Source organism: Equus przewalskii, chromosome 16 (assembly GCF_037783145.1).
Source record: "Equus przewalskii isolate Varuska chromosome 16, EquPr2, whole genome shotgun sequence".
In the NCBI taxonomy this organism is placed as follows: domain Eukaryota; kingdom Metazoa; phylum Chordata; class Mammalia; order Perissodactyla; family Equidae; genus Equus; species Equus przewalskii.
This window is the reverse complement of record NC_091846.1, coordinates 23,107,193-23,179,281: the sequence shown is the minus strand read 5'-3', so window position 1 is coordinate 23,179,281 and position 72,089 is coordinate 23,107,193. Positions and strand designations below refer to the sequence as shown.

At 41.1% G+C, this 72,089-nt stretch overlaps 1 long non-coding RNA gene across 1 annotated transcript; it reads right to left on the bottom strand.

Moving 5' to 3' along the window:
- Positions 1–19,420: 19,420 nt before the first annotated feature.
- On the bottom strand, positions 19,421–59,125 carry LOC139076447 (uncharacterized). The gene is made up of 4 exons (XR_011528072.1): positions 58,820–59,125; positions 24,649–24,785; positions 24,225–24,308; positions 19,421–21,769 (listed from the first exon to the last, which is right to left on the bottom strand). It is a non-coding gene; the product is annotated as an uncharacterized lncRNA (long non-coding RNA).
- Between the last annotated feature and the right edge of the window lie 12,964 nt (positions 59,126–72,089).

Genomic DNA, 72,089 nt, shown 5'->3' with positions numbered 1-72,089 from the left:
GTGTAGTGGCTTCTCCTCACAATTCTGACTTTTACCTCAATGGGACGTCTCTTCTCTGATGCTAAATTTTAATAATTCCAACCTCTTCTCTTTGTTCCATGATAACTTAGTTTATTTTGCCTTCATTTACCTAGTTAATCATTCTTTATTTTTAATTTTCTCTGTTAAAATCAAGCAAGTGGTGTGGTTTCTATCTCCTAACTGATATGCTCATTATTTAATTCCCCAAAAGAACCAGGAGAGGCATACAATAGATGCTACTGTTTGGAAGGTGGAAATTAGGAAACGTCACAGAAGAATATTAGCATGTTCCCCCCACAAAGCTTGGGATCATCTAAGGTCAAACAGCAAAATTATCAGTCATGAAATAGGGAAATATTATAAGCCCAAAGCTTTAAATATGAAAAGATAAGCTTATTACTGATAAGGTTTTATGGGTTTTTAAAAATCAAACCGATACACAGGGAAACATAAGTTCATCCAGAACTCCCCAGAGAGGGTGAAAGGGGGATGAGGGGTCCTCCTTGTGAAGAGGGTAGAGTGGAGGACGGGCTATCCTGGTACTCACAACCCTTGAGCCACATACAAACTCTGCCGAGTTCTCATTCTAATGTGAAAATTAGGAATCTTCCATCCGATCAAAAGTGAGACCCTTGTGCTCAGCCACTTCAGGTATGACAGACAGATGAAAAGTAATCTTGTGTCACCTTGCTGCATATGGCAAAAACATTAACTGCATCCTCAACCAACAGCAAAGATTTTCATCAAGCTAAGCCAATACTGTCTCAAACTCAAAGTTATGGATTAAAAGAAAAAAATAAGTTCAGAAGTCCAGTTTAGAAGAAAACTCTTATCTGAATCCAAAAAAAAAAAGCTCATCTCAGCAGGGAAAAGCACAAAAAGGTGGGGCACAGAGGGTAACATAAAACAGACTGGTTTCAAGGTTCAACTGAAGATGACCCAAACCATCTGGTTGTGATCCAGTAAAGGACTTTCTGGTCTCTCTCTCTGGCTGGCCAGCCATCTCACCATGGATCTGCCTAAGCAAGGCCAAGTCCATCTGATCTGCTTCGGGGGTGGTGGGGAAGGGTTCGTCTGCCTTTTGCATTTCAACCACCAACTACTTTGTTTTTTTATTGTTTTTATTCCTTAGATATGACTATGATTTACACATGCATTTTCCTAAATATCTTCTGGGGGGTTGAAAAGACATCATCACTGAAGCTACAAATTAGACTCAAGGCCAGCCCTATGTGTAGAAGGAGGAAAATGAAACATGAAACATGAACAAAGAGTCATTGCCCCTTTGAATCCAGAAGTCAAATAATCAGAAGGAATTTAATGTGAGTTGGAAATAGAATATTAAATCAATCATGAAAGCATGTACTATGAAGTTATAAATACATACACAGTAACTGCTGGAGAAGAACGACCATAATTTAAATTTTGTTATACAGTGCTTATTTACAAATTCCTGGGCTGAAACTAAATTAGCTCTTCAATATGGTTAAGTGGTTGTTCTCAGTTAGGGAGGAAATTTTGTTATAAGACTGAGCAGCTATAAAATCTGTTTCAACAAATTTGCTTTAATTGCATGAGTCTCTTAACCAAGAGGAATTTTAAAGAATTGGTGCTACAAACTGATAACTTACCTCTACTCAGACTTTAAGAAAATGTTATCAAATGTTAAGAGTTTGGTGAAAGAGTCTTAAGGATTAGACCTGTGAAATGTTTTCAGCAGACCCAGTTTAGATCTGGGCTAATGTCCAGAATCAGAGCACCACTCTCCACCAGCCACATCAAGAAAAGAGCATAGAATCAGATCAGAGGCAGCAAGACCCTAGCCTGCGCACGTTCTCAGCAGGAGGAAACGTGTAGAAATTAAGAGCATGGTCTTTTGAGACAGGCGAACTCAGCTGCCAGCTTGGACTAGGGCTAGTTAGTTTACCCTTCTAACCTCAATTTGTTCATCTGTAAAACAGGACCGCCCGTCAAACTACCCTTCTCAGGGTACCAGAGATATCCATGTTCCAAATGGGATGGGCAATTTTCAGCCCTAGACCTCTCAGCTTCATTCAACACAGCTAATACTGTCTCCTTTTTGAAACAACTTTGTCCAAGCTTTGAAGAAAGGAAATGTTGTCTTCCCTTCATATTTCTGCTTTGGGTCACAGTGGAATGAACCAGTCCTTCCTGCAAGCACCTGACTTCCATTGGGCCACATTTAGTAGGAGGTAGGGGGACTGTTATAAAAGGTCACTGCTAGAATCCCCTGCTAGCTATGGCAGTTCCCAAGTGACAATGCTTCTCAATGCCGGTGCCCGTGTGCTAAGCCCCCTACCCCCACCCTAGGCAGGGCCTCTGCACAAGATGCCCACGACTGGTTATTTCTCTCTCTTTCTTCTTCTTTCCCGTCTCCTCTCATCCCTGGTACCTTCTCTTTTCCCTACCCCTTGCATTTCACTAGATGGATGAAGTAGGGCTATGCTTTTTGCTAAAGCCAGAAATCAAGGGGATGTTGTTGATTCCTCATGTTTTTTATCCCATTCCACAATCAATCAACACCAAGTTCTGCTCATTCTTTTTTCGTACTAAATCTAGACTTTATTGGCTCCTCTTCGTCTCCATGCCCATCACCCTGGTCCACCATCATCTCTCGCTTGCACCGGGGAAACAGGCCCTGTGATGGGTAATTTTATGTATCAGCTTGGTAGGCTATGGTGTCCAATGATTTGGTCAAACACCAGTCAAAATGTTGCTGTTAAAATTCTTTTTATGTGTTATCAACATTTAAATCAGTAGACTTGGCATAAAGCAGATTACCTCTAATATGTGTGGGCCTCTTCAATAAATTGAAGGCCTTCAAAGAAAAGACTGAGGTCCCCCAAAGAGGAAAGAATTTGGCCTCCATACTGCCTTCAGTCTCAAGACTGCAACATCAGCTCTTATTGGAATTTCCAGCCTGCTGACCTACTCTGCAAATTTCAGACTTGCTAGCTCACACAACCACATGAGTCATTCCTTGAAATAAATCAGTGTGTGTGTGTGTGTGTGTGTCCAGATAGCTAAAAATATAGATAGACAGACATATACATATATATATACACACATGTATATATAGAGACACAAATATATATTCACATCGTACTGATTCTATTTATCTAGAGAACTCTGACTAGACTAACACAGCCCCCGAAGTGGTTTTCCCACCCCAGCTTTCCTGCCTATCTCTATGGGGCAGGCAGAATATTCTTTTTTAAAGTATATTTTACATTTGTCACATCATTTTCCAGTTTAAAACACATCTATGGCTTCCCATTGCACTTAAAATAAAATCCAAAATCCTTAAAATGCTCTTCAAATCTCGGCATAATCTGATCTCCATCTTCCTCTGGAGCCTCACCTCAAACCTCTGGCCACTTGGCATACCCCAGATGGGCTCTTGGTTCTTTCTGTCTCTCAAATGTACTCAGCCCCTTCTTATCTTAGAAGCTTTTTCCTATACCTAGAGCCCCCTTCCGAACCCTCTTCATGGAGCTTACTCCTAATCATCCTCAGCTGGCATTTCCTCAGTGAGGCTCTCTCCCCCACCCCCAGTAATAATAAAAATAGCTAAAAGTTTGCTCTGCGCCAGTCTCTGTTCTAATCACTTTGCATATATTAATTCATTTAAACCTCACAACTCCATAAAGTAGATATTGTTATTGTCCCCATTTTCCAGATGAAGAAAGTAAGGCACAGAAAGCTTAAGTAATGTGCCCAAGATCATCACACAGCGGAGCTGGGATTTGAACCCAGACAGTTTGGCTCCAGAATCTGTGAACTTAACCATAGAGTTAATCTTCCCCAAGATAAAATTAAAAGATGCCCTCAGTAACTCCCTGAGTATTCTTGTATTTTCCCTCACAGTATTTATTATAACTCATAGTATATATTAACATGTTTGATTACTTTCTAGCTCCCACCACTATCCTATCAAGCACCATGGAGACAAGGTCACTACCTGTCTTGCTCACCTGTGTAGCTAGTTCCGTGTTTGGTATATGTTAGTTCTCAGTAAATCTTTGTGGTTGTACATCCCCCTCCTTCCTTTCCCTACCTCATCATCTACAGGTAGCAAGTTCTCAAAACTCATCCTTAGTGCCCCCAAATCAGAGAGGAATCACAGCGGGAGTCTGAATGAAGAATGAGACTAAAATCCTCAATGTCTGACCTTGGTTATGTTTTCGTATCAGCTGTGTTCATTGCAGGGACCAGCCTGCACAGCAGCATAGACGTCTATGGGATAGGATTTCAGAATTCCCTCACCCCGAAAAGTTCCCCAGCCTCTACTTGAAATACAATCATTAGAGTTTCTATTCCTTCTAATCTCTCATTTGAACTCGAATATCCCCTGGAAGCTGAGAGCTGGTGGTCATTATTAGTTACCATCTCAGCTAGAATGGCAGGACAGATGGCCCCCTGGGAATGCAACACTGAGGAGGTGCCTCCAGACCAGATGGGCCTGGTACCGGGAGCTGGGTCACCAGGAGTAGAGTGGGAGGAGCTTTAAGTAGAGCTGAGAGGACCCAAAGCTAATTTTGCCTTCTCCACAGAGTTCAGACGCTTCCAACTTGGCCGTGCAAGAGCTGCCTTGATAGATGTTGTAAATGCCTCCTATGGTTTGCAGAAAAATCTCTAATTTTTAGATTTATCTAATGCTGTATCCATGCAGCAAGATAACTATCAGTCTAAAAAGTGAGAAATTTAGTTAATCAAGAAGTTGTTCTGCCTTCAAGACACCAAACTGGTTTGGCTGATTCTTCACTGATTTAGTGAAAAGTGCTGTGGTCATGTAGCTGCAAACCAACTGAACGTTGTTTCTTTCCACCTCCTCCCTACTGAGAATATTGGAAAACAGCTCAATACTAGGCTTAAATTGGGAAAATATGGCGATGATCATCAAAAAGATTTCAAAAGAAATTAGGTATTCTCTTGCTACTTAAATTTATCCTGTCCTCCCCTCCTTTTTTTTTTTTTTTTTTTTTGTTGAGGAAGATTAGCCCTCAGCTAACATCTGCTGCCAATCCTCCTCTTTTTGCTGAGGAAGACTGGCCCTGAGCTAACATCCATGCCCATCTTCCTCTACTTTCTATGTGGGACGCCTACCACAGCATGGCTCAGCAAGCGGTGCCATGTCTACACCTGGGATCCGAACCTGCAAACCCTGGGCCACCAAAGCGGAACATGCGCACTTAACCACTGCGCCACTGGGCAGGCCCCTATACTATCCCCTTTTAATGGTGCTATGCTAGCATTTTAAGACAAACAATTATAAACTTACTTTGCATTCAAATTGATTATTTCATAAAGGAAGTATTGACCTTGTATTGACCGGACTGATCACCTTTCAGAAAAAGGAAAAGAACCTGATTTGTTTTCAGAATAGTGTCAAAGAGTCCCAACCCCAACCTCCTAATCCTGGAAGCACAAGTAGTTGAAATTTTTTGAGGTTTAATTTAGACGGAAAGTTACATACGATTAGGTTGTACTTACCAATTGGTAAAATAAGACAATTCGCTGTCTCCAGGACTCATCTAGGAATGTCTCAGAAGCAGACTCAATATCACAGCAACCATTTTTTAAATATGAGGACAATCTTTCCAAAAGTGGGATTTTGACCACCTCTCATTAACAGATCATAGTTTAGTAAAAAGAAGTCTAGATATGTAGTCAGGCCTGGCTTCTTGGTCCAATTTCATTGCTTTTTGTTGGGTGATGTTGAAATTGTCACTATATTTCTCTAAACCTCAAAAGGAGAATTTTAAGAAGTAGAGGATGTTTAACAGACACAATTTTTTGACTACCTCTCTAAAGCAGAAGAAACTAAACGGTCTTGAGTCTAGGTCTGTGTGCAAAATTTCTAGGATACAATGCAAAACATCAAGATTACACTCAAACCACCAGGAAAAGGTCTGAGAGGCCTTCAGAGAAGAACCTCAAACACAATTGATCCTCAGAATCCTGCTGTTCGCATTACCTTTCTGATTGAACTCACTAGCTAAATCAATTCTCTTAAACATCAACACCTTCATTGTTCTGCATACTAAAAAAAAGAAAAAAATTAACTTTTCAAAGTAAAGCTTCTTTCCCTATGACCCTCAATTGCCTAACCATCCTCCCTCACTTCATCAAACTGTTGCTATCATTCCTACTGTTTTTATTAGGTAACATTTATTGAGTGCTTACCGTATAGCTGGCACAATGGTAAGCACTTTGCATGCAATATCCCAAAGAGAAAGGTCGTTTATATTAAATACGCAATGCAGGATGGTATGTTATAGTGACAATAGATAAAGTTTATGGAGAGTAAAGGAGAAAAAAGTGATAATGGTTCATAGTTCATGTTCATGTTTTTTCCTAAGCTTTCTTTAAACCATAAACTATCAATCTTTCTACTACTGCAGGTTGACATTAAAGGGAAAAAAAATGTTTGAATATGTTAAACACATAAAATTCTGGGAAATTCACATGAAATTTTCATGCGGCAAAAACACCCAATACAGTTGTAGGAGGTGAGATTCCACATTAAAATATATCAAGTGACAGAACAGCTTTGAATATTGGAAGCATTTATGTTACAGACTGGCATTAAAACTTGGGTGACTGACTGATCCTTGAAGTTCTCTTCTGAGTTCCAGAAGGTTCCGAAGAAGTTTCCTACACTGGGAAACTTTAAGATTTCAAAACAGGATTTGTTGTCTCATCATTTTCCCTGACAACCTTTTAACATGCTGTTTCCAAATAGATGAGCAAATCATTTCACAAATGGCAAATGGTGAAGTGGTACTTACTGGAAAGATAAAAATGAAACAAAGCTGCCAACTCAAAACATCAAATTTCACAAGTGTTTGATAAAGAATTTGCTATCGACTGGACTTGATTCACATATGTGTCAGCAGCCTAAAAGCTCTGTTTCATGAAGTATTTAAATGACTGCAAGGGACATCATTTGAAAGAAGTCAGAAAATTGATCGGTCCAAATAATAGAAGCCCTATTTTCTTAATAGCATCCTAACTTGTGTCCTCATCTTTCCATTTTCATATTGAAGTGCATCTTTGTTTTTCTCCCGCCCACCTCCTTTTCCACTGGGCACATCCATGTTTTGTCCTGTTACAAATGACTGTCTACCATTCTGTAGATTGCTGTGGTAGATTTTATTTTTCCCAAATATATGCTGATCCTCCAGTGGGAGAATTGTGCTTCCTGTCCCATGATGTCATGTCTGGCCATGTGGCTTGCTCGGGTCCACAAAATGTGATGGAAATCATGATGTCATTTCCAAGTTAAAGCTTTAAGAGTGACCACATGTTACCACTATGCCTCTCTTTTTCCCTTTGCTGCGAGCACAGCCTTGTCCCAAGTAGGAGTAGCTCTTTGACCTGGACCCTGGGGAGAAGAAACCATTGGGTAGAATCACCAGCAACGTGAGGGAGAAACAAACCTTTGCTGTTCTAAGCCACTGAAATTTGAGAATTAGTAAGCCAGCATTCCTTAGCCTATAATTGACTGATATAGTGAAGAGTTTTCAAGTTTTAACTGTATATCTCCTAAAATAATTTTGAGAAACTATGGATCTCCTCTAAATTGTTTACGTTAACAACTAAAATTTGCCATCTTATGTCTAAAAAGGTGCAAAAGTTGTCATTTTGATTTTTGTAAATTGTGCCTTTTTTATATTGATTGTAAATTTTGCTTTTCTTAAAGAAAACGATTCCATCACTCTTTTCTTTCTTTCTTCCTTTCTTTCTTTCTTTATTTCAGTGGGGAAGATTTGCCCTGAGCTAACATCTGTTGCCAATATTCCTCTTTTTGCTTGAGGAAGATTCACCTTGAGCTAAAATCTGTTCCAGTCTTTCTCTATTTTCTATGTGAGATGCCACCACACCATGGCTTGATGAGTGGTGTGTAGGTCTGTGCCCGGGATCCAAACCTGTGAACCCTGGGCCACCAAAGTAGAGCACACGACCTTAACCACTATGCCACCAGGCCAGCCCCATCCATCACTCTTTTAAATGTACCAAAGTGGGTAAAATATCATATTATTATAAGACCCACCATCATATATTTTAAAAATACATAAACAAGTTTTCTTTGATAGTTGGAAAATTTACATCATTTCTTTTTATCCTTGAAGTTATATTTCCATTTTACTTTCCACACAGGTTTGAATACTGATTTTATTAGTCACCCTATCATGGCTCTTAGAAAGAAAATGCATATAGTTGTATACACGTATATAATTGGGATTTTAATTTTTTTATTTCTTTTTATTTCAAAGCTCAAAGAGTAAAATTTTTCTTCTGGATTGAATTATCATTATAATTATTAGTATATAGAATATAAATATACTGTAATTTTGATAAATGATTATTAAATATAAAAAGTAAATGTTATTGGAAATTATATGAATGGAACTGTTTCAATTAGCTTATGTAACTATGGACGAATATTATTTATTAACAGAAGGAGATATAGGGTTCAGAATTAAATTCATTACTTTTTCTGTTCATTTATATAGACGTAAGTAATTAAAAAAAACTGTTCACATGTGTGAGTAAATTAGAATGGAAGGAGCTTTGCTTCTGAGGTAAATGTTCAAAACCTTGTTGCAATCTAGCATCAAAAAATTATTTTAATGTTTTACTAGGTGACAACGCAATTAGATTCTCCTTGAGTTTTGTTAAAAACAAAGAATTAGAAATAACCTCTTTGTGAAATTACCCATTATCCAATTACTAGACTCATTCACTCAATTACTGAGTATGTTTTTAAAAAGGCTTTGCCAAGGCTTCTCAGTAATATAATAATTATACCTGTTAGTCTTTCATGTGGAAGCATTTTGTATAACCCAATAAAGAAAGAATTTGGAAAATCAAAATATTTTTAATTATGGTACTCCTTTGCCAATAAAATATTTTTGATAAATGTTCTTATCTGATCATTAAATATATTCATCCAAAGCTTGTAACTGCAGATTTAGCTCCTTCAATTTATACAGCTATCCACCACATAACCTAATTGACAAAGCCAGTCGTCATTACCAACCGGTCAGCCAAATCAGATTTGCTTTCTATAAGAAAAAAATCTGACTTCATTTTTCAATTCAAATAAAAGTGTTAACAGATTTCCCTTTAATAAGCATCTCACTTCTGAATTCTAACATAAACACAAAGTTCTGGAACTGACTTTTTCCATGAGGTCACTACCCAGACAAAATAAAGCGCCACCACCTTCGCTATTTCCAAGCACAATCTGTAGGAGCGTCCACATGTTACCACCATGTCTCTCTCTTCCCTCTGACATGAGCCCAGTCAGGTGCCAGGTCGGAGCTGCTCCTTGGATTGGATCCTGGAGGGAAGAGACCATGGACTATATTGTCCTTACTTTTCTTTCGCATGCCTCTCCCTGGAAGCGATGCATTTACAGACATCAAGCAGGAAGTAGAAGGAAATTTTCATCACTCCTGCTACCCCATTTTACAATATATATGAGTTCGGAGCATTGCCATAGAAGCCAAAGTACCTTGTTTTTATTACCACGCTTTGCACTCAACAGAAAGATGTAAAAGAGAAAAACACAATATCCTGTAGCAGGTATGTAGGGTTTTGGTTAATGGACGCGTCATCAATACCGCTATTTTTCACTTGATTGGCAATTTTTACACCCCTGAACAATTCACTTTGGTAGGATTTCAGATGTGTGAAAGTATGACTTTCTTTTTGGAAGTGTAAAAAAGACAAATGTGAAAAGCAAGGTGGGGAAGAAGAACCCATGTGACTTCCTGAATTGCAAGCACCTTTCCAGGCCGATAAATGAGAAAAGAGCATGTATGGATATTGAGGATATGAAAATTGATGCTCTTCAAATTTCCTGTACCCATGACCTCTTGGAAAAGTCTCCTATTCTCCAACAGGTACCTGGACTCTGATTTGAAGACTGTTGCTGCAGATTTCAAAGCAACTGAGAAATCTAATTTAAAATGCTTGAGCAATAAGATATTTTATTCTATAATATTTGTGTTAGTTGTCTATTGCTGCATAACAAACTCAGCAGCATCAAACAGCACACAGGAGTCCAAGCACGACTTAGCTGAGTCCTCTGTTCACGGTCTCACATGGCTGCAGTCGCGGTGTCAGCCAGGGCTGCAATCTCATCTGAAGTTCAAGCTCACTGATTGTTGACAGAATTTAGTCCTTGTGATTAGGGGACAGGGGCCCACAGCTCCTAAAGGCTGTCCACCATTCCCTGCTATGTAACTCTCTCCACACATGGCAGTTTGTTTCTTTAAGGCCAAAAGGAGAATGTCACTGCCGCTTCTCCTGCCTCTGGCCACTAGACCCCCTTTTATAGTACTCAACTGATCAGGTCAGGCTCACCAAATTAATCTCCCATTTGTTTACCTTAAAGTCAGCTACTTAGGAGGGTTGATTACATCTGTAAAATCCCTTCACCTTTGCTACCTAATGTGACATAATCAAGGAAGTGATATCCCCTCATCTTTGCCATGGTCTACTGGTTAAAATGACCCAGCCACAGCCCAGAGAGGAGGGTTTTACAAGCCATGGGTCATTGGAAGTCATCTTAGAATTCTGCTACCACACTATTTAAACCAAAAATAACATTAGAATTATGAACACAACAACTGTGGAGTGTTTTCTTCAAGTTTAGAAAATAAAATTTAAATGACAGCCCCTAGGGCACTCATTATTTAGTGATCTCTAGAAGAATCACCAAGGAAACTAGTTTAAACAAAGATCCCCAGGTCCCCCACCCCCAGCCCCCACCCCGAGATTCTGACTCGGTTGGTAGAGTTGGCCAGGAATCTACATTTAAAATAAGTTCTCCCTGATGATTCTGATGCAAGTGCTGACCACACATTAAAAACACCTAATATAGAGCTCCCATAATTAACGAATGGCTTAAATTTTCCCAGGGCTCTGCAGTTTGGACCAGAGAATTCCTCCAAATGGATTCAGCCCCTCTGTTTTATAAAAGCTGTATTTAACAGGCTCTGTTTCTCTGCTTAGCACTCAACATATTGAGAAACCTTTATATAGTCCCAGGAAGTACCTTTCTGCTTAGAGAAAGACCTTCTAGTAAGACTAAGCTGACAGCCTTATCTCCACTGTAAACCAAATATAAAAGCTGTAAAATAGCATGGAGTGGATAGAAACCTGGTTTCTTCTCCAACTGTAGTTCCTACTATTCCTAAGAGAGGACTAAAGCCTAACTCTAAAGTAGACCAGGAACTTCCCTCAAGCAGTGACACTGCCTCGTTGTTCCCTGTTGAGGCCCCTGCTGAAGGGGGGGGGGGTGCTTGGGGGCCCGTTAATCAAGAATAGGGTGAGGAGGAAGTAACGACTCCCTATTTTCCACATACACTCTACCTGACTAATTTATGAAACCATGGCAAAAGGTGCAAGGCAGTGTGCAATGGGGTTAGGTTGGGTTGGGAAACCTTTAAGTGTCATAATTTTGAGAGAAACACCGAGAAGAGTTCTAGAAGTCAGTGAGGGCATTGAGAAGACGTATCTGCTACAGATACTTCGAGGCTAACAAGGGGTCATGAAAACAAGTAAGAGAGAAGAAATGCACAGCACTTGATCTTGATTCACTAAACTAATGGGTCTTTTTGTTAGTGTCATCAAGTCAGTTTTGACTCCTAGCCATCTCATGTACGGCAGAGCAGAATCCTGCCCATTCCTTTTGCATCATCCTCTCACCTTCCAGTGCTATATTGGACAGTGCTCCCCTGCTACTCATAGAGTTTTCATGGCCAGTTTTTTCACAGGTTGGTGGTCAGGTCCTTCTTCCTAGTCTGTCTTAGTCTGGAAGCTCCACTGAAACCTGTCCACCATGGTACTTGAAATATGGGTGCCATAGCTTTCAGAAGAACACACAGTATGAAGCACAGACAGGTGGTATGGTTTACAGGAAATGTAACCTGGGCCTGGTGATGAGAGCACCAAGACTTTACTATTAGACTACCAGGATTGGCCATCAAAAATGGCTATTAAGTGCTTATAATGTACAGCACAGTGCTATAGGCGTTTTCACAGGCCACTCCCCCCCCCCTTCTTGCACCAGAGAAAAGAGGTTAGCTTTCTCAGTGGGTGACTTTGCCCCTTCTGGGACAGCCTATCCAGCACACCATGGCCCTCTCAATATGATCACTTGCAATAAATAAAAAGAAGGGTGTTTTAAGAATTGTTCTCTAGTCCCTCTTCACCCAAGGGTTCCAAGTTATACCTTTTAGAGTTCTCCCTTACAGCTTGACCTTGACTTCTGAGAAAGTTTCAAAGACTGAGAAAAACAGGCACATCAGTACTGTCTATAAGCATGGCTCTTAGGGAATAGGAAATAACATATGTAGCTCAGGCACCATGCAGGTGTCCCAGAGAAAAGAGGTGAAATAAAGAAACCAAGATGCGCAGCCTCACAAGAGTGTTGGGGCAGAAAGGTCCATTGTTCTGCCTTTCCTGCAAGTTAAGCTGGAAGTTCCCAGTGGCTGACCCAAGCGAAGCACTTAGTAGGCAAAATTCCTCCATGCTATCCAACCTCCCAGGTCATACCATTCTTTCCCTGCCCTCACCGCTTCCTGTATGTCTGTGCCATCCTTTTTCCTGCATTTCACATTTCACACACTACATCCTTGAGTTCTTTTCCTATCCAAACAAGTTTTCAGGAAAGAATCAGAAATTCGTATATATCATCTTAGACAACAGGTTAAATTACTGTTGTTTTCATTTGAAGAAAGATAAAACTTTTTTAAATGATACCTTTAAGGTGAAGATTATAGCACTAGTCAGTAGACAAGACAGATTTGTTATTGTTGAAGTTTTTTAAGGGTAGGAAGAAAAATTTCCAAAACCATTCCACATAGGCAGTCCTTTGGACTTAAGGCTTTGCAAATACTTGAAAGGAAAAGCAGGGAGAAAAATAGTACTCACTCCAGTTTCTATAGTTCCTTGAAAGATAATGTCCAGATTTCCTGGATCAGTTGCAACATGTAAAGAGCTTAGAAGTTGTCTCTCCAATTCTTATACTAAGGAAAAGCTGGAAAACTGAAATCAATGATTTTCTGGGGAACCATCAAAGAATCAAGATTGCAGGGAAACCTACTGTGCCAAAATCAAGAGAAAGAGGCACATACAGAGAGTCACACTAACCAAAGATGGGGAGGAGGCATGGAGAAAATATACTCAGGAGCAGGAGAAGAAGTTCAAGGGAATAGATTGGAAACATTGTAGCCACGCAAAGGAGTATGGGAAAGGAGGGAAATAAAAAGCTATAGAACTAGAAAAAAAACTTGTGAAGGCCACAGACAACAAATACAAGCCCGCTAAAAGACTGAGATTTAATCATAATATTATATAAAATACCCATCCTCCTTCATATCTTATAACCACACAAACAGGACTCCTGTATAATAAGAGTGGATTAAAGCTGAAAGAGATGCAAGCCATAGACTCTCTCAGAGGTATAGTACTTAAGAATACTCCCCAAAGTCCACAGGGGAGATAAAACAAGGACACTAGAGGAATTTGAGCCTCTGACACCTACAGCTATAGCCAGCATTAAACACAGCCCATCTTCTAGCCAGATTAACATAAATCCTCACACCAAAAGGCTATTTACCTCAGTTTCTAGTACCCAACACAACGTGTCCAGCTTTCACACAAAAAAAACTTCAAGTCAGGTCAAAAGGTAAGAAAAAAATTCACAGTCTGAAAAAACAAAGTAATCATCAAAACCAGAATAAATATGACATAGAAGTTGAAATTATTGGTCAGGGAATTTAAATATTTATAATTAATATGTTAAAGACTCTAATGGAAAAAGCAGACAAAAGGCAAGAACAGATGGGTAATGGAAACTCTAAGGAATTGAAAGGAAATTCTGGAAATCAAAGATACAGTAACAGAAATGATGAATGCCTTCAATGACTCATCAGTAGACTTGACACAGCCAAGAAAAAAGTCAGTAAACTTGAAGATATGTGAACACAAACTTTCCAAATGGACATTAAAACAGAAAAAAATGAAAATTTTTTTTAATCCAAGAGCTGTGGAAAATTTCAAAAAGCATAACATACATGGAATTGGAATACCAGAAGGAGAAGAAAGAGAGAACAAAGCAAAAAGAAATCAGAAGAAAGGATTCATGAACTTGAAAACTGGTCAATTAAATTATCCAAACTAGAGAATAGAGAGAAAAACAGAACACAATGTGAGAGACATGTGTGACAATACCAAACTTTTTCACACATACGTAATTGGGGTAGCATACAAAGACAAAAGAAAATAAAACAGATCAAATATTAGTAGAGATAAAGGTCAATAATTTTCTAAAACTGGTAAAAAGACATCAAACCACAAGTTCAAAAAGCTCAGCAAAACAGGATAAATATTCAGCCAAGCAAGATAAACACATACAAAAATAAACCATACCTAGGCACATCAATTAAACTGCTAAAAAACAAAAATAAAGAGAAAAATCTAAAAAGTAGTCAAAAAACAATAGACTCCTTACATTCAGGTGAACAGCAATAAGAATTATGGCTGACTTCCCAAGACTTACAATGAAAGCTAGAAGACAGTGGAATGACATATACAACATGCTGGAAGAAAAAACTGCCAACCCTAGAATTCTATGCCCAGTGAAAATCTTTCCAATCCAATGTCCCCAAACAGAACTTACTTTCTCTCCTTAGAAACATTTTCTCCCTCTGTAACTCACTACATTCAATATGGTCTCATCATCAAGGCACTTAGAGCTATCTTTGTCCTCTTCTCTTTTTAACTCTCACAATCTATCCAATTTCTATCACTTCCACCTCAGAAAATCTTTGGTATCCACCACTTCTCTTCAGCATCACTAGTACTGCATTGGTTCACGCCCTCATTGTTTCTTGCCCAAACTATCATAAGAGCCCATTGACTAGGATAGCCTCCTTAGCATTGTTCACCCTCCTCACAACCTCTGGAATTAGTTCTCTAAAACCAAAATTGATCCTGTCTCTCTGATGCTTAAAGATCTCTTCTGACTTTTCATCACTTACAGAATAAAATCCAAACTCATACCACGACATAAAAGATCCTTCACAATCTTGGCTCCAACAACTTCTCCAGCGTCTGTTCTTGCATATTCTTTTCCTCTTTTGTTATACTTATAAAAATGCAAAATAATTATAAGCTTATATCTTTTCCCCTTTCACCAGATTTGACTTTTCAAAAGAAGTGACTATGATTATTTGGAGAATGTTCTGCCAAAGATCAAAACTTGAAAGAGTGAAGGAGGTTGAGGAGTCATTCTCTTCTCTAGCAAGAGCTTCCAGAAAGTCATCTTGATTGCCCATGAGAGGGAAATCACGGAAGGTGAGGCTTGTAGTAAAGGTGTTTCAGGTCCCTGGAAGCCATCTGGGGAGCCACCATTAAATGGAGGAATTGTAGATAATCGTATTCTCCAATAAAGATAACGTAATAAGAGCATTTTTGGTTTGAGAGTTACAAGGGTGAAACGTTGCCCAACTCCTAGTAATATAAATTGGCAGCAAGACATAAGGAACTATTTCACAAGGTGCAGACCCCAGAGTCAGTTCACTAATGGTGTTCATGTGGCTTCTGGTGCCTTGCAAGATGACTTCAGATGGGGCAGAAATGAGTGAGTGTCAAGAGCTGGGTTCCTGGGAACTCAGGTGTGGGATACCCTTAGCTAAGCATGACACAGGGACAGTGGATTGTCCACCACTGCAGACTATCATTTGAGGATTCCCGGTGGCTTGAACAGATGCGAGGCAGAAGCAGACCTGCACAATCAGTCAAAATGACCAGTTGTCCACAGTGACATCATGTGGCTGCAAGAAGTAATGACAGTATCTCACCCATCACCTATTCCCCTGACTAACCTCAATTTTTAAATTGTGTAAGTTCCTAGACTTCATAAAAACTCAGGGAGCACCCTAAAAGGAAGATGCTGAACTTCCTCCTAACTTGGCATGTGAGAGTTACACTTAATTTTGTGGTGGTTGTTATTAAAATGGAAAAATAAAAGGTTGATTGCCATAATTGTCCTCTAGTACATACAGTGATTCAAAGTGGGGAAAAAATATTTGCAACTTATACCACTGAAAACAAGGCGTTTTTAAAAAAATAAAAAAAATAAAAAAAAACCCTGCAATCCTTTTTATAAAGGAAAATGTAGAGAAAACTCTGGAACTCCGTAGACCAGACACCATCTGAACTGTTCTGGCTGATGTGAAAGTTGGGGGCTTGGAGCCCCTGTAACTCAGACTCCCCATGTGCTTACCCCAGACCTCGACAACCGCCTCCCAACGCCTCCACGGAACCCAGGAGCCCTGCAGAACATAGTTTAAAAACTGCTTTCTTGATGATGGAAAACTCATGAAGAATTTAAATCAGAGGATGACATCACCAGGTCATCTGTGTAGGACAGAGAATATTATTGGGAGGGGGAGGACAAGGCAAGATTGGGGACAAGACAGCTAGATTGTAAGCATTTCATCGAAGGACCATCAAGCCTTCTGACAGATGTAGTGGCATGAATAACGTTAGACATCAATACACAAAACATGATGAACTGAATCTATTTGTAAATATGAAACGTATTTGTAAATGATTATCAAAAACATACACTAGGAAGAGAAATAATCTCTCAGTCTTAGTATCAAAGGATGGATCTTTGACTACCTTGGAAACATGATTATCACAAAGTTCTTCAATTGAACACTTTTCTCTTGAAAAGATACAAGATTTTTTTCCTCAGATTCAGCTTGGAAAAATGATTTTTATCAAAATGAGCTTAAATTCTGCTGAAAACTAGACAATTTAAGCCTGTTGTGATGAAAAGCCATGTTTCCAAGCTAATTTTTAGGAAAAATCTAATAAAAGAAATTCTTAACAGAAAAGTACAGAAAGCCTGCTGGGATAAAAATGAAATGAAGTTTCCAAGCAACTTTTGAGTAAAAATATGGTAGAAAACAATGTTTTTACAAGAAAATGTGGAATTTAAGCATATAATAAATACGTTTTCAAGCTCGTTTTGAGAAAATACCTAGGAAAAAACATTTTAAAGAGAAATATTTGGAATTTAATCCTGTTGTGATTTCCAAACTAGTTTTGAGGGAAATTTTAGTATAAAACACATTTTTAACAAAAAAAAGAATTTTGGCAATAAGATTGCAATAAAGGATGCAAATAAACCTGAGAGAAGGACTCTGAAACGAAGATGAAATTGTCCCAAAAATGCCCAGAGTGGCAGGGTGTTTGTCCCACGCCTCCTCCTGCACCTCCCCCTCAGCCTCCACTAGTGACTTACATGGAATGTCCCTACCCTGAGGTGGGGCATAACCCTGCATGAGGCAGTTCCTGTGGTCCAGGGCCATTTGCTAGAAGGGTCTGAGCTTGAGCTGTGGGCAGTCACTGGGGAAATGAGTACCAGGTCCAATTTGGGGGATCTGGGTAAGTGCTCGGCAACACTGCTAGCAAAGAGCATCAGCAACGAATTTAGGGAATTTAGGAAGAGATGTGAAACCACATAATAGAGAACTTCAGTTACATCAGAGCTTAACAATATCTCACCAACTCAAGAACAGATGTCTTAATGGAGATCCAAGTTCACAAAAAGGCATCAAGGAAAGAATATTTCAAAATATTTAAACAATGAAAAGGGAGGAAAGCTAAATGAGCTTTCATTTTCATCATTCATTTCATAAAATGATTTTATTCATTGTTCACCACATAGAAACTCTGACAAATTCCAAGTCCATATGCTGTTGAAATGTAAGTGATGACTTAGGATAACAAGAGCAAGTTAAATCACAACTACGGAAGAGACAATCTAGGATTGCCCCGATGTAGCTATGCTGTAATTTGCACAGAATATGAAAGGCAGTTTTTCCTCTTTTCCCAGATTTGAGGCCTGCCACCCCAAGCTGAGTCCAAGAAAGCATCACATAACACACTATTGGGGCCAGACACTCCCACAGAACACTCTCAGAAAAATTCGCTGCCCATCTCTCTCTTAGCCTACAAATGCAAACGTGAGAATGAAGGAACCATTGGAAAGACAAGCCAATGGAATGCACTATTCATGATGCGTTTTTTTCCCTCCTTTCCCCGTGCTCCTCATCTCAAGTCAAGCAAGGAGCTAACCAAGCAAATCATTCTACCTGACTACCAGAGAGATATTAGCATTTCATCCCCTTGTTGGACAATGGCCCTGCTGACCTCTCCTCTGTATGTTGTTTGTGAAAAATGCAAAAGCATGGGGGTAGACTTGCCAGATAAAATACAGGATGCATGAGACTTACTTATGCTACAAAATAATGCATTGTTTACCTGAAATTCAAATTTAACTGCCATCCTGTGTTTTTTACTTACCAAATCTAGCAATCCTAATAGGAGGGAACAGCAGGGCAAAGAACGCTGGTGGCAAAGGGACAGTGGAAAAGGACACAGCTGAAGGTAGCTGGACTTGAGCCACTTTGCAGGTACCCATTCAAGATCCCACTGACAGGTGATTCCAACAGTAAGAACCTGTGGAGAGGACTATCTGGGATGGAAACTGTGTAGGCAGAAACAGAAAAGACCAAGACACTGGGGGAAGCTCCAAAGGGTTCTACAGAGAACTCAACCACACATACTTACCAGAGGAGAGCTATTATGTGAACCTTGTCCAACAGGCATTTCAACAAAGCCAGAAAAGCAGCAAGAGCAGAGAGGACAAAGGCACCAGTCAAGTAAGAGATCCTTGTGTCTTTCCATCTCTCCACCCAGCCCCAACCCAGGGGAGGCAGGAACTGAAATGGCACGGGTCAGGGAAGGGATGAAAGAGCAGGTCCTGCAAGTCTCTGAGCCATAGCCAGAAAGGAGAGGGGACGAGGAGAGGAAATGAACATTAAATTGGATGTCACATTGAAACTTTAAACTGGATCAAACTATATTAGTCATCTTTTGCTGAAAAACAGATTTAGTGGCTTAAAACAACAGACATTTATCTCACAGTTTCTATGAGGCAAGAATCTGGGTACAACTTAGGTGGGTCCTCCTCTTCAGGCTACAATCAAGATGGCAGCTGGGGCTGAATCATCTCGTGGTTCCACTAGGAAAGGATTCAATTCCAAGCTCATTCATGTGATTGTTGGCAGGATTCAGTTCCCTCTCCCTGGCTGTTGACCAGAGGCCACCTCTGTTCCTTGCCACGTGGGTCTCTCTAACATGGGAGCCATTTTAGGAGCTGCCTACCACAGACTGAAATCTCTTAATAACCAAGAGTGATCAGAAAGCTATATTGCTGCCCCAAATCTCATTTACAGCTGGGGAAAGGCGATTGAACAGAGCATAACAAAAACAGATATTGAAGAAAAATCAAACTTTTATATTTGTACCATCAATTGCAAATAGTTCCATAAACTGGATACAAGCATTTATCTTCTTAAAGTTGTCAATGTTTGTGTAGCAAGAAAGGGTACAGTGTGGTACAGTGGAGAGAAGTCATTCTTTGGAGATCATCAGAACTGGGTTTGAAGCCCAGCCTCATCGCTACTGGTGACATTGGGTTAATTAACTTCTTTGAAACTCAGTCTTCTCAGTAATCAGGGTTGTGATGAGCATAGCAGATGATGTATATGTTCACATGAAGTGGCTGGCCTACACATAGTAGCTATTACTATCATTACCATTACCATTACGTGATCCTCCACAGCTCATCAATCCAAGGTGAGTGACCAGCAGAACCCAAATTGTTCTCATCTCCATTTTAAAGCCTGAAGATGTCAGAAGTTATAGCAGTCATTTATGCATAAGCAAGCACATATCTCTAGATTGCATCTGAATTTTGTCCTAGACATGTAATTTTGGTAAGACTAACACTGCTCAGAGCCTTGTACTTTCACAAAGAGAGTGAAAGACCATTTCTCTTGACACCGAGGCAGAGCTCTGTATGAAGTGAAACATCACTGCGTGTATCCTCTCATAAAGTGTCACAGAGTCAGGGTCCCAGGGGAGAATGCAGCACAGCCAAAAACAAATAAAGCTTTTCCAGTCGCCAGCAAGAGCACACCGCTGAAGCGACATCACAGCACTCTCTGTCTCATAGTTCGGACAAAAGCCGAAGAAAAAATTATGAAAAGGGTTTATAAGAAAGATTTGTCTCTTCTCCCAAACAGGGAGTAATACTTGTTTTGGGCTAATACCACCACCTTCCTCCTCCTCTTCCATCGCCAAGATCTTCATCTTCATCATTATCATCATCATCATCATCATCATTATCATCACAACCACTACCACCACTACCATTGAGGTTGTGCCCTGTATATTAATCTATTCTTGTTGTACAAATTACTAATTAAAACTTATCTATTGTACAAATTACCCTAAAATCTAGCAGCTTAACAGTTTAAAACAAGTATTTATTATCTCTCCCAGTTTCGGAGGGTCAGGAATTCCGAAGGAGTTCACTTAGATCCTTCTGGCTCAGGGACTATCATGAGGCTGGAGTCAGCCTGTTGGTGGGGAGACATGCAGGCTGCAGTAATCAGAAAGCTTCCAAGCTCAAGCACGTGGCTCTTGTTGGGAGGCTTAAGTTCCTCACCAGGTGGGCCTCTCCATAGAGCAACATGGCCACTGACTTCCCCCAAGGGAACAATTTGAGAGGCGTAAGCAAGGCAGAAGCCACAGTGCCTTTGTATGACCTGTTCTCCAAAGTTGCACACCATCACTTGCATTTCAATCTATTCCTTAGAGGCAAGTCACTAAATCTAGCCCATACTCAGGGAAGGGGAATTAGTCTCCAACTCTTGAACGGAGGAGTAGCAAAGAATTTGTAGATGTACTTTTGAAATCAGCACACCATGTTACAAGGACCGTGGTAAACATGACACATGTATATTCTTTCCTGATGTGAAAGGAAAAATTGTCTATTCATGCATTAATTTATTCAACAAACCTTTATTACAGAATTTACCTCCCCAAGGATGTGTTCCAAGTGACTGCTTTTGTCCAGTCCTTTGTGTATTTTATCCCTTACTGTTTCTTGTTTCTAGCTTTAACCTTTTCCTTATTGTACCTGCTCCAGTCTCTTCCTGGAGCCTTGCAGTAACATCTGCTCTCTTCTGGTCATCAAAACATTCCCACATTTATGTTTCTTTCAATGCAACTTAATTCATTACATTAATTCATTATCTTAAGTCCACACTTAGATATAACATTTATAATTTAACCATTGTCTGCAGTAGAGATACAACACAATATAAGTTGGGGAAATGGCCAACACAAGATTGTCTCATGGGTGAGAGAAGACAATCACCTTCAGGATGTGATCTGAGAAGGTGGGAGAAGTTGTTCTCATTAGAACAGCTCCCTCCATCTACTCTCAGGAATTCCTGCTTAGAGGAAAGTCATCAAAGTTTCTCTTTAAAATGTAAATGCTCCCAGAGGTATAAATGTGACACTATTAGTAGCACATTCCTTAACAAAAATTTTTCTACCAGGTTAGCTTTACAACCACCCACCTCAATTCAGAAGAAATTAGATACAGTATACGGAGGATTTATTGAAACAGGGAAACTCAGGGAAGACATGGATTAATTCCCAACAGGATTCTGCAGAGGAGGCTCAGGAACTGAAGGAGAGCACAGGATCCCAGAGGCAGGATGAGGGGAATCCATCAAGGACAACTCAATTTAGGTTCTCTCAAAAGCAAAGCCTGAGGGAAGGACAAGATGGCAGATAACTTAGTCAAGAGCCTCTCCCAGGTGCGGAAATAAGGCAGCAGGAGAGTGATGAGGCAGTAAATATAAGCAGAGGGCTCAGTTCTACTGAGGTTGTCTCACTTCCCAGAGCTGTTTCTGTCTAAAGGAAGGGATGTTGAACAATTATCCATAGGCTCCCATGCCCTATTGGATGACAACCCCAGGGCAATAACTCCTCTGTTCTTCTGACTGTACTTGTAGGCTTCTGTACCCATAGGAGAAGGCCCTGGAGCAGAAAGTGGAAAGACTTAAGACACCACCTTAAGTGGGTGCTATGTACTTTCAGGGCACATGACATCACATGGAACTGACCCCGGCAGCCATGGCTGAAATCAGCAGCCGGCAAGGAATGTGATGTGGGACATCAGAGCCCTCTACTAATGGGCAGGTGCAGAAAGCACACTTTCTGCATCAGTAAAGTGCAGAAAGGGGAGGCTGAAAACAAGCATCAGCTACATCACATTTTCACTTTCACTTAGTGCTAAAGATAGGTCTATTTTGAACCCCCACACAAGTGGGAGTTAATTATTACACAACCAAGAAGTTATTTCTTCTAAGATAATTCCCCATAGCATGATCTCTATGGTACATTAAAATGAAATACCAAAAGCACAAGCAACAAAAGAAAAAATAGATAAATTGCATTGTCAAAATTTTAAACTTTTGTGCTTCAAAGAACACCATCAAGAAAATGGAAAGACAACCAGTGAATGGGAGAAGCTATTTGCAAGTCATATATCTAATGAGACATGTCTAGATTATATAAAGAACTCTTACAACTCAATTATAAAAAAAGACAAGCAACCCAGTTAATAGTTGGGCAAAGGATTGGAAAGACATTCCTCCAAAGAAGATATACAAATGACCAATGAGCATATGAAACAATGTTCACCATATATTAGCCATCAGGGAAATACAAATCAAAACCCAATGAGATACCATTTCACACCCACAAGGATGGCTATAATCAAAAAGGCAGATAATAACAAGTGTTGGTGAGCACGTGGAGAAATTAGAACTTGCATATGCGGCCACTGGTATTTTAAGTGGTGCCATCACTTTGGAAAACCATCTGGCATCACCTCAAAAAGTTAAACTTAGAGTTACCATATGACCCAAAAGTTCCACTCCTAGATATATACCCAAGAGAAATGAAAAATATGTCCACATAAAAAGTTATACACAAATGTTTATAACAGTATTATTCATAATAGCCAAAAAATGAAAACAAATTAAATGTCCATCAACTGATGAATCAATCAAGAGAATGTGATACATGCATAAAATGGAATATTATTTGCCAATAAAAAGAAATGAAGTATTGATACATGCCACAATGTGGATAACCCTGAAAACATTTTACTAAGTGAAGGAAGCAGTCACAACCAACCATATATTATATGACTACGTTTATGTGAAATGTCCAGAATAGGCAAATCTAAAGAGATAGAAAGTAGATTAGTGGTCGCCTAGGGTTTGGTGAGTTTGGAGGGAAATGAAGAGTGACAGCTCTTAAGTACAGGGTTTCTTTTGGGGATGATAAAAATGGTCTAAAATTGGATAGTGTTGATGGTTGCACATCTGTGAATATACTAAAAACTATTGACTTGTACACTTTAAATTAGTGAATTGTATGGTAGGTGAATTATATCTCACTGAACCTGTCATAAAAAAATTTTTTAGTGAAAAATAATTGTGATACTGTAATAAGATCAAAAATGCAATAAATACTGGTATGTACTAGAATACGTTTCTAAGAAATCCTGTGCACCTGCTGTATTCAAACCACTATCAGTAAAATTATAGGGAAATTCACAATGCATAACAATAAAATAAGCCAAACTATAACATTACATGAGTTTTTCCAAGTGTGCTACGCGTGTCTGATAAACAAAGAAAAGGTTAATAATATTTCTCTTCAATCTAGGCATTTATTAAATTTTTTAAGTGAAGGAGAGCAATCAAGTTGCCCGTAAAATTAAAATCTTAATTGTTCAGCTCTAGGCTGCTTTTTGTAAAGAAAGTTCATAAACACAGCCTGTGATCAGAATCTGTGGAGATCCTGGGAGAATATCAAACACAAATGAGTTGCCAGAGGATGTTTCCAGATGAAATTAACTACCCTTTTAAGATTAACAAATGATTTATTTATAATTGCAGACTCTTTGTTGGGGAAAGGCTAAAGAATATTTCAGTGCTAAAAAGTTCCAAAATTTTAGCTTTTGTCTACTACCTCAGAAAAAAATCATTAGTTTAGTGACTGCGCCTTAGGAGACTCCGAGATGGATTCATTCTCCTTCTAATGAGGTAAAAGCATCCCAGGTGTCTCTATTCAATGAGCATCTGGACAGTAGCCAACCTCTGAAGAAACTGGAAATTCTGCTCGGTGACAACACACTATCAACTCACCAGGGCGGTTTAAGATAGCACAGTGTGACTCAAATCCAGGCAAGGAAATGCGTCAGGTGAAAGCTTTTCCTCCTCAAGAAACACCTGCCAGCAATCGAGATAGAAAAAATGTGTGTCAACTTGTGAGCCTGTTTAAAGAACTACCCCGACTGGTTCCCTAACCACATGCAAATTCATTCCCTTTCCTATCTTTATGGGGGGTGATTTCCCGAAAGGCTTCAAACCAGAATGTGGCTTGATGGGAGAAGGCAGCAGTTTTTAATTTTATTATATATAGATGACATATATATAATTTTATATACATAAAATAAAATTTAAAACTATATGTAATATTGATAACACAGTCCAGTTAAATCTTGAGGGAGGAGGAATCTATAACACAAAAAGCTCGCTCTGCCTTTCCACCATCTGAGTTTGCACTTACATTACCACTGAAACTTTCTCCAGTGCCCTGCCGTTAGCACTTCATTTCACACCTCCTCCCAGGTAAACAGGAAGCAAAAGACGCAGCATCCTCTTTGCATCATCAAGTGCTGGTTGGTTACCTGAGATGCAAAATAACTGGAAGGGAAAGAAAAAAATCAAACCAACCACCAGATTGTCTCTTTATGATTTCATATTTACAATCTTACCTAACCAGTGATTTAGCTAAAAAGGGGAAATTTGAGGATCCCAATAGGGATTTATTAGAGACCTTTCTTTCTAAGGGGGAATTGCACTCAGATCTCCTTCGACTGTTATGAAGATTCATATTACTTGGTCATTTAACATCTTTAATTAGCTCCCCTCTGAGACTCAACAACAAAACTAAGCTCACGCTCATAAAATACACAGACAAGCTTTGTCTGCAGTCTAAACTAAGCAATAATTGGCTGCTGCCTCCCCTAGGGGGCTCAGTGGACTCTCGCAGCCCCCAGTGTCCTTCATCAGCATGTGTGAGGAGTGCCCCAGTTTAAGGGTCTTTGAGAGCGGGGCCTCTGTGTCTGTGTGCCCCGCATCTTCCCTGCACTGAAGTTGAGTAAATGCCTCCCAGGACCACTCCCTGCGGCAGGTACTTCTGCAGGGCTTCTGTTGCTGTCTCTGGTTAAGCGATCATGGCAGCAAAGGGTATTCAGTTCAAAATTATCGGGGATTCTTCTTCCTATAACTTTGAAACTGCTTGGCCTAAACATTTCTTACGGTGAGCTCAGAGCAGAACCCACTATTCCCCAATTCTCCAGAGACAGGCTGGAGAAAGGAAAAGAAATAATTCTTAAGCCTCCAAATGCCAGAGCTCTGTACGTTCTCGTCTTACTTAACCATTATACCAAACCTGTGAGATGTACGTTATCATCCCCTGAAAGACGTGCTTAGATGAGGAAACTGAGTCTTCAAGGTGAAGCAGTTTACCTAAGGCTGGACAGCCAGTCTTTAAAGCTGGTTCTTAGCTCCTGGCCACAGACTTCTCTGAGAATCTGGTGACAGCTAAAGACTGCTCCATGCACACATTTTACGAACAAATTTAGGGGACCAGGCACCCTTGAAGCCCAGACCCTGCAGAAATCCAAACCCTGAAGCGTTCCTCTTTCCACACAACTACACTGCCTCCCACTGGACAAGGCTGGGGAGGAAGGAAAGGAAATTACCCAAAATTTAAAACATTTATTTTCTCTCAATACAAAATCTTTTCCTCTATCTTACATGTTATTTCATGAAATCCCTATGAGTCCTTTTCTGCTGAGCAGGAGTATTTTGATCAGAAACTACTTGTTGTAGGGGCAAAACTTAAAATGATTTTAAAAGCTATTCATCAGCCTCCTGTGCTATTTTCCAGTTTCTTGCCAGCAATCCCAAATCTGAGTATTTATTCAAAAGAATTGAAAACAGGATCTGCACTCCCAGGTCCACGGCAGCATCCGTCACGATAGCCAAGAGGTGGAAACAACATAAATGTCCATCGACAGATGAAGGGACAAAGCAAATGTGGTCTATACATATATGGAATATTATTCAGCCTTAAAACAGAAGGAAATCCAGAGGGCCAGCCCCATGGCCAAGAGGTTAAATTTCTGCACGTTCCGCTTCGGTGGCCCAGGTTTGCAGGTTCGGATCCCAGGTGCGGACCTACTCCGCTCGTCAGCCAGGCTGTGGAGGCATCCCAGGTACAAAAAATAGAGGGAGATTGGCACAAATGTTAGCTCAGGGCTCATCTTACTCAAGAGAAAAAAGAGGAGGATTGGCAATGAATGTTAACAGGGCAAAGTTTTCTCACAAAAAAAAAAAAGAAGAAGGAACTCCTGTCATATGCTGCAACAGCAATGAACCTTGAAGAGGTTGTGCTAAACAATACAGTCTTATGAAGTGGGAGTTATAGATGAACACACACCGTGTGCCTCTGAGCAGCTTCCCGAGGAAAAGTCACAGCTGGTAACAGTCAGTGACCAGATAACTCGTTTTCTTGAGTCTCATTAGTCCTAAACATGAAACACTGAAAGAACCCCTTGTTTTCCATTAGTCCCTCCACATCTAAAATAATCATCCTCTGTGCTGAAAAATCACTTAGCATCTTGTTTCAAGTTCAGAAATTAATTTTCACAACAGGACAAATTACTCTGCTAAAAGACTACTGGAGTAGAAAGGCCTGGATTCTGAAAGTCCGTTATGGGCTAAACCATCCCTCTCTTTTGGGAAGAGATACAAATGGGTTTCTTCTTTACAAACTAATGCAAATGCAGTTTATGAAATTCGCTAAGCTACCTGCTTACTTACTTCCACTCCTCTGGACGCAGGGGAGGTCATGGTTGAGCCCTCGCTGACCAGGTCCTGCAGAAATCTCTCCTTCCCACAAGCCACCAGAGTCTCGGCCTGCTTGCCACTGCTTTCCACTGACCAAGATGGCCTTAATGTCCCCCTCAGCCTGACTAAAGTTTCCACAGTTTCTTCCTATGGCACCCTGACCCCCCTTTTCTTAACACTTACTTTAGAAAACTTGCGATTATAAATTATTTCTCTGCCCCTTGGAGATGTAAATCTTCTCCCAACCTGTTATCAGTTTTACAACGCAGGAATGTCTTTCTCTCTCGAGGATCAGGGAATCAGCCCTTTCAAATGTCATCATCAAGGAAGACACCACCACTCTTGTCTCCCAGCCCCCGTGAGAGGATAGGAGTCTAACTTCAATAAGTGCCAATTAGCGAACACTGCCGACCTCATCACATAGACCACGCTCCTCTCTGATGTCCTCCGGGACTTTTCCACTAGCTCCCTCTAACACTTACAAGCCCTGCCACCCTCTGTTTGAGTGGAGTTGGGTTCAGTCTCTCTCCCCTACTGCAATAGGTTTGAATACAGTCTTCCTTGCCTCTTTAACTCTGTCGGGTGCAATTTTTCCTTGACACCACTCCTCTCCAGAACCCCACCACCCACTATTTTTTTAAGGCTCGTTTCCTTGAATAGTAGGATCAGGTAAAATGATGAGATCAGAGTAAGTTTATTAAAAGATGAAGAGATGCACATGATATATTTTTAAATTTAAAAGCCTTTACAAAATTGTGGATAGAGCCTCATGCTTCATGCACAGACACACACTCTATGTAAGTGCACACTTAAATATATAGTCTGTTACTTATACATTAAAGTTTAAAAATAGGCTTAGAAATGATCAAAGTCATCTCCACACAGCAAGATAATAGGATTTTTCTTTTCTTCTGTAACGGAGATGTATTTTCTAAATTTTCTATGACGAATTGCATTTTGGGGTGAATTTTTTAAGCAGCGTGGAGAGGGAAGAGGATTTCAAATAACAAAGGGACTCTCACTTGCTATCCCTAAAAATAATCACTGCTTTTTTTTTTTTTCTTTTTACCAGCTTTCTTCCTAAGTGCTGTGGGTGGGAAACAGACAATATTAACAAAAAATTATACAAATTTATTTGCTGCTTTGAATCCTGGTTTTTCATTCCTGGATGTTTCCCAGAAACCTAAAGGCTTCCTGTTCTTCTCTTGATCCCTGTAGGATGAGTCCATCAGGGACCTATTCCTTGAGTCCTGTGTCCTCCTCTGGACCAAGCAAGTGTCCACTCTACAAGAAGTATCTGAATTCAATGCTGTAGATTAAAAGAAAAACGTCAAGCTCCTTCAAGAGGCCCCCACACCTCCAGTGAGTGACATACGTCTTAGATGTCAGAGAAACACTAAAGGGGGTGTCCCCCATCTCAGCTTCCTCAAAGTTCTGTCCCACGCACACGATAGAATTGGGCACCCCGGGACATTCTCATATGAGCTTGCTTTTATAGTCCCAAAGAAAGAGAACTTGGTGCCTGTTAAGGTTAAACTTTAAACAAGCCATTGTCCATCTACAGGGAAAAAGAGGGGAGGATGAAAGGAAGGAGAATGAACACTACTTTTAAACATTTACATCAAGACGGCAGAAGGTTATTTTATCTGAAGACGAGAGTCTCCTTGTTTTGGAGGCAGACTCCTGGGTGCCACTATACCCAATATTTCAAGTGGAGTCCCCTGCAGCTTAAGTGCGACACAGACTAATTAGAGCTCTGAAAGAAACAATCGAACGGTACCAGGATTAAACAATACTTATAAGGAGAAACTTGGGAGGAATTAATCTCTCTAATAGGAAAAGGGAATAAGTCCTTGGCAAGGTAACACTTTTGGTGAGGAAAGAAAATTATTCAAAAAGTCTAGGGAAACCGTAGGATCCTAATTGGTAAGGTAGAAAAGTCTGGTTCTAGAGAAAGTTGGGTTAAGGCTGCTACTTACAAAAGTTCTTCACAATAAGCAGAGACTGTGCAGCCTGAGTCTTTGTCCTAGAAGATAGCAGGTGCCACAGCAGCAAGGTCTCCTCCTGGGACAGAGTCTGTGAACAATGACGCATCCACAGACCCGAAGCCCAAGCCCTTGGTGCCAGATGTGTTTTAGAACTCAAAACTTTTTGGATTTTAGAAAAGAAATCTGGTGTATAATCAATAACGTTATATAACATCCCCAGTGGGATCTGGGGCAACATCCCATTAATCTTTCTTAAGCAAAACATATGAGGATTCACCTTAAGTGGGATAAATACAGGAGATATATATATATATAAATAGACTCACATCAGTTCAAGTTTTGCTACCAGATGAGTTATGGGAAAAAGAATTCAATTTCGTGTGGTTTTGGGGTTTCAGAAATGTGAATAAGGGATTGTAGGCCTGTATTTTTTGTGTATGTCTGTCTTGCCCACCAGAGACTGAGAACCATGCCTCATTTATCTTCCCCCGTCCCTGGTCCATGACTGGTGCTCAGCAAGTGTGTTGAATTTAATTGATCAATTCCAGGCTGTAAGCCTCTCACATTTCCTAGCAGCACAGCCTCAAAGCTCTGGATGCCCAGGGAGGCCCAAACTTCAAGAGCAGGAGTACTTTGCTTAGTGTACTCGGAGCTTCTTTGAATAGAAGGCATTAGAAACAACGTAAATTTTCTGCCTAACTTTCACTTCCCCTGTTTCAAGTGCTGCCATCCTATAAGCTGCCAAGAGATTATGAAGGCCGAGAACTAGATTTTTACAATATTATCTTGTTTGGTAGCAATGTTCTGGAAAACCCTGATAAAATGACAAGCGTGTCCCATGTGGAGAAACCTTTTTTTTGTTTGTGTCATTGAGTGGATTCCAACTCCTGGCAACTCTGTGTACAGCAAAGCGGAACCCTACCCGATCTTTTTGCTCCATCCTCTCACCCTCTGGAGCTCTATCAGACAATGCTCTGCTGTTATTCACAGGGTTTTCAGGGCCAATTTTTTCAGAAGTGGGTGGCCAGGTCCTTTTTCCTAGTCTGTCTGAGTCTGGAAGCTCTGCTGAAACCTGTCCACTGTGAGTGACCCTGCTGGTATTTGAAATACCTGTGGCATAGCTTTCAGCATCACAGCAACATGCGGCCAACACAGTCTGACAACCAACAGACGGGTGGTGTGGTTCCCTGACAGGGAAATGAACCCTGGGCCTCGGTGGTGAGAGCACTGGATCTTAACCACTAGACCACTGGGGCTGGCTCTGGGGAAACAAGTCCCCGTAATTATTAATGCTGGTCTCTTTGAATGTGCTGTCCTGGAGGCAAGAGTTATACTAAAGGCATAGTAGGAACAGCAGTTTTCATCACCCACCTTTGGCAGATGCAATTTTGGTCTACATTTCTCCTCTGGGCCAGGTTTCCTTTCGGTGACCTCATCCACCTGCCATGTCTACCTCTCCCACTGACCACTGCCAATGAGAAGCCATCAGCACACACCTGCCACCTCTCTGTGTCCATGGAAGTCACTGGAGGTCTGAAAATAGATGTGTCAAGTTGTTCTTTAGGTCCCGGGTCCTTTAGCATATGGGCCAAGGTCGCCCTACTGTCTCAGTAGTACTGGCAGTATAATTAGTCTTGTCTTTCACTCTGTGAGGAATAGAGCATAACTTTAAACTTTAAAGCAGGAGGAAAACACCTAAAGCAACAAGGACGCCAGAAAAGTGGGCTTGAACAGAACATCAGCATCCAAACACCCAGGCCAACTGGATATTTCTACTTGCTAACACTGGGCAGGTCCATTGACACAGGAGTTGCCTGGTCTAGAAAACTCAGTATAAAGAAATTTAAATCTAGAGAACAAATACATTCGTTCTCTACTGACAATATTACAATTTTTTATTAATTGACTTCAAGGTTACTTTATATAATAAAATGCCTTAAGTGTATTTTTGGTTTTACTTTTTTTTTAAGCTACTTATTGTATAAGCAATATGGGTCCACAGTAAGAAAAAAAAAAAGAAAAAGCAATTAAATAGATTAGATAGGAGAAATTGTCTAGAATCCTGCTCCCATCCCAAAGGCCCCAAGGTTCCTCTTTCCAAAGGAAATTACTATGATTAGGTTTTGGATTCTTCCGGAAATAGTCTCTACATATATAAGGTTATTTCACTTTTGGGGGGGTTTTTGGGCAGGGGAGGAGGGAACATTGGCCCTGAGCTAGCATCTGTTGCCAATCTTCCTCTTTTTTGCTTGAGGAAGATTGGCCCTGAGCTAACATCTGTGCCAATCCTTCTCTATTTCACATGTGGGACGTTGCCACAGCATGGCTTGATGGTCAGTGTGTAGGTCTGTGCCCAGGATCCAAATGCGCAAACCCCAGGCCACCAAAGCAGAATGCATTGATATAACCACTACCCCATTGGGCTGGCCCCTATGTCACTTTTTAAATACAAACTCCATCATACTATACACACTACTCCACGTCTTGCTTCCCTCTCCCCAAATTCATTTAAATCATTAATATCCCTCGATGCTTTCAGCATGCCCCCCTCCTCTGCACAGGCATTTAGAACTCTTCAGGGGCTCCCAATGCCTATATCTGAAGACCTCAGCTCAGTATTCAGGGCTGGTCTGATACTTCCTAACTAACCCCTATAGATGCTGCTATGGGTTGAATTGTGTCCCCCAGAAAGATATGCTGAAATCTTAACCACTGGAATGTGTAAGTGTGACCTTATTTGGAAATAGAGTCTCTGCAAAGGTAATTAAGATGTAAGTTAAGATGAGGTCATACTAGAGTAGAGTGAGCCCTTCATCTAACATTTCTGCTGTCCTTATAAGAAAAGGAGAAGAAATACAGAGATACATATGCACAGATGGAAGACAACATGAAGAAACAGGGAGAATGCCATGTGATGACAGAGACGGAGATTGGAGTGACGCGTCTACAAGCCAAGAAGTGCCAAGGATCGCCAGAAACATCAGAAGCTGGAAGAAAGGCATGGAATAATTTTCCCCTAGAGGCTTCAGAAAGAGCCTGGTCCTGCTGACACCTTGATTTCAGATTTCTGACCTCCGGAACTGTGAAAGAATAAATTTCTGTTGCTTTAAGCTATCCAGTTTCTGGTGCATTGTTACAGCTGCCCTAGGAAATGAACACAAATGCCACCGAGCTTTTCGTCTTCCCTCATAGTGTTTCCACGCAACACCTGCCTCCTGCTCCTTTTCTCACCCACCTCCTACCTCCCTTGTCCGCCCAGCTGAGTAGCTCTTCCTCCAGAAGCCTCCTTGAATCATCAAGCCTGCTTTGATCTCTCCCCTCCCCTCAGCTGGTTATTTGTGCTCTGCACAATGGTCTCCCGGAGTTCTATTGTCTCGTGTGTGCACATCTTTTCTCCTCAACTGGCCTGAAGCTCCCTGAGGATTGAATCTGTGTTTTAATTTTCCCTTGATCCAGTGTGGACTCAGTATATATTGAACAAGCCATCCTTCATCCAATAGTATTAAAGGATTAATAATTTCAAGAAATGATAACAAAAAAGTACTCTGTGACTCTTCATTAGACATTCCAATGTTCAGTGTCTCAGAAAGAAAATCTATTGAAAAGGTACTTTATTTTTTACTATATTTCAAAAATAAAATGGATTTCTTTTTTTTTAATGTAAAATTCAAGTTAGGATAATTACTAGAAAGTTTACTATAGCAAAATGGTGAATTAGAACCAACCAGCCCTGATGGCCTAGCAGTTGGGGTTCAGTGTGCTCCACTTTGGTGGCCTGGGTTTGCTTCCCAGGCACAGAGCCACAACACTCGTCTGTCGGTGGCCATGCTGTGACAGCAGCTCACACAGAAGAACTAGAAGAGTTTACCACTATATACAACTTTGTGCTGGGGCTTTAGGGAGAAAAAGGAAGAAAAAAGAGGAAGATTGGCAACAGATATTAGCTTAAGGCAAATCTTCCCCTGCAAAAAAGAAAAAGAAAAATGGTGAATTAAATGCTAATGTGAAAGGTGACTTGTGAAAACCAAATGTAAATTATCAGAAATACATTTCTTTGATTATAAGACAATACCTCATTCTTTGATAATCTGCAGAAAAAGGAATCTAAATAATGATGAAAGGACAATATTAATGGAACTCTAACAAGCAATTGATTTAGAAAATCTGAGAAAGTGCCCAGCCAATTTATAGATGTTATTGGAATAAGAGAGCTGAGTGAACATTTATCAGTAGACCAGTATTAATAACCATTTGATTTACCTAGAAACTAATTTTTTCTTCACATTAAATTATTTTGAGTCATGCAGATCCTAAAGTGAAATAATCTTAGAGTTAAAAAGGACCTTGAAAGTCAATATCATCCAATCTGTTACCCAATATGCAATCTCCCCCACTCCCTCCTGATTTGCCATCAAACCTTTGCCTGAATACAGCTGACAACAGGAAACTCTACTTTGAAGGGCATCTATTCCACTGCTGGATTAGGAAAACAGGTAAAGTCCGTGTTAGCCCCTAGGATCTGTTTCAACTGGTGCATTCCAAAGGAGAATGCCTAAAGAGAGGCCCCTCAACTCTATCTCCTTGTTCTTGACTTTAAGCTTCAGTAGGAAGAATTCACGTCAGAAAAAAGATGAGTGATGATTCTTTACCAGAACGGATTTCACTAATCAGATTAGTCCTCTCTTTGTAGTAGCCCCCTAAGTCCTCAGAACCACCTCTCCAACAGTACGCCTTAGCATTTCCTACCACATGAGGTAACCTCCAACCATCACCAGTAAGATCAGATATCCCTGAAAATACCAAGAGTTTGGTCATTGCACTCAGCAAAGGCATATTCCACTCACACAAATTTAGCAGCTTAAAACAGCACATAAATATTGTCTCTCTATTTTTGCAGGTCAGGAGTCTGGGCCCGGCTCTGCTGGATCTTCTGCAAGGCTGCTAGCAAAGTGGCAGCCAGGGCTCAGTTCTCTTCTGGAGCCAAGACTAGTAACAAATCTGCTTCCAAACTTATTCAAGTTGTTGCCAGAATTCATTTCTCTGCAGCTGCAACACAGAGGTCCTTGGCTTCTTGGTGACCGTTGGCTAGAGGCTACTCTCAGCCCCTAAAACCCGCTCACAGTTCTTTGCCACATGGCCCTCTCCATAGCCTTCTCCCAACATGGCTGATTACTTCTTCAAAGCCAGCAAGGGGAAAAGAGCAAGTCTGCTGGCCAGGAGTCTTATGTAACCTAACATTATCACCCAAGTGACATCCCGCCACCTTTGCCATTTTCTATTGGTTAGAAACTGGTCACAGGCCCCACCCACACTCCAGGAGAGGGGGGTTTACACCAGAAGTGGGGATGATTTGGGGGTTATCTTAGAGTCTGTCTACCACAACCCCAAGAATCTGTACTTTTTAAAGCACCTCAGTGATGCTGATATTTAATCAGGCTTCAGAACTATTGTTATAAGATGCAATAGAGAAGAAGAAACAAGAGAGAGATGATTTTATTGTGGTAGTTTTCAACCTTGACTGCACCTGAGAATCACGGAAGAGTTTTTGAAAATCTCATTGTAGGTTGCACCCCGACCAGTTGGATCAGAATATCTGGAAGAGGATTGGTCCTTTGAAACCCCGCAGGTGATTCCAAACTGCAGCCAAAGCTGAGAACCACTGTTGTACCGGAACAGTCGGGAGTCAGAGTCAATCTTAATGGAAAAAACGCAATCCTTGGGGCAAGTTTTGAAAAACAAGCAGATGTTTTCTAGGAGAGACAAAGGAGTGTCAAGAGATAAAGGATGAACATTTGTAGCAATTTAATGAAGCTGGTGGATTCAGAGAAGGTAACGAATTTAGGAGGTAATACTAAGATTTTGAGTCAAATGTGAGGTTAGCAAGGAAGGAGGGATCTCAGATGACTTCCAGATCTCCGGTTTAGACACCTGGGAGAGCATAAAAGCCACTAACTGAGACAGAGAATCAAGAGGAGAAACTGGTTGAAGGATGGGGAAGATGGAGCAGATGTTGAGCTCAGTTCTAAATACATCAGGTTGTACACATTTTTAAAGGTGTTTTAATTTAATTTGCACTCATGTTCCACTGGCTTCATGAATCCGTTTAATATAGATTGGGCCTTTTTCCAATCAATTTATTCTTCTGTTTTCTTCTATTTCCCACAGGACTCAGCTGCCCAGCACAAGGCCATGTAAATTGCACATTTAACCTCTAATTTCCTCCCCTGCAAGGTCATTTATTATTTTGCTAGTCACACAACCCCTTGGATGACCCTTCCCATCATTAAATGTCAAGTGATTACTTTGCAATGCTAAGTATTGAAATTTTAATATGTGTTGATTTAGCGATTATTAAGGTGTTAAGCTTTTGAGAACCATAAAAATTAAATCCTTTTTGAAAAAGGCTTTTTAATGTGTTCAACTTGAGTTTCTTGGTGCCACATTCTAAAGCCAAGTAGCCTCCCGCTGGAATGGAGGAAGCCTGAAGAGAGCTCTCTGCAGCCCTCAGAAACAGCCACCAGTGTTAAGTCAACAACCAACTCAGAACTATTTATCTACAGGATGGAAAAGTTTCACCCTGAGACTGAAAGCACAGCTAGAGAAGGCACAAGGTTTTTCCAAAGTAGGAAATCTAGAGACATTTTAGACTACTGTAATCTTGGTAATATTCAAATGTTGATGAATGGATATTTCCAAAATTTAGAGAAGCTAGAATTTGTGCTGTGTTTTACACTGGTTCATTATCCAACTGGCCAATGTCAACATTCATTTGCCTATCCAAACATGAATCGGAAGTCTGACTAGTATTAAGCCTTGGAAGAATTAATGAATTTGCACATGAAAATTTAGACTACAAATTTCAATTACTGGACTTTCATGATTCAATGAAAGCAACATTAAACATTGTCTCTTCTCATAAACATTAGCCATAATAAATGTTTACTTTAAAAAAAAAGATATAACACACTATTCCTTATTCTAGTCAATTTTTAAGGCATTTTATCCTAAAATATAACCATTTTTAAGACCTACTCCAGAAAAAGTTAAAAAGAAGAAATCTTTCTAAAATTAAAAAACATTAATGTGTAGATAACAAAAGATATTTAAGATAGCCCTTGAAGGCTTTTGAAGGTAAGAAAATTACTGCTGCCATTGTTTCTCTCTACTCATGAAAATAGAAACATCCAAACTCCAACTTCAAGTTTTAGAGGTGAATAACAAGGAAGATCTTTAATCTGACAAGATATTCCCAAAAGAGAGATTACTAACTGAAAGCTCAGAGAGAGTAATTAATTGTGACTAAATAATCCTTTCACTTCTTCACTATTAAAAATATTATTGAGTTGCCACAAGGCACATTTTACCACAGAAGACAGTGGTGAAGTGTGTGTAGACAAGATTAGTTAGGGAAACAAAATAAATCTTCCCATTGAACTTAGATGAATATTGCAGCCTAGAGGTCTGATAAATTAGGTGAATATGACTCAATGAGAAGCCAAAGTGGAAAATCAATCCTGTAAGATTTTTCATTTGTAAAACACTTTATTTTTCAGAGCAGCTTCATGCCATTATCACATTGTATCTTAATAACATCCCTATGATGGGTAGATGCTGATTGTTCGGAAAAAAAAAAGTATAAGTGAGTTTTGCTAATAGTTAGGCCAACACACTTTGCAAACTCTCTCTTGTAGAGTTGGTCAAGGTGAAAGCACGCAGAGGCGTTTCCTATATAATGAGTATGATGTGTTTGAAAAAGCCACTTTAAAACAACTCTTCCTAGGGCCTGAGGGGAACTAGTAGACAAAAATCCTATTTTACAGCTTTTCTCCTGCTTACCATACAGCCAGGGAGGAGACATTCAGAAGACTCTGGTTCACTCCTTAACTAGAAGTAAATATCTAACTTCATGAAGTGAAAGAATATTACCTGTTAGCTAACATTTCACTTTCAGGAACATTACTCTTTAACTTTACTATCCTCTTCATCTCACAACTTACATCTTCACATACATTTCCCATTCCTCTGTCCCTCACCACTTACGCGTCTTTCTTCAACTTAAGGTAGAGTCTCTCAGAGCTCAAGAGAGCCCTGGGCCATTTCTATATTTTTAGAGTTCTAGCATAAAGAAATATAAAGAAAAGCCAAAACAGGATAGCAAATTTGTGAATTAAAAATTAATTCTTTGAGGCAAATAAGCATATGAAAAGATGCTCAACATCGTACACCACTAGGAAATTGCAAATCAAAATAATGAGATACCACTATACACCTGTTAGAACAGCCAAAATTCAAACACTGACAACGCCAAATACTGGTGAGGATGTGGAGCGACAGGATCTCTCATACACTGCTAGTCAGAATCCAACATGGTGCAGCCACTTTGGCAGGCAGGTTGGCAGTTTCCTTGAAAACTAAACACACTCTTACATACGATCCAGCAATCATATTCCTTGGTGTTTACTCAAATGAGTTGAAAACTTACTTGCACACTAGAATCTGCACACAGATGTTTATAGCAGCTTCATTCATAATTGCCAAAACTTGGAAGCAACCAAAATGTCTCTGCAGATGAATGGATAAATAAACTGTGGTACATCCAGACAGTGGAATATTACTCAGTGCTAAAAAGAAATGAGCTATCAAGCCATGAAAAGACATGGAAGAGACTTAAATGCATATTACTAAATGAAAGACGTCAATCTGAAAAGGCACATGCTGTATGATTCCATCTATATGACATTATGGAAAAGGCAAAACTTTGGAGACAGCAAAAAGATCAGCAGTTGCAAAGGTTAGTGCAGAGAGAGGGACAACTAGGCAGAGCACAGATGATTTTTAGGGCAGTGAAACCATTCCGTATGACACCATGATGATGGATACATTTCATTACCCATCAGCAAAACCCAAATAATGCACAACACCAAGAGTGAACCCTAATGTAAATTATGGGGTGATAATGACAGGTCAATGTAGGTTCATCTGTTATAACAAATGGTTCACTCTGGTTCAGGATATTGATAGTAGGGGTGGCTATGCATGTATGGGGGGAATGGGTATATGAGAACTCTGTGCTTTCAGCACAATTTTGCTGTGAACATAAAACTGCTCTGAAAATAGAGTCTACTTTTTAAAAACTAATGCTTGTAACATATACACAACTTCATTAGTAGATAACATCAAAACTCTTAATTTGAGGCCCATAACAGTCAGTAGGCAGTTGCAAACAATGCTCTAGCTATTTTAAACAGAAAATAATTTATTAAAGGATATTTGTTAGCTTGCAGAATTTGTAGAGAAACCAGATAACTTAGTATGAATAGTACACACCTTGAAATCACTCAAGAGGAATGCTCAGTCACAGGAGAGATGCCACCACTGCCACCAGCCACTTGGCCCTGAACACACAAGGGACTGGATGCCAGAAACTCTGCCTCAAAAACCCCAAGAACAAGATGCCTCCACCACCACTTTCCAGAAGATCAGTCTTCCCACAGCTGCCACCTTATGTTGCTTCTTTCCCTATCTAAGTCCTGTGAAGATGTATCTGACTGGCAGTACATAAGTCAGATTCTTTCAGCCTACCTGCAAAAGATCTGCAAAAAAGTTTTAATTCTGTCATGAGATGGTGGGACTACCAATGTGGGAAACTATCAAAATGCCTAGAAATCTAGAAAGTAACTTAGGTGTCATCTTATAGCAATGAGACTTAGTATTAGGACAGGTTGAGCCTGAAGAAGATCCCAAAGGGCCCAATAGAGAGTTAAATGTGGGAGTTTATAGCTCACTGGAGAGGTCAAATGTGGAAATCCACAGATAAGGAATTGTACCACAAAGTGATAGGTAAAACCAAGAGAGCTGGATGAGAAAGACCAGGGAGAAAATGTGCAGTGAGAAGAGCAAAGGTCCAAGATGAAGCCTTTGGAATCATCAATGTGTAAGAGTAGAATAGAGTAAGAGGAAGTAATGAAGGAAGTGAAAAATGGGCAGAGGTCATCAGCTTTTAAGAAGGAAGGAGTATCAAGTTTGGGAAATCAGCAAACATTCCTGTAAGGATTGAAAAATCCCCATTGGATTTGGAGATCTAGAGACTGCTGGTGACCACTAGGAATGTACCTCCATTCTAACACTACCATAATGTATCAAAATAGCCTGGTTCTGTTGGTTTCTCCTTGGCTTATAGCTTCCAAGGGTAGGAATGATGTCTCATTAATGTCAGACTCCCCAGCACCGTACTTGGAACAAGGATTTCAGTGATGGTTTGCTGATCCTAACTGAACTGAGACCTGTAGTTTCCCTTTAAATGCCCATGCAAGAAGCCAAGGGTGAAATTCCAAAGGTCTTTAGGCTCCTTGACACCCTGACTCTGATCCAGAATCACTCATTTGTAACATCTTGGGATCACAAGGCTCAACGAAATTACCCTCTCTCAATTTTGGAAATATCACCTTTCAAATAAAAAGTTCTCTTCTCTTTAACAAGGCAACAATAATAATAATAGCAATAAAAACAACACAAACAACAAACATCTGTGGAGTACTTTACATTTTTATGAAGTGTTTTGATACTTATAACCCCCAATTAATAAAATAGCAACCTTATGAAATGAGTATTTTTATTATCTCTGTCTTAGAGAGAGATTATATAACCGGCCTAAAAAATCACTCACACTTAGAAATAGGGTCCCCTGGAATTTGCCAAGGTCCTCTGGCTTCAAATCCCAAGTTCATTTCTCTCTGCCACGCTAGCTGGGGTGTCCCACAGAGAGATTTTGGTTCTATCATTTTATACTTCCAGGCAAATGTGTGATTAGCATTTTGCTAGTTCTCATCTATCATCTTGGCATCTGTTGCTGGAGCTGCTGAGGGTGCATATTAGTCATTTCAAGGAATTCAAATCCAGCGAGTGAGATGATTTCTTAAGCTTTTGGGGGAAATTTTTCAAAGGCTCACACCTTGATACACTGAAGAGAGGGGAGATTTTTTAGGTATTTGGGGATCAGGATTCCAACCTGGCCAGTTTACTCGACCTCTGATTCCTTTCTTACTCTTGGAGAATGCACATGTCGGGGGACCCAGGGTAAATCCTTTGGGTTGTTGGGTTGGTGGCAGGTTCTGCTTCACCAGGTTCTAATGATGCTGCAACTGACCAAGAAACCTAAGATTCTGGGACTGCAACAATAGGGGTAACAAAAGGAATAGCTGCTGACCCTATTTTCCCCAACTCTTACAAACTCTCTCTCCTTCTCAACATGGAGCAGAGAACTAATTTCCAGGCTAGGTGGGTCAACACCAGATGGCTCTAGACAAAAGCAGAGGCAGCTGAGTCATTTCACTCAGAGCAACTCAAGCAAAGCTGTGATCTGAGCTACATTTTTTTTTTACTTAAAAGTTTTAAAAATATTCCAATAACTCAAGTGGATGGGAAATTAGGATTATGCTCTTTGACTTTAAAATATTTAATTGACTTTGACTTTAAAATATTTAATTCAAAAATAGTAAGTTTTCCAAATAGTGAATTTCAGATTCCTTTCCAAGGTTCAACTCTCAAGATGGCTCAGCTCTTAGCTCTGTCCTAATGGGAATGAACTCAAAAGCAAGACATGCTGGGTTGGGAGGGCAGCTCAGGGGGCAGCACACTGGAGATGTAAGGCAAGACTGGGCAGAGCTAGGACCACAGGCCTGGGGGCAGAGGCTGGCCTGAGAGAGCTCAGATGGATGGTCCAAAGTGTCCAAAGAATGTGGCCAGCTCAGAAATGGCGCTGGGACTCTCTTCTGGTGGCCAAGTCAAATCACTGGGTGAGCCCAGGGGTTACAGGACAACACAGAATCAGACAACTGCCTTGCTGCCCCAGAGAAGAATAGAGAAACAACACAGCATAATGGAGAGCTTTGCTGTGGAGCCAGAGAAACCTAGTTTGGAATCCTGCTTTGCTGTTTCTTGACGGTGTAACTGTGTCTCCTCTTGAAGCTGTTTCTCTTCTCTAATGAAAGATATTCATACCCATGATTTTTTTATGATTGTTGTGAGTGTTAAAGAAAATGTTCATAAAGCCCCTCATGCAATATCTCAACAAAACAGGCATAAAGTGAATGCAAGCAAATGTAATTATTACGCTGATCTCTCCTTTCATCACAGGACCAGCTGGAAACATGGAGAGTATGGAAGGAGACTGACCAAACCTAGTAAGAATGGTATCAGAATTTGGATTGGGGAACTTTAAAAGGCCTTCATTCCATAACTACACAAGGCACTGCATATCACCCCAAGAGTTAGGGATTTTTTCCTAAATACAGAAAATAACAAGTAATAATCAAAAATAGTTATTATCACCATTAACATCCCCCTAGTGGAGTCTCTTGAAGATAAATTCTAGCTCAAATTCTAATCCCTGAAGATAAATTCTAAGAAAAGAAGAGATAAATGTGTAAATTCAAGATGCAACCACCTACTATAAATCATTTCTGACAAAAAGAGATGTCTAAAGGAAAACTAGCCGCTACATCCTGATCACTAATTGCTACCAAAGACACAGAAAATAATTAGAAATTAAGATAAGAAAGACTACCTGTGGGAGAGAGTGTAGGTTCTGAGTTGTTTCTCTTGAAAGTTTCAATGCGGATTTTTTTTGAACAGGTCTCCATCCTGAAACATACAGTAAACCATCAATACCAGCACTTATTACTTACTTCGAACATCTATACTGATCATTGAAACATGCTTCTACAGCCAAGATAGGCTGAGAACGCAAGGAACGTAAAATTCAAATAAGTTTATTTTGCAACTCTGCTCAAAGAAGCTGAAATAAATATCAAAAAAAAGTTTAGGGAGTGTAAATTTCACTTTTTCCAAGCAACTCTTAACTTCAGTCAAGGATATTCAAACAGTTAGTATATTGACAAGATCTGTAAAAATAGCAAAGGCAGCCAACAAATAAGTAAGCCCAAAGACGCAGTAGGAGAGAAGATCTGACTCTAAGAGATAAGAGGAAATTTGTTTTGTGACCATCTTTTTGTTCTCTTTTCTAAAATTAATATTTAAAAAGTACTAAAACATTTCGATGGCCTAGAGCTGAAGTCATCACTTGTGGAAACATAAACCGTATTAACTTATACAGTTTCCCCACTTTGCTTCCTACATTTATTCTCAGATAAGGGAGACGAACAGCTAGCGACGGAAAGGGTGCGCTCCACTAAGAAGGCGGCTTTAGAGTGAAGCTGATAGCTATTATGTTGGCAATAGCTGATAAAAGAATTCTTCATAATTATCATTTCCAATTGCTCTCCAGGATAGGGGGGGTGAACATTTTTATGTGCCCCAAAGAAAATCCAGGAAATAAAAAGAAGAGCCTTATTTGGGGAAAAGGAGGCACAAAACTTGAATTGCCACTGAGTTGAGCATAAAACAGACTCGTCTAGTGAAGATGTTAAATTTGTGTGATGTGAATGTTTGAGGTAAATCTCTTCCTCTGCGTCCACTATAAAATCCTCGGAGAAATCTCCTTGGTCTACCAGGTTTCTGTGTAAGCAGATTCTTTAGGAGATGACAAAGAGGCATTGGGTCTACATTTGGGTCATCACAGTGTGAACACAGAGAAGGCCGTCAGGAGCCGGAGGATGAGAGCACAGCTGATGTCTTGGTCACAAAATGGTGGGTAACCCAAGAACCAATCAATAGGTCTTTGCTCAACATCTGATCCTTGCTTAGCAGGGATCTTGCCAATCAATGTGGGGAAACAAGGAAAGATAAGACATGGCAGGGTGGGAAAAACTCTTGAGCAAACGAAAAAACCCACTCACAAAGCACTGTTTGTTAGGGATAACAAAACCACAGAATGAAAGCTGACCTTTCCAAATACGCTTAGCTCAAGGAACAGTCTATTCACTGGAATAGCACAGGAATCGAGGGATTTTGTCACTGAATTTTTCCTACAAATATATCAAAATGCAAAAGCCTCACCATTTTTTCACTCACCTAGTATGTTTTATGTCTGACAATCTTTTCTATCCCCTGTTCTCACCTCTCTCAGCTTTTCTCACTTCATATTTCTGTCCCAGAATACCAGAAAAAAAGGAGTCGTCTATGGTATGGGTGTTTATGGCTCATAACATCGCAGGTTTCCGTTCAAGGGGCATCAAGTCCAGGAATAGAAGAGAGCCATATCTCAAAATAAAGACTCACAGTACTGAGAGGCTCCCATATAGTCAGTTTTGAGCTAGAAGTTGTGAAAGATTCAGAAAACTTATGGTCCCTTCTCTTAATAAATTGATAGTCTAGTTATTTTACTGTAAAAACTGGTAATCTGCAAGAATGACCCTGTAATGTGCACTGAAATTTACTTCTTCCTAGATTCGTCAGGTAACACCTAAAGCAAGAACAAAAGACCCGCAAACAACAACATCCGTATGAAAACAAAAATATTAAGTCAATACAAGGTACAGAAATGACTGAAGAAGAACTCAGTTTTTGTTCATGAACCAAAAATATAACACTGTGTTAGAGAAAAAGAGAAACAAAAAACAATGCAGATATTCCTTCTTAGGCAGATTTGGCCAAGAGGAATGGTTAAGTTTCAAACACACTATCTTTCCAACTTGCAAAATGAGCTGCTCGCATGGTGCCGTCTTGTCCCTGCCGCTACCGACTGCTGAAATCTCTGACTCTCCCTTCTATATGAGTCACAGTCTGCACTCTGAACTGCTTTATATGGCTATCAAAGGCCAGAGCATGCTTTGCTTAATAAGTACCTTACAAAAGTACGTAAGTCGTCCCTTAAAGTTAGGGATAGAAAGGTAAAAAGTAACCTCTAAATATGCTAATGAGATATCTACCCCCAGATAAATAACCAAATATCCCAGTAGCTTTTAGAGCAAACCCTCACTGCTAAGGAAAGATTGAACTTTCATCCTTTATCTTTGTCTTGCTCTTGCCCAAAGGTACTAAACCAATCCTTTTCAGTGTTACCAGCTAAAATTATTAGAAAAGAAGGGTCAGCAAGTTATCAATACCAAGAAATATACAATAGAAAATTTCAATAATTAGATAAATGTTTAAGTGGTAAGAAAAATGAAGACTTGCTAAAAAGCAAGGATTTGCCATGCTGGAGACAAATAGGAAGGAGATGACCACATTACTGAAGTTTTCATACCATCTCAATTTCTAATGATTTTATTTTGAAGTTTACTTTAAGTAGAATGCAGAATTGCTGCAATTAAAAGTTTAAGAATTATTGTTAATTTTTAATTTGAATCTATAATTTTAAAAGTATTAGTATGGTTTTAAGAGTGATCTTTATTATTGTTTTCTTGTTGTTGCCACAATCAGAAGACACAATTTCTTCTAATACAATGAATCTCTGCTTTGATATTGGTCACCTATGGAAAAAAATAGTTTGTGTAACATAATTCTCTTTACAAACTTGAGTGCATCAATTATGTTAAGTGATGTAAATAAGAATTTTTGTCCACGTAACAGAAGATTAATCAGTTTCAGAAATACTTAGCTTATTGGTGCTTGATCCTGGGCTTCTTGAGAGGCCACTTGATATAAAATGAGACTAAAGACAATGGAAAGAAGGGCCAGCCCAATGGCACAGCGATTAAGTGCGAACATTCCGCTTCGGTGGCCTGGGGTTCACAGGTTCGGATCCAGGTAGGGACATGGCACTACTCGGCAAGCCATGCTGTGGTATGTGTCCCACATATACAGTAGAGGAAGATTGGCATGGATGTTACCTCAGGGCCAGTCTTCCTCAGCAAAAAGAGGAGGGTTGGCAGCAGTTAGCTCAGGGCTAATCTTCCTCAAAAAAAAAAAAAAGGACAAGGAAAAGAGAGTTAGGGAGATTTTAAATAGCAAGTTATGTGTTTCTGAAAAAAAAAAGAAAGGTATTCTGTTTCTTTTTATTTGATTAATCCTCAAAGAAAAAAAGAAGTAGAAATTGAAAAATTAGGTCCAAGTTGTTTAATTTGCAAGAAGGCAGGAAAACAGTTGATTTGCAAATGTATTGCTATGGAAATAATTAAAGTAACTGAAAAAGTGTATTTCTTCTTCAAATTATCTTGCAGAATTGACTAATTTCTCCTGCCACCATTCTGAGATAAATCGGTATGTTACAAACCCCACTATCTGCAAATGCAAATTTTCAGAAGACTCATCATCACCCTACACTTTTCTCTACCAGATTGGAGACTCTTGAGTATTCTAAGTATTCTTACAAGAGAACAAAATTTGTCTTTCATATCCCTCGGTAAGACTGGCATTACCTGCACAAAAATGTATGTGTGCACGTGTGTACCTTAAGAGACCCAAACTTGCATAATTCAAGGAAATGATGTGCTTTAAAGAAATTGAAATCAGAATTCTAGACTCAACCAGTTCATAAAAGCCCCAGCTCTATAATACTTGTCCTCATTTTGAATAGCAGACGCTCCTTGATTATTTTCTATCATAGCACCCTGTTTGCTTTCTTCAGAGCACTTATCAGGAGCTAAAAATATTTGTTTCCTTGTTTGTCTGTCTCCCCTGATTAGAAGGTAAAGTCCTCTACTGCCCACATGTTGTCCTCCTTTGTTCCTGGTCAGAGCCCCAGCACAAAGAACAATGCCTAGTAGGAGATTCCAAAAAAATCTTTGTTGAATGAATAAATGAATGATGACGTTTTCCTGGAAACTTGGCTAGGGTCCCTTTCAACTCCTCACAGGAGAAGGAGGTGATGTTCATTTAAATCACTAGAATATTTGCATAGAATTCTAGTTACAATGGTTGAGAACGAAAGAAGAGCAGCCGCCGACATTCAGAAGCTGGCCTGGTGCTCACAGCTAGACCAAGTGACTCTCCAGATAGACATACACAATCTCCCAGAATACCACCCTCAGACAAGACTGCCCTGAGACCACGATAAAATGAGACCAAGCAAGGCCACTTCCGGATTTTGGTGATGCACAGACAAAAACAGGTCACTGTGCCAGCCACAAAATACCAAACACTCCCCCTCTTGGCCAAAATGAGTGACTGCTACTTCTTTACCAATTCCAGCTTCATCCTCATTCCAGCTTCCCCTCCCTGTAGACAAGATCCATTGAGATGTCCAATTATAGAATTGCCCCACTTTCTAACAACACCCATTGTGGAGTGAATCCCTGCTTCCTCAGACCTCCCCTGAGTCACCCAACCAAAGTCCAAACCCTCCAAGTTTCCTTCTAACACCCCCCTACTGAGACGTGCAGGGTTTCCCACGGGGTGTGTTCTCCCACCCTGCAACGAGTAACAAACCCACTTGTTCCACTACAGGTGTGTTCCTGGTTGTCTTTGGCTGAAGGGCATTAGCAAGATACAGCACAAAAAAGCATGAGACAAAACTAAGAAGTTAGAACATAGCGTGGTATGAAATACCAGCTACTGTTAGATATTTTATTAATAATAGCTATTATTACTTGAGCCACTAAGCCACGCCAGGTACTGTGCTATATCTTGTTTAATTCCCATAACACCTCCATGCGTATATTCCATTATCTTCTCCACTTCACAGGTGGGGAAACGGAGGCTTAATTAAGTAACTTGCTCAAGTTCAGCCAGCCAATAAACAATAGAATCAGCATTCAAACCCGGAGTCAGAAGCATTATACTGACTTCTCTCCTGGTGGTTTATTTTCAGAGGATTTGTTAAATTTTAAAGTACTATATTTCTAAACTCTCTTAACAAAGAGATTGTGTTCAATGTGAGAAAAGCAACCTCCAAAACTGTGTAAGATAAGAATTTCAGCACCTGTTCAGAATATCCTGGAGGCCTCCAGACCTCTGCCAAACTACTCTGCAACTTCTGCGCTGCCAAGTAGCTGAGTCATTGACATTACATTTGCGTCATAAAACCAGTTTTCCACTGGTATATTTTTTAAAGCTAAAAGTGACTGTTTTTCTGACTACATAAGTGTTTCTCTGCTAGATAGAATACAGATTTTGTTCCTACCAAAGGAAAGATCATCCTTTCAATAAAAACAACAGGCTATTTTCCCCACTGTGCTGTGAATGTTCCACAGCCAGCACTGAATGGACTGAATTGACAGAACATCTCTCTCTCTCCTGAACTGATAATAACTGGCAACAGTGACATCCCAGCTAAAACAGGGCAGAATGCTGCAGTATTTGCACCCTGAAAGAAATCAAAAACAGTGTCCACAATGTAATATCTACTCAAAACATGATTTTATTTCTTCTCTCAGCTTTGGAGGAAAATCTGCAGGATCCCATTGAAGCTGAATTATTACTCTCAATGCCAACCCAGGTGAGTCACTAACCAGATTATGAAGACATTTCTGAGGCACCTGGACCACATGCAACAACGAAAACAGGGCCAACAGATAGCCATCTAAGGGGTTCTTTTCCATGACACCCATTTGGCTTAATTCTATGGGGACACAGTGGACGTTTACTATAGAGCCAAGGAAGGAGTCACAGAACCATACAACAGGGGCATGATTTCCTGCTCAGGCCTGAGGTGAGTGACCAAAGTAAGATGAACTCACAAAACTAGAAGGCTGGAAAGATTCCTGAAATAGCCAGACTCAAAGAAGTTTCCAGGAGTTTCTACTCAGGAGGACTCCTGAGTTGGAGGACCCCTGGATCCGCTTCCATTGCCCACACTAAGAGCCCACATTAAGAGCCATGCTTTGCAAGTTGCTTGCTCCTCTTTAGTAATTGAGTGGCTGAAACCCAACCTATGGACTGGGGTCAAGTAATTATTTCATGAATACACTAACCCATACGCGTACTTACTATAGACTAGGTAAATAAAAACATTATTATATATGAGGGATCTGTCACATCGTTTTATATCATAAAGGGGCCCTTTCCTTGGAAAAGGTTGGGAACCACTGGTCTCTGCCATATTTCTCTATTCTATTACGAACAATTTCATGCAAAACAAAACTCAAAAGCTTGTTGAAGACAATGCTTATTAAGCAGCAATTTAATTTCTCCAAACCTGGAACTCTCTAAGGAATTTCCAGGTTCCTAAAATACAGACAAATGTATTGAAACAGTAATAATTAATGTTGTTTTAAACAAGGACCATTAGACACCTTAAGTAAAAAGTAATCTACTGAGTGCTTCTTTGATATGATTCACACTACAGTCCTGTCCAAAAAGTATTCGTTTGTTTCCAATCATATTTACTTGTCCCTGGCTCCAGTGCATTAGTTCTCACTCATTAATTCTCTGTAGAATAGGTCATTTCTTACCACAGTCTTAGAACAGCAGGAGAAGATGAGAACTCTGAAGTCATTTGCACTCCACTTCTCATTATAATATAAATTAAGATGACAAAATATACCAACCCACTCCTTCAGATTTATTCCAAACGGTGTTTCTGAGATTCTGTGATTGAGCTCTATTTCATGCATTAGTTACTCTCTTATCTTCTATGTCTTCTTAAATTCGTAGAAATTCCCAGAAACTCCTGAGCCTTCTTGGGATTTCCTTTAAAGAAATTGCAGGAGGAAACACTCTAAAGCATAGTGAGGGCTCTGGATGATGAGATGATGGTTCTTTCTTTTTACCACAAGTATGTGTTACTTATAATCAGAAAAAAAAAATATTAAAAGTGAAATGTGGAAATAATAATCTTAATTCTTTCCATGATAACTTGAGAACACTATAGCTTTTACTAACCTTCCCTACTCATCAGACATTCAGATCTCATTGCTTTCACTCAATATTTATTCAAAAGCATCTACACTAACATTTGAGAGCAACAGAAATACCCTAGGTCTGTTCTCTGTTCACACAGATTGCAGAGAACAGCGGGTCCTTCCGCATGTCTTCTTTGTTGCTCTCTGCAGTCAACAAGGAGGGATTGTCTTTTAATTTTTCTGCTTCATACCCTGCCTCTACCATCGGGAAGCAGAGCCCTTAGCCTTCAGAGGCAGAAGAGAGACCCTGGACCTGTATCTTCTAGGCTTGGTTCTTGAGCTGATAGATGCATCTAGGAAATTCTCTCTTGTCCAAACCTATTTTCCAAACCTTTTGGTTGTACTGGAGAGATGGAAGGCTACAGGGGGGACTTTGTTTAAAAGAAACATTTACAGGCTTCCAATTATTGTTTGGAAAGTATTATCCCTGTTGCACATTTTTCCTTTATTTTTGTAATCAATATTTTGGGTATTTTTATATCATTAACTGGGCTTCCGGGCATAGAGTTCTAATTTATAATATTGCTTTTAGAGGAAATAAGGATTAATGCAACCATCATACAGGAAGAAATTAGGTAGCAAGTTTGAGGCATAAGAGCCAAGTTCCTTCTCCTATTTCCACCTCTTCTTACTTTTTATTGTAACCTTCCTTAAAGCAATGACCTTCCAATAGTGTTTGGCCAGCCTCCACTGTCATTTCTGACAAAATAAACAGGGAGCAGTGAAGTTCTGGTTTTCTATAAAAAAGAATATTAAAAGGCTAATGCAGAGATAAAAGAAAAGAACTGGTGGTGCTGCCTGCACTCTGGGGAAGAAACATAATTAGCACAGTCATGCCCAGTCAAGCCTCTCCTGCTTATATTGATAAGAAATTAGATGCTCTAAAATTAAACTCCAAAGCAGTGGTGATGTGACCATGTACAAAGCCAACAGTACTGAAAAGTCACAGCACAGATCCAAGAGCTGAGCATTATCAGGCATCTTGAGAACTGTTCCTTGCTCCCTTTCTCTCTGCTTGAGGCCAAGGAAAATAATTCTGCCTCCACTGTTAATTTGCTCAGACTGAGAAGGTCATATGGAATCCGGTGGCAACCTATCGTCCCTAATAACTCAGGCCAAGCTCATTTCTTAGGTACTTGACATCTTCCCTAAAAAGCTGGCCCAGTCCTCCTCCGGGCCACGTTCCTAACCCTCAGGTTTCCACGGCACACAGCACTACTTTGTTGCATACACAGATTGCAGTTGTTTCTAGTTTGCTTCTCGGTGGCTCACGCTCCAGTCTCGGCAGGGCTTCATAACATGACATTAGAGTGCTAATGATCTCTACGCAGCCTTCTATTCTTGAAGCAATGGAATAATTGGGCCTGGCTGCTGACCTTTCGGGGTCCCGCCTCCCCTCCCACCACCTCGCCTTACTGAATATTATTGATCCCCATTGACTTCCCTCCTGTCAGCTCTCTGTGGTGTCCAGAAACATGCCACAAGCTTTGTAAGAAAGAGGCTTTCCTATTGGGGTGTGTTTTGCTCCCTGCCATGCATATTATTACTTTCTTTGAAAAGATGACTTTTTGTAATCTTTCATATTAGGATATTGATAAAATCAGAGGGAGACAAAAAGCATGCTAGGAAAGCATTAGTTCCCTTACCGTGTGGGCATGAGAGAAATTAGTGAATATTTGTGAAAAGAGGAAAACAAGAGCACAGCTCTAAGGATCCTTGGAGGACTTAGATATATGTATAAAACATTTTAAGATGCTAAGAAATGTTTAAAGGTTAAAGAAAATAAGAAAGTGTTTTGTATTATTAAGATAGCAAATGCCCCTTAAAGATAGGGGGCGCTTCATTTTGCAAGTTACGGAGTGAGGGCTTAGCTCTATCAGTTAGGACATGATAACGGCAAGTAAAAGAAATCCTAATTCAACTGCTTAAATAAACAAGGAAGTTTATTAGATTACATAAGAGGATGTCCATGGGGCTACAGGCATGAAACAATCAGGGTTCTCATCCTATCTGCCTAGAGTTCATTCATTTGTTCAATTCTGATGTCTTCTATGTCTCCAGGTTAGCTTTCCTCATGGTTACAAGATGGCTGCCAGCAGCAACTGGGACACTGGCCACACTGGTGACCTTGTTTCTTTCCTGTTGGAGAGACAATCTCTCTCCCAACTATGGCATGTAAGGCCATGCTTGGGCCTAGTTAGATCTCATGCCCCCACCTCAACCAATAATAATGACTGAGGAAATGCCATACACTTATTGGCTTAGACTAATTAGGATCCACCCAGGAGCTGAGAATGGAGTTGATTCCCCCAAATCACAAGACTAATTGGAGGAAGGCTGATACCTGAACTAAATCAGGTCTCTGTCCCATTAGGTAAGGAAGAAGGAAAGAGTAGGCAACCAACAGCATCCACTGCAATAGCATCATGATTACAAGTGTGGGTTTTGGTATCCAACAGACCAGCATTCAAATTCTAGCTTCAGAACTTAACCTTAATTACTCAACCTCTTTATGCCTCAATTGTTATAACTGTAAAACACCTCACATGTGTTTTGTGAAGATTAAATGAGACTATATATAAAGAAGTGGGCACAGTGTATGGGAATTAGTAAGTACTCAATATACTCTGGTAGTTGTGAACGTTCATAACACTACTGTTACTAACGTCACTGGTGTACTGTTATTCTTATCATCACCATCATTATTCATTATTACAGGCCTCCTTAGCAGCTCGAATTCTTGGGGTAATTAGTAGGTTGGTGGTTGAACATAAAGGGGGAAGGGTGTTCTTGGCAGTTAAGGAACCAGGGTTTATAAACCAAACAAGTACTTTCTCCTCCCACTCCCAGCTTGACAGGATTTCTGTAAGTATTGTAGATAAAAGTTGCTGCTCTCCCGTCTCAGGGAAGCCATAGCACAGACCTCAGCAGTCCTTCCATCTTTCAGGAATTCTCCAGCTGATTCTGCCCACAGAGACAAGCATTCATTAGGGTCCCTGCAGACCAGGAACATCCAGTCCTCTGGAGAGTTGCAGGTCCAGTCCTGGGCATGATCCCTGAGAAGACTCGTCTGCCCCCTTTCCCAGCTCTGGGTGTTCAGTGTCACAAGAGGCTCCCTGGGAAGTATCATCTGTTGATTGAGATGCTTTCTGTTCCCCTTTATCTTTTATTACACTCCTGTCTCACACATGGAAAATATGAGCCAGTGAGTCCAAAAGATACTTGCTCTGATGCTATATTTTGGAAGTAAACCATCTGCCATTCCTGGTATACAATTCTGATGGTGTACAGATTGGTTATAGATTCAAAAATAGCGCCCTTTCCCATTTCCATGAGTTACCGTCAGCTACTAGGATTCCCAAGGAGACCAACCAAATTTCTCTCCCCTCCCAACTCTCTTGTACCATTCTTTCCGCCATTCTGAGACCGTCTTTCCAGGTCATGTCATCAGCTCACTCCTAGGAGTTCCATGGGTCTCGTTAGCTTGTGTAGACCTTCAGACCTTGGGAGGCTCTGATGTGTTAATCGCTACTCCTCAGTCCTCCTCACCCTTCTTATTCTCCAAAGACCCTTCCTTACCACACCTCCTGCACCTCCAGTGCCCCCATCTATCTTTAGCATCAGTTCCTGAGATCCTTTCTATTTTTTCACATCAATCAATCCTGGTGTTTTCCAAGAGAAACACAAAACTGAAAATGCTTTCCAAATGAGCAGTGGCACCGGTGGCAGGATGGAAAGAATTTGGGATTTTTGGAGTCAGTCAGATCTGGGCTCAACACTCAGCTCTGCCATAGCTATGTGGCCTTGGGGAAATCACCAATCCTCTCTGCACTTCAATTTACTCATCCTTTAGCCTTAATAGGGCTAAATATGACATAAATGGAAAGTGCTGAGCTTCGGACCTGGCCCAACAAATGACAGCTTGAAATTACAATGGTGATAGCACCAGCAGGAGGAAGTAGATAGGAAGATTCTATTTTAGGGGAGTTCTCACAAAAGGATGAGGGGTATTCTCTTTTCAAGTCCTAACTTAGAAAGCAAATTATTTTTATAAGCCTGTGAAGAAAAGATTTAGAACCCCAGGAAATGGACATCAACCAGAGGGATTTTTACACAATGCCCTTTCATTTTCTTCTCAGCCCTTGGCTGGTGAGTTTTCTTTTCTTGAAAAGTTTTCAAAAGTTCTCTTAGTGAGGACTCCCCTGTCTTTGGTGAGTCGAGCAAAAAGAGTCTCTTTTACTGTCAACCTCCATGGACCATCCCTGACTCTCTCTTTCTGATGATAAGGTAACTTCCTCCCTCTTTCATGCCAGAAGAATTGACAGTTATATAATCCAATGACATCTTTTCACTTCTCATTTGGACCAATGAGTGGTGGACTTCCTCTGTTCTCCAATAGGAATATGAGAGAATTGCTAGTAGGCAAAAATTTTTGCCACAAGATATGACAGATACAGAGATTTTTGAAATGTGGCTTATGTTTTCATTCTATTTCTTTAAGTATGTAATTTGTATAAATTATCCCTTGGGGTACCATGCTCTTTTAGTGACAGTTTTACCAATGTTTTCCTTTCCCGAATGATCAGATTGTTACCATATGTCAGCCTGAATCCAACCAGGAGACAGCAACTGTATGATAATTTCATCAGGTCAAGTTGACTATAAAGAATCATTATCAGAACAGGTGATTGGTATAATAGGAGATTGGCTGATGTCTCACTTTGCTTGGGCTACAACAAATTACCATAGACTGGGTGGCTTAAATGACAAACACTTATTTCTCCCAGTTCTGCAGGCTGGGATGTCCAAGATCAAGATGCCAGCCAATTTGGTGTCTGGTGAGAACCCACTTCCTGGTTTGTGGACTGCTGTGTTCTTATTGCATCTTCATGTGCCAGAAAGCAGAGAGATGAAGCAAGCTCGCTCCTGTCTCTTCTTATACGGCCCTCAGTGATGACTGACAGAAGTTGGTGTACATACCTCAGCTCCTTCATCCCTTGGATGGCATAATTTGGAGGTGTGCACTTTACTCTGTATCCCAGAGTTTCCCCTTTGGTATAAGCTCTAGTCACCCACAGTAATGGCTGGCTTGATAATGCACACGTTATTGGCTTCCCTTCCATCCTTGTATCCATTCCTCACTTTGTTTCTGTTATTTCCTAGACCTCCCAAGTAAATTATGTGCCCTTAAATCCTTATTGCAGGACGTGCTTCTAGGAAAACCCAAACTGTGACATTTCTATGTGACTTCTTAGCTTTTAATATGCATTATGGATTTTCTAGAGAGGAAGAGCATACACAGCAGTTCCCAAACTTGTTGCCATTAAGTCCACCTTCTTAGGGCGCTTGACTCTAACAATGTTCCATAAATCCCAGCTAGGGAAATGCTGGTTTGAATCACAGAGAATGGGCTCCAAGCTCATAGCCCTCAAAAGGAATCTGAGACTTTCTATAAACTAGAGCTTAAAGACATCAGTCCAATGGGATGCTGAGGCCTTTGGCCTTATCTTTATAGTAGAAGTTCTCTGAAATCAGAATGGAAACAAAGTAGAACCTTCTGCCTGCCTTATTCAAAGCCATAATGCATTCACCTTTGGAACTCTCTGTGAAGTCCTGCTTAAGAATGACGTGATGGTGCTGAGGGGAGTCCAGAGAAGGTCAAACAAGAGGACAGAGGGAGCGGGGGTAGATTTAGAAGTATAGACCTTGCAGTAAGGAGGGGAAAAGACAGAGAAGTAATAGGCTAGGAATATACAAATAATAAACAGCATACATGGGAGAAATGTCTTTCCTCTTCACATTTCAGAATATTAGGCTTAAAGGGTAGCTCTTAATGTCTGAGAGAATTAAGTTGAAGATAAAATAGAGTAATTTACTACTAAATGCGGTCAGCAGATTATACAATTATGGAATCTTCCTCCACTTCCTACCTCAAGAGTTACAAGCTGAATGTATAAATAGAATCTAAAAAACGTTAAGCAAACTGCTGGTCACCGGAATCGATAGAGAAGCAGCCTTGCATAGTGTAAACCTTGCAAGTGTAAACAGATCGGGTTTCAACAGCAGCCCTGCTGAGTGACCAGGGCCATCACTACATCGCTCTGCACATCAGGCTCCTCATCTATAGCATGAAGATAAAAGTCCCTGTCTTGCAGAGTTGTGGTAAGGAATAAAACTAATGTATGTTAAAGTAATACTCAAGGAGTAGTAACTATTACTATAGTCCATAATAATTTGCTAAAGCCTCTAGTATGTCTTGATTACTATGTTTCCATAATCTGCTGTGACCAGTTTCAGGGAAAACAATTAAATCCACCACCAATGAGTCCTTAGTCTCACTGTGAAGAACAGGACCCAGGGGTGGATGGACCGAGGTGGAGCAGGGCCACCAGAACAAGCACAGCCCATCCCATTCTCTGCAGTTCCCCACACAGCACCCTCACAGAGGCCTGGCTCAGCCCCACCCAGGAAGACCAGAGTAGCTGCTGCTTTTCATCATTTGCAGACAGTTTAAATCTTCCATCAGTGCACAGAAATATCTCCAGGCTTCGCATTTTCAGACACTTTCTCAGTCTCTCAAAATCAAACAAAAGCCTTCATGCTGAATGCATTGTTCCCAGTCTACGTTCCTAAGCATCGCGACCACTGCCCCGCCCCCCAAAGAAAACTCTCTTGACCCTACTTCTCCCAGCTACTTCCAAAATTCTCCACTCTTTAAGCAAAATTCCTTGCAACGGTCTTTCAGATCACTGCCTCTAATCCTCTTCTCCCATCCTCTCTTGAATGCATGCAATCAGGCTGCCCCCAGTGGCTCTGGTCAAATTGACCTCCATGTTGCCAAACCCAATGTTCCCTTCTCAGTTGCCGTCTTACTTTGCTCTTCAGCGGTGTTGGCCAGTGGCAGTCCCTCTTCTCCTTGCGGCCCTGTATTCCCTTCACGCCCGAACTCAGCACCCTCTGGTCCTCCTTCATCAGCCCCTTCTTCTCAGTTCCAGTTGCTCCCAGCCTTGTGACATTGAGTGCTTGGGGCTCAGTCGTGGCCTTCTCCTCTCCTACATCTGTCCCACTCCTTTAGTGAACTCATCCACAGCCTTAAATACCATCTATAAGCTGTCAACTCTCACATTTAGCTCTCCAGTACGGACTTCTCCCCTGAGAATAATCAAAACCCCCTCTGTTGTTCTCTCTATGCCCTGCTTCCTTTTGTCAGAGAAACAAAACATTTCCAATGGGTCAGTTCCTCCTTCAGGTCAAGTATGAACACTGGCAATAGTCCTAAACAGATCCATTTGTAAACTGATTTACTACTTTTTGAATATCTTTTTTTCCTCTTCAACTTTGTCTAACATATCCCCATGTTATGTTACATTTTCATGCATTACAAGACCCCGGGACTTTTCTCAAGCTGTCCCACTTTGGGATCCTCATCAATACCTTGGTTTGTCAACATTTCACCTACATGCCCAGTATGTATTAAGGACATTTTAATTACTTCAAATAATCAAAGATATAATATAGGACACAATAATTATTTTTTAAATGGTGAGGCATAGTTCAGAAAGCACACATTTTTAAGAGCATCTTACCATGTAATATAATCCAAGGTTTGATTTATAGAAATATTATTCTGGTAGCAGTGTGAATGGACAGCAAAACTGGTTAGAGGCCTAGAGGGCAGTCTAGTCGAGAAATAATAAAGGCCTTAAGTAAGACAGCAATTGCGGAGACAGAGAAGTGCCAGATTTTTGAAAGTCTGAGGTTATAAGGCCCAAAGGATAACGGTGAAATAAAAAATGAACTTGGATAAATGACATCATGGAATACAATGGGAAATATAGAATGAGAGCTAACAGATGGAAGGGACAATTAATGAACTCTTATGATCTTAGATTCCTTTTTCTCGAGAAACCAGTAACCATGTTTCTAGCTCATAGGGAAAAGAAGGCAAAAAAAAAATAATAATAATGATAATAATGAAGTGTTATTCCAGAACAATCAGGACCCAATCACCTATATTGCTGCCTTCCTCCTGCTGAATGGAGATACTAAAAACCTGACTGTACAGGAAAATGTTCTGAACTTACCAGGGCAACACTGTGAAATAAGGACAAGTTCGTGTGAGCCAGCCCACACCTGTGCAGGTGTTTGGCCAATCCAATGGGCACGACACTTTCAGAGGAGTAAGTGAACTAACCAGTGCTGACAAGTTAAACTGAGGGCACAATTCAGTAGATATGAAAAAGTCCTGCTTAGTAAAGAGATGGGAAATGGGAGAAGAAAATGATAAGGTTGTTCTCTAGACCAGAGGTCCTACCTGGGGATTTCCTCTGGAGACAGTCACTAAGTTCTGATGATCAGTTTGGCTTACAGGTGGTGAATTTGAATATTTCTCATCTCATCTATCTTATCATATTTCTATTTATCAGACTCATTCCTGCCATTCTGTTTCCAGACTCAAGGAATATGTGTGCAATTGAAATGACACTGAACTCAGAGACAGAAGGAAGATGTTGTAGCCGTTCATTTATTCCGCTAATATTTTTCAACTCCTACCACGGGCCATCCATTGTGGGCCCAAACCAAATGAGACACTGCCCACAAAGGACTTTCAGATAACCACAAATAACTTAGTACTTACTCCTTGCCAGACACTGTCCTAGGTGCTTTACTTATACTAACTCATTTAATCCTCACCACAGCCCTGGGAGGTAAGAGTGCTAGTACTACCATCCTCATTTTAAAGATGAGAAAACTGAAGCACTAAGAGATTCAGTTACTTGTCCAAGGCTACACACAGAGTAAGCAGCAGAGTTGGGCATTCTGGCTTCAGGAGTTGTGCTCTTAACGATTATACTATTCTATCTTCTATAGAAATAAACTATAAATAACGGAAATGGAGCATTTCTGGCATTAGGTGTTAGAAGTGAGGACATGCTTCCACAGGGGCCAGCTTACAGGGGAGAAAGGTCAGAGAAGACTTTTAAGCCTTGAGCAAGGTCTTGCCAGATGAACAGGGATTCATCAGGCTGGTTGGAGGTGTGAGTTCCAGAGAGAAGGAAGCTTGTGAGCAAAAGCACAAGACAGGGAGCTGGAAGGAGTGAGTTCAGGATGGCTGGAATAAGCGACTGGGTTGGGGGCAATGACATGGCAAAGGGAAAAGCTGGAAAGGTGGGCATGTGCCTGAGCCCTTATAAATTATACAAAAACTAAATAAGCTCTTGCTTCTAAGCCACACTTTCACTCAGTTTCACTTAGATCAACATTTGAAGACATCAGAAAATGAAGACAGGCCCACTCCCATGAGACCAAACGCAATGATACTGTCTCCTACGAGCTCAGAACTGCTTCTCTTCAAGGTGTTTCTCCTGCACACCAATGAGAACACGCAGATAAACACAGCAGCTTAATGCCCACCAACCACTTAATGGGCGACACAGACAAAGTGGCTTCCATAGTTGTTCCCAATGGGGGACTCTGTTTTCAGCTTCAACACCAATCAGAAGGGACTCTTCATGCCCAGAGAGGTCTAAGACCCATTCCCTTTGCACCTCATCAGACAACAGAGCCCCAGAGCACAGAATATCCAGGTTTAGAAAGCAAAGCTGCAACATCAAGCAAGAGACTGTTCCAGGAAAATAGACAATAAGTAAAGCCAGTAGCCTGCATTCTTTTTAGTGTGCTTCAGAGGAAAAAATGACACAACAAATAAACAAGCAAAAAGCCTCTGCAGCAATGTGTATAATAAATAAGATACTTAAGGAAAAGCCAAAGCAAATGCCACTGCAGAGGTAGAAGGTTTATGGGCCCAACTCTGGAAAATCACATCCTACATAGATGGGTTGGGAAAAGAAGTGTATGGCATGCAAAAGAGACCTCAAGGGACTCAGACATCTCAGGAGAATTTAGCCCAGATAGAAACAACTCCCTGCCCACACATCCCAGAGTAGGCTTCCATTGGTTGCTTAGAGGGAAAGACCAGGACATTTATATCAGTATCTACTCTCTCAGAAGCACTCTTGACCTTTCCACCCCTCAGCACTCCCCAGCCCAGGTCCTTTCCAGAGTAGGAAACCCAAGCCCCATCCCCAAGTCCCTTAGCCAAGGCATCAGAGCATCCACAGGGGAACGGTCTCCCTCAGGGGGCATCTACCTGCTTGGGTAATCACAAGCCCCTGTCCCAGGCATGTGCCTCCCAGATCTGAGCTGCAGGGCCACGTCCTCAGTTCCTACCACGGCTCCAAATCTGGAAGGAAAGGTGCCAGTCATAGCAGTTCCCTCCTGGCTCAGGAAAGGGAGGATCAGCAAAGACAAGTGTATGGAGGCAGCTTGGGAGCCCACCACAAGCTTGCCTTTCCTGTTCCTCCACCCACACAGGGTCCTGCAGCCCTTGAAAATGAAAGGGATGAGCGCAAGCTCCCACTCTGCCTCTGTTGGGAGATGAGCTCATTCTGTTCTCAAGGACCTCAATGATGACTCATCCTCCGAGGCACTGAGGTGCTCCCTGACACTCCCTGCTGGGGAGAAGCCAAGCACATGTTCTAACCTCTGATGAAATCGCCTACTGCATATATACTTTCGCCATGGGAGCTGTATACCAAAATGTGTATGGTGCTCTGTCCATGGTGTGAGTCAAATACTGTGTTTTTGAAATTCCAAATCACAGAACCACTTCAGGAGCAGATTAATATAGATTTTCTGGATTGGATGGTCTCTTGTGACAAATTCAGTCACAATTCTGGTGTCCAAAGCAGACATCAGACAAGCAGCCCCTTTACTGAAGGTTGCCTGACCTGGATTCACTTCTGCTAGATGCATCATAACCATCCAAATTAATCCAAGCACAGAAAATCCCAGAAAAAACAAAGATGAGCCTATGTTATAAGTAAAATGAAATATGTCAAATTGACTGAAATAGTTTTCTATTGGGGAAAAAAAGTAGTGAATGAGGAAGAGGAAAGAGAGGAGAAAAAAGTCTCTTTTTCAAAAAATAGCTCCATAAACATGCCAGGATGTCAGTCATTCGGATCCTAGTGTGAATTAATTGAATCTACCTGCTTCCCTCGGACCCTTGGCTGAGATCAGCTGTCACATTTCCACTGGGCAGGTGGACGGAGGTGGGAGGGGTAGCCTGGAGTGAGGGTCCCAGCTAGATAAATGCCACAGTGGCAGCCTCCAGGCAACATTAAGGACAGTGAGGTCAGGAAATGAAAGGACAGAAGCCCTAGATGGCAGTCGAGGGATGCAGAAAAGGAGTATGAGCACACTAATGGTAAACTTCTCTGCTATTCTAGAAGTTTGCCTAGCACAGGTCTGTGGCAAAGAAAGTCAAGTCCCTTTTTCCTTTTTGCACGACATGAGACCTATTCCACAATGAGTTGCAGAATTCATTAACATCGTTAATTTAGCCACATGAAATTCAAGAGACATTTACAAACTGGCTTAGCACCGTGCACACATAGCAGGTTTTCTGAGAGAAAAAAGCACCATGCACACATAGCAGGTTTTCTGAGAGAAAACGCCCTTAAAATTCTAAATCACTGATTTACAAATTAATTTTCAGAATATCTCTTATCCAAAAGTTAACTATAACCTGAATCCTGTTCCACTGATGTGCATAAGCAAAGTCATACCGGGAAGTTCATTCCTACAAATGAGGTTTTTTTAAATGTGCGTTCGTCCTTTCCCCAATACACTCAACTAGTAAAATAAATGACACGACTTTCAGCATTATTTGCCAAGAGTGTTGGCAAGTGAAACTGAACAATTAGACGTTTTTAACTTAGGATATAATGGGCACTTTTTTTCTAGAAACTCTAAGTTTCTAATTCATCTTTATATGAAATGAAGTACTGGTGAATTTCCATATTTCCATGGAAACCAGCAGGAATGGCTTGCCCGTTTGATGGAGCAATGCACAGGCCGATGGTGGGACGCAGTTCCCAGGTTAGCACTTTTCTCCCTCTGCTGGCCCAGGTTTTGACAATCACCAACACACAGATCTGCGCGGCTGGCAAAGCCTTTCTCCCTGAACACCAATCTGCAGCAGGTAAAATTTGTAAAGCACCTGCTATGGGCCACTTAAAATGCCTTTCCTCTAATCCTAATGACAATCTCTGAAATAGATGCCACTGACCACATTTTATAGATGGGGAAACTGAGGCTCAGCGAAGCAAGGAGTTTACCAAAAGTCACATGGCAAGCAAGGTCATATTGGGCTTAGGACCACCTGCCCTCCATTGACAACGATGCCCCCTCACAGGGCAGGCTTGGGACAACAGGACAGCTCTGGGTGGGTGATTGAGTGGGTGATGGGAGTTGGGAGAAAGTGGAAGGGGGAAGGAATGTTGAACACTCACTGCCCAGTTTATAATTTACTGCACAGCCAGGCTAGGAGCCAGCCACAGGAGGACAGAAGAGGCTCACATTTCACCAGTGAAGATGCTCTCAGCCCCACATCCCGGCCTGCTTACCACCTTTACTCCATGGGCTCTGTTCCACCCTCACTTCTACACCTGGAATCTGCCATCGCATCTCTACCCCAAGATCACCACAGAGACTTCCCATAAGTTCAACAGACTTTAAAGGACTAGATTTAAGATGATGTGATGGAATGGCAGCTGTTATTAGTGTCATGAAACTTACATGGTGTGTGACCGTGGGCAAAGAGAACAAGAAAGGGATCTTGTTTCTTCAATACTTTCTTGTTTCTTTATCATTTTGCACATGTCCCAATAGCTCTTACAATGTCCCAAACGATGTCTCCTTGGATCATGTCTTATGAAAATGTCAATATTATTTATTTTATGACCTTTTGCATTCTAATAAATCTCTATGTGTTGGGTTCTTTATTGACTGAGCTTTACCACAAGAATGATGTAAAATGTGAAATCAAGATAAAAGTCACAAATGTATAAATTACTGATATATATATATATATCATCAATTTTACCTAATTCGTTTTTTTTTCTTAAAAATAACTTATGTATTTTTCTCCTAGGTTGCTGCCCAAAGTGTCGTTTAAGACAATGGTTCTCAAATCTGGCTGCACATTCAAATCACCTGGGGATCTTTTACACAATATAGTGCCTTAGCCCCAACCCAGACCAAGTGATTCAGTCTCGAGGAGGGGAGGGCCTGAGCATTGCTCAAAAAATTCCCAGATCTGGCACGGCCTGGTGATATGATAGTTAAGTGTGTGCACTCTGCTTTGGCCGCCCAGGTTTCTCAAGTTCTGATCCCGGGCACAACACCGCTCATCAAGTGATGCTGTGGTGGTGTCCCACAAACAAAAAATAGAGGAAGAGTGGCACAGATGTTAGCTCAGGGACAATCTTCCTCACCAAAAAAAAATTCCTGGATGATTCAAAGGAGCTTCCAAGATTGAGAGGCATTAGGGCAGTGATACATGCTGGCATCACCCAGGGACATTTAAAAGGTGCTGGTGCCTGGTCCCCTGCCCAGAGATTTCCACCTAATTGGTCTTGGGTGAGCCTGGGAGTCAAGATTTGAAAAGCTCCCCAGATGACAACGTGGAGCCAAGTTGGAGAACCACTGCAGAGCACATAAGGGAAATTGTCATCAATAGAAAAAGATGGCAAAGTAATGAGCCAAAAAAGTGAGGAACAAAACTTCACATTCCTCTGAATAGTTGGAACCCAGCACTTCTGCCTCTGTCTGGTCCTTTTCCAAATATAACGTTGGTGAAGATAAAGATTGCTTCTTATGCATCCACAGGCTACCATCTTTATGTTCCCTCCAAGGCTTCCTGCTTAGCTCTCAAAGCATGGACTTGACTCAGCCACTTGCAAAGCTGTGCGGCCTCAGGCAGTGTTCTTAATCCTTCAGTCTCAGTCCCCTCCTCTGTAAAATGGGCAGGCTGACCACCCATTGAGTGGTAGCAAGGATATTAAAGGTGACAATGCAGGTAAAGTGATCAGCAAATGGCTCAATACATAGTAAGTGCTCAATAAATGTTAACTATTTTAATTACTTTTTAAGTCTCTTTTTGGTAATAATAATGGTAATTAACACTTATGTAGGCTTATTACGTTCCAGGCACTCTTTGGTGCGCTTAACATATATTAATTCATTTTAATCCCCACAATGACCTTATAAAGAAATCCAGCTATGAGCTCCACTTTACAGATGAGAAAATCGAGGCACAGAGGGGTTGAGTGACTTGCCCAAGGCCCCAAAGTGAGGGAGAGGTAGGGCACCGTGGGCCTCCAGAGCCCCTGTCCTAACTGCTTGTAATACTGGCTCTCAAACCATTCTGACAGCTAGCGTCTCTCTCAGGTCATCTCTACCTGCTCTCATTTCTAAACTGTCATACAAACCTGAACTCCGAGGCAGCAACTGGAATTTGACAGAGCTTAATGGGGTTGTCCCTCATCCCAAGGTCCATGGATCAGCCCCTTCTCCCATTGGTCAAGGAGAGCTCAGTGCTTCCTTCTCTTTGTCTGTCTGACTGACAACCTCTTTGTGGGTTTAATATCTGCTCGAGCAATTTTGGCCATGAAAATTCTATGAAGAATAGTGGACCATTGTCTGATATAACTCCAGACGGTGAGAGGATGGAGCAAAAAGACTGGGTAGGGTTCTCCTTTGCTGGACAAAGTGTCTCAAGGAGTTGGAATTGACTCAACAGTGCCAACAGCAACAGGTAATTTTACCTCTGGCTTCTGTTTGTTGAGAGGATTAAACAGAATAACTTGGGTAAAGCTCCAGGCACAGAGCCTAGGACGTAATACTTTCAGCCAATGTTATTTCCCTCTTGCCCTTAATAAGTTCGACTTCTCAAGTTTCTTGGGGGTTATTTCCTCCTAAGCTACACGTCTGCGAGTCCGTCCGCCCAGTGAACACCTGTGCCTTCCATTTTGACCCCACAAATGGGCCTCTGGGGCTGGCCCACAGATCTAATGCTGGGGAGTGGCAGCTAGTGTCAGAGGGAATGAAGGCTGCACACGGGGAGAGAAAAATGGCCACACAGAGTGTCATTGTCCCCACAGGCTGCCATCTGAACATCATGTTTTACCACCTTATCAGTCCCTTGGCCCCACAGAGAAGCTAAATTCTCCCCTTCCCCGTTTACCCCATAGCAGTCCATAGAGAGCTCTGCTTCCCCTGAGTGTGCCCAACAAGGCACGCATTTCAAACCCTTCCTCCCAACCTCCCTGAGCCTGCTGTGTAGACGTGTTGGGTCTATTTAAGCATTCTTCCCAAGCGGCCTCCACTGTGATGTTCATCAATGCCAAGAATTACCAGTAATGTTTGTGTGTTATGACTTCCTGATTGCCCAAACCTTTTATTTAGATTCCTAGATGCCAACTTTTAAGGCGCTGGTCAGTAACATTGCCACTTCTGAATCATCCATTAACTTCCCTTGTTAATGCCTCTGCTTTCTGTCCAGTACTTCTTTCTTCCTGAGCATCATTTTGGAAGTTTTCCTGGCCCATTATTTTTAAGCCACAGAGTCTTCAAAGCTGCTCAGTTTATGGGGAAGAACTATTCCTAACTCCTAGGAATCACCTGTCAGGAGGAGATCCCATGTAGGAAGCCTTCCTGATTTCTGAAGATGCTGTGGACTGCTACTTCCATGGTTTCCAGGATAGCTTTAGGAACTCCTTTTCTGCAGAATAGTCAAAGGGAGCCCACTTGCGCCTGCAGGATTTGTACACAGCGGGAGGAATGTGCACTCCAGAGTCCAGCTATGTGGGCTGGAATTCTGAACTCGTCAGTTCGCTGTGCAGCTTTGGGCTGTGCTTCACTTTCCTGACTCAGTTTCCTGATCTGTAAAATAGGAATAACTATAGGATGGTTGGGCGAATCAAAAGAGATACTGCATTTTTTAATATGTTCGTGGAATAAATGCTCAAGAAAATGTTGCTGTAGCTATTATCATCTTCGTTATTTTTGTTAGTGACAGAATCCTGCTCTCTGGGATACATCAAGAACTAAGACCTGGAAACAGGTCTGTAAACACCGAGGTGAGACTAGATGAGCATGGCGTTCTCTGACTCTGGTTGGTCAACATGGAGGAGGCAGCAGAGAGGCCCCAGGCATCCCGACCCTCTCCTATGCCACTTTCTCTCTCCTGCTTCCTCCCTCTTCCCTCTCCCTTCCTCCTCCTCTTTCCCTCCTTTCTCTCTTGAAGGTGTTAGACGAGCTGCTGGCTGCTCAGTAAGGAAGCACACAAAGCCTACATTTTTATCTGTTTAATATGAAGTATTTTAAAGACTAAAAATTCTAAGATGCCTTTTAGACTATTAACAGCAGTTGGAGTGGAAGGGAGGGAGAAAAAGGTCAGAATGGGTTTTTCACTTTTAAGTGCATATAACGTGTAAGTGTAAGGATTATGGTACTGTTTGCCTTCCTTTTTGTATTTTTTCAATATTTGAATATTTTTAACCTAATCCATGCCTTTTAGAGATTAACTAAATGAGTAATAAAGATTTATGGTTCCAATGAAATGAATTTTTCCCCAATTCAGAATGGCACAGCAGTAAATATTGCTTCTGTTGGGTTCTATAGAATGAACATCCTAAGCTTTGTCTTTAAGCCTTGCAAGATGGTAGAGGAATCCATGAGGAAAGCACAGGGGAAGTCTGAAGGGAGAGGAAGGTTCGATCCTTAGATGAAAACAAGTGAGTGCCCATCCAGGTCCAGAGGTCACAGGCCAGTAAGTTCTTCGGCCTGCAGGCCTCCTGCCTTCCTTCTCCAACACCCTGTGCCCTAGAAGACTTCTGCCTTCATTGACTTTTAGTACATTTTATAATCCTCCTCCGTAGTTAGGGTGTAGTTAGAAAGAGGCTGACTTCCTCCTATTTGATACGGGGCTCATCTATTAATGCAGGATGCTACAGACACATATGTAGACCAAGGCAGTGTGCTGTGTGTCCATCGTAATGAGCGTGCTGGTGAAGGTGGGGAGTTTTCCTAAGCTGAGGGGTAGGAACCACGGGTGCTGGTAGTATTCTGCATACTCTTAAATCTAGGCTCAGACCTAAAGGAAGCTCCTATTCAAACACATTAAGACCTAAGTTTATCCCGATCCACATATTGCCAAACATTCTGCCCAACATTGCCACAGACACACTTTTCTGCATTCCAAATTTATTCCCATCAACCAAGAATCAGTGTTTAGTGATCATATTTTAATCTAAAAAGAATCCAAACCAAGTATAAAGTATGCCTTTCCGGAAGGCAATTTGGCAATACCTACCTAATAAAATAGAAGTAAAATTTATTTTACTTCTATGAATTGACTCGCCTAAGTATGCAGAAATATAGGCACACTTCTATGTATTATAGCACTGTTTGTAACAGAAACGTTAGAAACAGCATAAATCCGTCTTTAGAGGACTGGCTAAATAAATCACTATACATCCGTACAATGGAGTATATGTATTAAAAAGAATGAGGTATGGGTTCGGCCTGACAGCATAGCGGTTAAGTTCACACACTCTGCTTCGGCAGCCCAGAGTTCACAGGTTCAGATCCTGGCCACGGACATAGCACTGTTTGTCATGCCATGCTGTGGCAGTGTCCCGTATAAAATAGAGGAAGATTGGCACAGATGTTAGCTCAGGGCCAATCTTCCTCACACACACACACACACAAAAATGAGGTATATCTCTAAATACAGACAATGAAGATGTCCAAGACACACTGTCAAGGGGGCAAAAAAACATGTCCATTATATATATATATATATAATAAGCCTACTTATATAAACAGAAAAATAGTTTCTTTATATGCTCATATAGACATAGAAAATGTAGAAAATATTTTATTTCGTATAGTAAATTTTTATAGGAGGCTTACAATGTGTCAGGCACTATTTTAAGCTCTTTATAAATATTAATTCATTTAATCCTCATGAGAACCTCTGAGGTCAGTACTATTCCTATTCCCATTTTAGATAAGAAACAAGCGTCTCAGAGAGCCCAAGATTACGGCCAAGATGCCAACCCGGTTAGTTTGGCCCAACAACTCCTTAGGCATTACAGCACACTCCTTCTGTCCAGCACTGCTTTCATTTTTTTAAAGTAAGTAGTTATTGCTTTTATTTAAAAATACAAGAATTAATAGAAAAAAGAGTCTAAACTCATTGGGTTTAGGTGCTATTATAAGGCATAAAAACATGTTACTGCCTCAGAGTTCAGGTTTGTAGAACAGAATTCGGAAGTATGAGCAGGTTATTTGCCTTTTAAGTGATAGAAAAAGTAGAATCTGTTTCAACTCTTGATAGTTGCTGAAATCTACCTTAAAAGAGTAAGCTGGTTTTAGAGATCCTGCTTTTAGAGATGCATCTGTGAGATCCTAAGAGAGGAGGCAGGGGTAGAACCCTTAAGCAAAGGAGCTTTCCACAAAGACCTCCTTTCAACAAGGAGGCCAGGAGGCAGACTGGGAGGAGAAGGGGGAAGGTGTATCGGCTGTGAATACCCAAGGGTCAGTCAGATCTCAGGAATCTCATAGTAATTGCCCTTCCTTCTAAGGTGAACACCTAAATTATTGGAAATGACTCACAGTTTAGCTCCTATTGGTGGTTCTGGCATCCACATGCTGGGGGATTATTATTGCTGTTCCATTAACCAATGGCATCACACGCGAAGGTCTCTTAGATGTACTAAGAAGTGCGCAAGAAAATGTGGAGGAATGCAAACAAGAAAATGCAATCAGCTGGAAAACAAAAAGGAGAGGAAGTCTCCTTCTAGGGGCCCCTCAGGATCTGACTGAGGAAGCCACACCCCAACCCCAAGCCACACGTATAGGATCAGACAATATGCATGAGTGGGGAAGCGAATCCCAGGTACGCTTGAGTCTGGTGGGGACAGTGCCCAAAACTACCGAGAACTTTGGTTGCAATTAACAAGAACCAGCCCTCAGTAGCTCCTGGAAAATGGAGTGGGTGCAGTATTACGAGGATGGATGGAGGCCAGCAGCCACTCTCAGCCAGAGAAGGGCTGAACCGGAAACTGGACATGCAGCAGGCACCCTGGTTGCAGAATTCTCAGACCTGCCAAAATTCCAGTTGGTGGATATCCTTCACCCCACCTATATGGCAGTAGAAAGAAGCATCTCTATCTGCTCATCTTCCCCAGGCTTTAGTTGTTGACTTCCAAAAATCAAGAGACAGTTCCAACATCGATAGCAAGTTGGAGTTATCCTTGGCTCGCCGGATTACTTTGCAATCTGCTGCTCACACATCTTAGCCTCCTTGACAGGAGGAAAGGGAGAGAAAGCATTTCCATTTCTCTGTGTGATGCCAATTTCTTTTCTCTTCTCATTTCTATCTTCCTTCTTTCTTCTTCTATGACATTTCTTTGGCTGGCCAGAAAGTCGCTTACAGTCTCCCTTACGGCATCACTTGCCCCCTCGCCAGCCATGAACCTGCCCCATGGTACTTGTCTGTGATAGTTTAATTGATTGCTTGGAAGGGGATCATTCTGCTCTCTGCCTTCAGGCTTGACTGCGCTCCCAGCAGCAGCTCCCAGGGCCCATGGGCAGCTAACTGTACTGTAGAGAGCAGAGTCCAGAAACCTCAGAAAGCAAATCTCATCTCAGGATTTCTAGTTTTCACTTGAGGACCTGTCTTATTTTCTACTGAAAGCAGAGCCTGAGATGAGGACTTGGTGTGGGTAGTTTATCTGGGAGGTGATGCCAGGAAGTAGGAATGGGGGGTGGGGTATGAAAGACTATGAGAGAGAAGAGAAAAATTCAGTTGAAGAGTATGTTACCGAGATTGCCTCTATATGCAACATGGGCTCCATTCTGCTGGGACCTCTGATAAGCATTCATATTCCTTCAGGAATTACCAGTCTGAAGATTAGGAGGCCAAAGTTGGATGCACAGACTCCCATTCTCTTTTTCTAAAGGTAGTCCCTGGGAGTCTGTATTCACCTCCACGTCCTAGTTGGTCTTGTGCATGGACCAAGAGGGCTCCCAGGATTTTGAAGAAGAGCTTAGAGGCAAAAAGAAAAAACAGCTAAGCTTGGGCAAGATGTTGTCAGCAGAAGCAAAGGAAGAACTTGCAGGGAAGTGTCCACCGCACACAGCCAAATTCAGGGGTGAGCTGAGGGGATGTGACACAAAAACCCACCTTGGATATGTTTGCAGTTGCTCAAGGTAATAGGTGAACAAGATTAAAAAAAAAAAGTCAAGTAGAGAGGAATGTATAGTAAAAAGCAGCAATTTCATACTCACCCCACCCCAGACGAAGGCCCACTCCCCGGAGTCAACCACTTGTAAGTAACCGTTACTGGTTTTCCTGATAGTTAGCTCCAATACCCCCTACTTCTCATTCTTCTTCAGAAGAAATGCATTGTGCAATCATCCATCCTCTCCAGAGTGAGGATTTCTCATGAAACTTTGCTTTTTGATCCCGATCTACCTTTTTACCCAAGGAATAGCAGATAAGAAAATGTGAGAGGAATCTGACCCAGAGTTTAGCTCTTTGCACACAGGCATTTACCCCTCAGCAGGGTTGGGAAGTGCTTGGGTTCACACAATTTTATTTCTGTGCCTGAGATGACTGCAGGAAATAGAGAGCGCTGTGGTGATGCAAAGGCAGAATGCTAGAGCAGGAAATAAATAGAGTTGTAAATCTGCAAATTGGTGCCATGGACAAGGCAAATTGCTCTGGGTAAGAGCTGATCCTAACAAGAATTGGATTTCTGAAAACACTGTACCCAACACAGGGAGATACCTTAGAACATGGCGGGTTTTCTATGAAGACTCAGAACTCCTCTTTACCCGGGCAGCATGGAGAACATCACGTAATTGTGTGACGGGGGTAGGCTGTCTGAGACAGCTTTATACCCCAGATTTGCTGGGAAAAACACAGTTGCAGATATTCTATCCAAGTGACTCCTTAGCACCCTTGTTAGACCACACATATGGTGGCAAAAGACATTTGCTGACAAAAGAGAGGTGAACCTAGCCCCAGAGTAAGAGTTAAACCCCGCAGCAGTGCAGTTAATGGTCTTGACACACCTCTCAGCATTACCACGCTTAGCACATACTTAGCTGTGTGATCCTGAGCAAGTTACTTAACCACTCCATGCCTTGGATTACTCATCAGTAAAGGAGGGGTAATGGTAGTATCTACTTCAAAGATCATTATAAAGATTAATCGAGATAGCACAATGCTTCTCCATCCATCTTGGGTGAAAGAACATATTTTTAAAATTTTCAATCTGGTGTGGACTGATACTCCTAAAAATACAGCAAAAATATCGATTATATAGCAATGACAAATATAAGTTTCTAAACACAAACTCTCACTCTCCGTACTTATCTCATCTTAAACTGGTGACAAGCTTTTGTCAATCATCACCAGTCCGTGGACCACACTTACAACAACACTGCAATCACATATGGAAAGGCCCTAGCATGGTGTCTGGCATACAGTAAGTGCTCAACCAATGTTGACTTTTATCATTATTATTACCTGCGATGTGTCCAATTCTATGGTAAATGCTTTTGCTGATGGGAACCATGTTGTCAGGAGCCATCTCTTGCTGAGCAGGAGGGACCTGAGCTGTCCAAGTAGCAAAAAAACAACGAGCCGAAATCAAAGTCAGAGTGAAGCCTTTAATCACTCACTATGATAGTAAAAGCAAGAGGCCACCCTGGAGAAAGCAAAGCGGCCAACTCTCCCCTGTTCCATTTCCACCATGGAACAGTGCACCAGCTGAGGGACAGATGGATCAGCACAGAGGTGGGGGTGGCGGTTACCTCACTGCCTAGGAGCCCAGAACAAAAGGCTTCTGCAGTTTAGTGACCTGGGGGCCAGGGGCCATGGGCAAGGGGAGGGCTAGAATTGAAAAGTAAGGGGTACTGAGTCAGAGTGGGGGAAGTATCTTCAAGGTTTTTCAATAAGGAGACCTCCAATGGAAGCGCTGGCCTAGGTACCGGTTATGCACAAGAGCATGGCTGGCCAGAAGCCTGAGTCCTTGACCGCAACTCACTTCACAGACTGCAGCGCGCTGGCTCTGCACCAAGTCTGGTGCGGGAAGGGTGAGTTAATCAGGGCTCTCCAGGGAAACACAACTGAATGGACGTGCTCACTACACAATAATGCACGGCAAAAATAAATAAATATATATATATATATGTTTCTGTTTCTATTTATATACATGAAAAGATTAATCGTAAGGTATTGGCTCACATGATTATGGAGACTGAGAAGTCCCACAATCTGCCATCTGCAAGCTAGAGTCCCAGGAAGGCCAATGGTATAGTTTGAAGCAGAACCGAGGACTGGCGAGCCCATGGTGTAGGTTCCAGTCCGAGTTTGATTGCCAGAGAACCAGGAGCACCGAGGGCAGGAGAAGATTGATGTCTGAGCTCACGCAGTCAGGCAGAGAGAGAATTCAACCTTCCCCTGCCTTTGTGTTTTGTTCAGGCCCTCAAAGGATTGGAAGATGTCCACCCACACTGGGGAGGGCCATCTGCTTTATCCAGTCCACCAGTTCAAATGCTAACCTCTTCTGGAAACATCTTCACAGACACACCCAGAAACAGTGTTTAATCAGATAACTGGGCATCCCACGACCCAGTCAAGTTGACACACAAAATTATCCACCGTAGACGCATTGTCCCCACGAAGCCTGCTAGGTAAAGCCTTTGTAATTGCCTGTATAGGTCTGACGCGAAAAAATCACACATGGATATTTTTAGCCAGGAACTGGACTCCTCGCTTGTGATCACAACAACTTGCCAAGAAAGGGCAAAATTCAAGACAAGCGTTTGCTCTTCAATGAAGCCATTTTAGACGAATATTCTGACGCAATCAGTGACTTTGAGGAAGTCTTTTGTACCAAGGTGTTTGTAGATCATCAGATAACACCATTTAGGAATTTCAACTCAAAAACAAATGCAAAGTGATTAACAATTTGAACAAAATGAAAAGTTTTTTAAAATTATCATGAGAAGTGATATAACAAAACTCAGTTCTTTCTTCCTTTCTAAGGAATATTTCTTCAAAATCATTCCATGAACCACAGATTTGGTTATGATAGCTTTCCACCTGGTGTTTCAAATTACTTGAGTAGGAAAATACCCACGCAATCACAGGATTCTTATTAGCTCTGCACAGTAAGTTTATTCATGCTGATTCTATCATTGCCCACTTCTTTCAGCGTCTTCTAATGATTGAGAAATTCTTTTTAAGAAGGAGCCCACCAAGTTGCACAGGGCCCAAAGGTATGTGATGAAGACAGAAAGGCATAAAAATTGAGAATCTTTAGCTGGGAAAAAGAGAATTGAAAGGAGGGATAATCATGACATGATATCCTTGATAGCCTTCTCCAATGTTTCCTGGATTAGACATATTCAGAGACAAATTAACTGAGACCAATGAATAAAAGTAACAGAGAGGGCCAGCCCTGTGGCCAAGTGGTTAAGTTCAGCATGCT